Here is a 70,486-nt window from a genome sequence, read left to right as displayed (position 1 = left end):
ATTGAAATCAAGACCATGAAAGCACACAGCAGCTTGATCTGAGCTGTCAATCAGCAGCAGCAGTCTCATCTGTGGGCTGCAGGGGCTGATGGGAGCTTTGAGGACCTGCTAGAAACCACGTGGCCTCGTCTGATCTCACAGCTCGTCCTTGTTGGGCCTCAGCTGCATCAGAGCTCCACTTCTCCCCAGGTTCACCAGAGGATACACCACTGCACAAAATGCTTTTCCTCCCAGCTGCTGCTCTGTGCTGTCTGTGTTCAGGTGAGTGTTTCCAACAAACTCCACCTTTAACAAACACTGTCTCACTAACCTTCATCTATCTGTCTGTGTCTCTACAGCGCTGGTTGCCATGGCAGCAGAGCTGACCCAGGACCAGTTAACATTGACCAGGAGAGTTGATCAAACAGTCTCCTTCAGATGTGGAGGAACTGATCAATGTGACTGGCCTTGGATATTCTGGTTCCAGAAGAAAGAAACAGAAACATTTAGATGGATTCTTGAAATTAACAAAGATACTAGTGAAGTGAACTTAAATTCCAATCATCCTCAGAAAGATGATTTCTCAGTTGTGTACAATCAGAACGTTTGTGAGTTGAAGATAAAGAAAGTTAAAGTCGATCATTCAGCCACCTACTACTGCTACTGTGAGAAGGATGATGCCCACAGTGAGAAATGATGCGAGCAGCCTGAACAAAAACCAACAGATGAACAGATGTCAAACAGTGTTTGTGACAGGAAGAGAGCAGTAAACCACAGCCCAGGTTCACATATTTCACCTCCATCTCAGACAGAGTCCCAAACATACTGAGCTGAGGGAGATTCTTCTTTCCTGCTCTCACTATTTCTTTGACATCAGATTTATTGATGTTGTTAGCAGATATTTCAACAGTTAGAAAAAAGATGAAAACAAGACGGAGAAGAACAAAGAGCAGAAATACAAAGTCAATCAAAAGAATTCAATCAAAGAGCAAAAGAACACAAAGAGATCTTCAAGGTACAGGTCCTCTCAGAAAAGTTGGACTCCAATGTTGAAGGCAGGCTGGGAACAATCAGTCCAGGAGAGAGCAGACCAGTGCAGGAGAAGAGTCAGCTTGGCTCTGCTAGAGTTTAGGTGTTAGGTGCTCTTGGCCTGAAAGAGTAGGGCCTCCATTCCACCATGCATCAGATTTATTTTCTACCATCATCATCATCATCATCATCACATTGATCTTCATCAAATACAATCATCACATACTCAGTAAATCACTTTCACTCTCATCTTCTATCACCTTTCTCTCTATCTGTCCTGAGGATGTCTTCTTACTGTCCACAGAGTCCCTCTGATCCAGATCTGTCCTCAGCCTCGTTCACCATCAGTCCTCTGCTGTCTTCTGTCCACCCTGGTTATTCCAGACTCTTGGACAGTCTCTAACTCAGTGCTGATTGCTGACACAAACCTGTTTAATGGATTTATTTGACCCATTCATTATCAGATACTTTATTTTTCCCTACAGGATCATTCATTTATAGCTTTTCCACATGCATCCCATTCACAGACAGTCAGTCAAATAATTAAACAAGTAACCCAAGAAAGCAATAAGTGCATAGACACACAATAATCAATCACAAAATCAGTAGTAAATGTGATCTGGTTGGCTGATTATTGTCGGTCAGCTGCTCAGCCCCCCTTAACACACTTAAAAACACTTAAAACATTCGGACTCTGTCATCACCTTCATATCTCAGCTTAAAACTTATTTATTCAGACAGGCCTCCTCTGGTCCATAGTCTGACTTCTATTATATCTATTATACACTACTATATGTTCTATATATATATGTATGTGTTTATTTTAATTGTGTTTTATTTTAACAATTCTGTACAGTGAACTTGAGTGTCCTGAAAGGCGCCTATAAATAAAATGTATTAATGTTATTATCATAGATTTTACTCTGTCTGACTTGTTCCTCCCAGATCGTTCCAAATTCTTCTACTTAGTGTCAGTCATTTTTTTTGTCCCTTACAGAGAACCCATTGAACCAGCAGAGAAAGGAAAATGTTAAAGGCTTTCAATGACAGACTGACAGAAGTTACATAGAATAGTATAACAGACATTAAAAGAACATCGTTTCCTCATTAGATGAATTCTTTGGTGACCCTGTTTGACAATAAGCTCAGTGTTTTCTTTAAAGTTGAGCTGTGAGTCAAACATAGAGCCAAGATATTTGTAGGAGTCAACAACGTGGACCTGCTGGTTGTGAATGATGCTGGCTTTCAGTGTGTCCTGACGTAGCCACATTTAGATCCAAGAAGTGATCATCACAGCATTTAATGAAGGCAGGTAGGGGCTGAGCATGACCTGAACCTTGGCCCTGAAGGAGGGTCAGAAGGAAAGTGTCATCTGAAACATGCAGCTGCCCTCTTGTGACGTTCTCCAGCTGTCTGTGTACATAATAAAAAGTAGTGTTGACAGGATGCAACCCTGGGGCGAGTCTGTGTTAGAAAGCCTGATGCTGGACATGCATCCATTCACTAAGACCTCTAAGAGTGGGCAACAGTGGTTCACGGTTCTGTGCCCTGTGTTTTTGACATGTTTCGCACCTGTCCACTATTTGACGTGTCTGTGCTGTGATACCAGGCCACCAAACTGACTCTCTAGCTCTGGCCCTGCATTTTGAGATCCCCTGATGGCCTTCATGCAGACGCTGAAGAACATCTGCTCTCAGGGGGGGTGGTATCACAAGTCTTTCTCCCTTTATGAGAAGGCCGTGAGCGAGATGAAAGTCCATTCTGTGCTGCCAGTACGGCTTAACATCTGGATCTATCTTGAATTTCTCTGGCCAACCTGTGAGACAGTGTTCTGTCACTTTTTTGCACACTTTGTCCTCTTTTTGCGCTCTCTTTATTTCCTCCAGTCTTTTGTCTGTGGCTGGGAGACAGGTCACAACACAGTCTATGAAGACCTCCACTTCTTTCTCCAGCTGAAGATCTCCTGCAGAGGGAGGACCACTTAATGGGGCTCTGGATAGGGCATCAGCTGTGATGAGGTTCTTCCCTGGAACATGGATGATGTTGAATGAGAAGCGTAGCAGCCTCAGATGAAATCTCAGGATCCGTGGTGGAAGATCATCCAAACCTCTTGTGCTCAGTAGAGGAACCAGGGGCTTATGGTCTGTCATTAGTGTGAACTGTAGACCCATAAGACATGATGAGAGTCTTTCAGAAGCCCACGTGACTGCTTGCGCCTCTTTTTCAATTTGCGTGTAGCGTCGCTCTGTGTCTGTTAGTCCTCTTGAGATGTAGGTTACTGGTCGCCACGAACCATCAGTCTGTTTCTGTGTGAGCACGGCTCCAATACCGTATGGCCATGCATCTGCAGCAACCCTTGTGTCGGCCGTGTTGGAGTATCGAGCGAGCACTTCTGGAGAGCTCAGTATCTCTTTCACTCTCTGAAACGCTGTTTCCTGGGGCTCTGCCCATGTCCATTCATTTCTCTCTTTCTGCAGCTCTTTTAGTGGCGTGGTTATCATGGCCAGCTGGGGCATAAACTTTGCAAGATAGTTGGCCATGCTCAAGAGACGCAGCACCTCCTCCACACACATAGGCTGTAGCAGCTGCTGGATTGCCTTCACTTTATTTGGGTCGGTCTCGATGCCTTTTGCTGAAACTTTGTGGCCCACGAACATAATTTCTGTCTTTGCAAACTCACACTTTTCATTCAGAGTGAGACCCTCCTTCTGAAACTTCTGGAGCACTCGGTGCAGCCTCTGGTCATGCTCCTGTCTGTCGCTGCCATGCACAAGAACATCATCAGCATGACAGATTACTCCGTCGAAATCCTCCAGCATCTGAGACATTCTCCTTTGAAAATGCTCTGGAGCTGAAGCTATGCCAAAAGGAAGTCGGTTGAACTGATATCTCCTGAAAGGAGTGATGAAGGTCGTGAGGGGTCGTGACTCTGGTGTGAGAGGGATCTCACACCAGAGCATCTTTAGCATCTTTCACCATTGAGTTTGATCCACTGCAGGGAGGATATGGCGTTCTCTTTTCACTGCTGCGTTTAAAGGTGTGAGGTCTACACATATTCTGGGTGGCTTTTTACCAGGTTTTGGGATAACAACGTCTGAACACCATGCTGTCGGCTCAGTGACTCCAATCTCTTCCATTCTGTTCAGCTCTTCTCGTACTGCATCTCTGGGGGGGGGAGGGGGACCCGTCAGGGGGCAGAGAGAGCAACAGGTGTGGCTCCTTGTTCTAACTCAATGTGGTTGGACTCTTTTAGCTTGCCTAAACCCTGAAAAACCTCTGGATACACTGCTCTGAAGTCTGTCTCAGCTCCTATGACTGTGAAGAGTCTGTGAACTAACCCTAAGGCCTCACAAGCTGGTCTGCTTAACAGTGGACGTACTAGCCCTGACCAAGGTTATAATAGTTTTGGATTTTTCATGTTAGTTTAGTTTTTATTTCGTTTTTACCTTTTTCCCTCCAATTCAGTTAGTTTTAATTAGTTTTTAATGTGGGTTTGCTAGTTTTTGTATTTCCAAAAATGCTTAGTTTTAGTATTAGTTTTAGTTTTTTCATACTTTGGGTTATTTGTCAGGTGCAGGATTCAAAAGGGTCAAGGTGAGTATTGTATAATAAAATTCAACAAAAGGTACGTTTAAAAAATTGAGGGTGAGTTAATAATGACTGACTTTTTATTAGACTTTATTTTTGGGTGAACTATTCCTTTAATCCAAGGGTGTCCACACTTTTTTGGATTGCGAGTTACTTTTACAGTGACCAAGTCAAAATGATCTACCTATATATATATATATATATATATATATATATATATCCTAAGATATATTAATTGTTGCTACAGTCTTAAAAGCTCTATCCATCTGTTTTTATTTTTATCAAGAAAAATTGGTGCACTGCACCTTTAGAAAAATAGCGCCGTCTCTAAGAAAGACGATAGTGTTGAGTTGTTGAAGTTGTGCGTGGCTGTGGATGTGTGCCGCTGAACTGAGGGCATGTTGGAAATATAAAGTAAAAATAAATAAAGATGAACGTTTGTCTTGCTGTTCGTTTTGGAGGTGCGACAGATAAATGTTTCAGACTAACACCTAAAACATTTTTTTCAATGGCACACCATCTACCCGCACTACCTTCGCGATCTACTGATCGATCGCGATCGACGTAACAAGTACCCCGGCTTTAATCCTTCTCCTTCAGGGGGTGGTGGCGGCGGACTCACAGAGGCTAGCTTGTTTTGGTACTCGACATTAGCCGCCTTGTGCGAGCTTCTTAAACGGACTTTGAGATTCGTGGAGTTTCTCCCCTTGAGAAGCAAGACACACATTTTTTCACAGTCTGTTTCCACTACGAGACACTTGCTTTTATCTTTCTCGTCGTCATATTAAAAAAAAAAAGTCCCAAGGACACAAGTTTCCTTACTGTATCAACAACACTCAATAACAGTTTATGTGATGCATTAATCATAAAAATTCTTCCCGAACAATTTGACAAGAGCTAGTTGAGAAGTAGGCAACTAGCCCGCTTGCTTGCGAGACTCGGTGGCTGAGCAGTCTGCAGCCGCTTCCTTATTTTTGAGTTGCCAGGTTTTATTACAAAAAAAAGTTTGAATTGAAAGTAAGTGATTGTTTATGTGTAGGGTGCATTTCATACACAATCTGACAACCTGGGAAATGTCAGTCTAACATGGTCTTGCAAATTAGGCTACAGGAGATTTCCGGGAGAAATTACAAAACGGGAGGGCACTGGAAGATGACCGTGAACATTTATTTTTACTTCGTTTTTGCAAAAGTAGTATCAAAACATTTATTTTAACACACTCACACATGGGGGGGGGGGGGGGGGGGGGGTACAGATGACACATTTCTGAGAGTGACTTAACTAAATCAATGTCAAAACATCCTTGAGGTTAAGAGGGGAAGAAAGAGAGAAATAGAGTGGGTTAGTATTACTATAACTCATGATCAGTGACGGCTGGTGAATTTTTCACATACAAACGAAGCATTCTGGTGCATTCTGACAAAATAATAAAGACACAAGTTAACATTCTCTCCCTGTGTCTGTATGTGTGTTTGTGAGAAAGTGAGAGAGAGAGACAGAGAGAGGGAATGTGATTCTAAAATGGGTGAGTGTGTTACAGCCAATCTATTGTGTTGGTAACTTCACTCATAAATCTACAGTCAAATACGATAAAATACCAATATAATATGTGCAACCTTTTATGTGTGGTTGTTCAAGACACACTGAAGGCATGATGCCACCATAGGTTTGCAGAGAACTACATACAATATGCACACTGTGAAGGGCGCTGTAACCCAGTGTCCATCCTCACGGGAAGAAACTCCCTCCAAAATAGTCAGTCAGTTTAAAAGAAAAATAGTCAGTCAGTTAGTCAGTTCAGTCCAGTCAGTTATTTAAGATGCTTGCTCGCCCCGCCTTTGCCGCCCCCCATTCCTGTCCCTGCTCAGCCGCAGCCAGTTTCTCACTGTCATTTCTACATCAGCCTCAGTGGAGTTTTGTTGGGCAGGATCTTTTAACACAGCACCTAAACAAAAAAAAAAAATTAAAGCAACAGGTGGAAAAAATAAGACAGTTGCACAAAAGTCTATATCTTCGTTTGATTGTTTCTATAAAGACAATTCAGAAAAGTCAGAGCATTTTACAAAAAAACAAAAAAAAACTGTTCTGCTTACTCATTGCACCTTCTTTTCTAAGTTTGAAATGATCCCAACACTTTGGACATGCCCTACCTTTTACGGACGCTTTCTTAGCTCTCTGTCATTGCGCCAACTTTAATTCTGAAAGTGGTGTGTGCGTCAGTATTATCAGTGCGTGTGAAACATTAAACCCTGAGCTGAGCAGGTCACATAACGCATGATAGGAATTAAGCGAAGCTTCGAGGCAGAGAACTTTCCTTGATCATTTTTTGTAATTGAATTATTTGAGTTATTCGAGCAATCGTTTCAGTCCTACAACAGACATATCATGAAAATGTCATATCTTGGCCACATCTGTTTGATCTTTAGAGTTATCATTAATTAGAGACATGCAGAGGCTAACATTCACATACAGTATGTTAACAATAGGCTATTTACCGGGCCCTGTTCTGTTACAAGTATGTCTAGGTGGGCTATGGGATAGAAAATGTTGAGAACCCCTGGTTTAGGCTAAATAATTGTGATTTCAGTTTTGACCTAAATTATGGTTATTATTCCATTATTGAGCAGCACAGCAACAAAAACGGCAACAGCACAGCTGAGGTGTACAATACAGCCAGTAAAAAACAATAGCTGTTGGGAGTAACTGTACATTGCTGTGAAACAGACACACATAGTAAATGTAGGGAACAAACAGGGATATACATTTTGATTAAATAAGGGACTGATGAAGCAGTGGATTGTAAGGTAATGTTTGAGTAGTAAGCTGGTTAGATCCATCTGCTCATATATTGTGTTCCTGATGACAAACTTCACATGACTGAGACCAAAGTGAACTGCAGCTAAGAACCAAATTATAGATTACATATTAGGGTGATGATGGTCAAGGTTTTACTGTGTACCTGTGTTGGAGCTGTAAACTGGACAGGATCTGGAACGTGCGTGGGACTGAACATTGCCTGTGGAACAGATAATCATGTAGGGAGCATTAGTTTATAGACAATTTGAGGACCCTGCAATCAATACATAATATGACAAATATGTATTAGACCAGGCTGTGATCTAGACTACTGTGCAATGTGAATGTAGAAGTTTTTGTGAATGTACCGAGTCAAACTTTAGTTTAAAAGCATAATTATGTCCGAAGCGCCACCTTTAAGCTTGCGTTGTTGTTTTCAGGTGAAATGGCCTTTTGAATGGGAATGCTAGGAGCATGCTATTTTAAAAATACTAAGAAGGCTGGACACAACATGAAACCTTGATCGAGGTATCATCAGTGTCTCTACACATAAACTCAAGCATTGAGAACACTGTGTACACAGAGTTTACTAAAAGAGAGGTTGTGAACAACTCACTTGGTTTTTCTACTCGCCCCCATCCTGCCAGTCAAGGAGTGAGTTGTCCAAACCCTTTCTTTTTAGTAAACCATGTGTACACGAACAATGTTCTCAATGCTCGAGTTCATGTGTAGAGACACTGATGATACTTCGATCAAAGTTTCAAGTTGTGTCGAGCCTTCTTAGTGTTTTAAAAATAACCATTTTGACACGATCATGCATCAAAATAGTAGTTCCCCCTAGCATCACCATTCAAAAGGCCATCTCACCCGAAAATGATAACTCGGACAAGCTTAAAAGTTGCGCTTCGGACGTAATTATGCTTTTAAACAAAAGTTTGATTCAGGTGCATTCACAAAAACACCCTAGGATGCATTTTGGCGAGAGTTATGCTTGAAGTTCTGCTTTAGTTTAAATTGAACGTAAATGCCAAAGTAACCACTGGTCCCTCAGATTCAAAAGAAGTGCCGAACTTCACCTCTGCTAGCATGACTCTCCCTGCTATGGCCAGCGAAGTGGCAAGCTAATTATGCTAACGTTAACGCTAGCTACCTACCTAACGTTTGCTGAAAACACATCCCGTTAAAGCATTTTCTAACAGACGTCATAGAATACAATATCTGATTAAAAACACTTCTACAATGAGTTTACTTACGTGTTATCCTCTAAGTTAGCCATATACAGTATGTAAGTTAGCAGCTAACGTAACCAGATAGCTTGAGAAACATCTTGTGTAACGCTAACCGTTAACGTTAACCTTAACGTTACTATCTCCAAAAAGTTATCCTAAACCGGATTAGACTATGCATTCTACCAAATATCATATCATATCATATCATATCATATCATATCATATATCATCATATATCATCATATAAATTATGGCATACGGATTTTACACAAGCTCAACACACCTTCACCCTTACACAGCCGGCTTGTCGCTTGATGTGGACCAACGGTTGCGAAGATAGGCAGCCAACAGCACTTTTGGAAGAAAAAAAAAAAAAAAAAAGCGGGATCGGCAAAATGGTTCCTCACGGTTCCTCCGCCGATCTATGGAGTGCGCATGCATGTTGGAGTGGCATAGACTCATCCCGCCAATGGTTTACCCACCTAAGTATTTGGCGTGCAGGGGGAAAAAACCCTTCCGATACTTTGCCGCTGCCCTCCAATTGTCAACGTCGGTAAGACTGACCGTGCTGTCTGGGAACACTCATAGGCAATTTTCAACCCATTTCATAGCAATAGTACCATAATTTTGTGTGAAATTAAGGAATGAGTCAAATTTGATTGTTTAAAATGAAGCTTAGCTTACCAAATTAACTAACGTTGACTAGCACTATAAAGCTGGCTGCTAACACTGACGTTAGCATATCATGATTGATGAAGTTAATTCAATTCAATTCAATTCAATTTTATTTATATAGCGTCAATAACAATACAAATCGTCTCAAGACGCTTTACAAAAACCCGGCCTGAAACCCCCAGAGCAAGCCTGAAGGCAACGGTGGCAAGGAAAAACTCCCTTTTAACAGGAAGAAACCTCGAGCAGAACCCAGCTCATATGGAGGGACCCATCTGCCTAAGGCCAGCCGGGTACAGACAGAAGAAAGAGAGAAGAGAACAGCAAAGAGAGAAGAGAAGAGAACAGCAAGATAAACATACATCTGTCATAGATACACATATCTGACTAAAGTGTACATGTGGAATCTGATGATACAAACTGATGATGTTACATGACAGTTTGAAAATGTAAGAGGAATCATAGGCAGGTTGGAGAATTGTTCACTCAGGTAGGAGTGGATAACTGCAGGATTCCATGAAGACTGGGCAGGCTGATGAGACCACGACAACAGATGTAGTATAGAGCTCCACAGGAAACACACCACTCCAGGCCAGAGATACTCACAAGAAGAGGGGGGAAGGGGGGGGGGGGGGGGGGGGGGGGGACACACACAGCAGTAAACATTCTACATAGTAATAGCACAGAATTGTATGACTAGTAGTAGATAGGAAATTAGAGGGCAAGAGCTCTGTGCCAGAGAAAAGAAAGTGGAGGATGCGAGAGAGGAGAGAGAAGAAAGAAGGAGGACATGTGTTTGGTGCATCGTCCCCCAGCAGCCTAGGCCTATAGCAGCATAACTAAGGGATGGTTTAGTCCAGCCCTAACTATAAGCTTGATCAAAAAGGAAAGTCTTAAGCCTGACCTTAAAAATAGAGAGAGTGTCTGCCTCCCGAACCCAAACTGGGAGCTGGTTCCACAGGAGAGGAGCCTGATAGCTGAAAGCTCTACCTCCCATTCTACTTTTTGAAATTCTAGGAACCACAAGTAGGCCTGCACTTTCAGACCGAAGTGATCTGCTGGGATGATATGGTACAATAAGGTCTTTAAGATACGATGGAGCTAGGCCTTTAAGGGCCTTGTATGTAAGGAGGAGGTTTTTAAATTCTATTCTAGACTTTAAAGGGAGCCAGTGAAGAGAAGCTAAAACTGGAGTAATATGATCTCTCTTGCTAATTCCTGTCAATGCTCTTGCTGCGGCATTTTGAATCAACTGGAGGCTTTTTAAAGAGCTATTTGGACAGCCAGACAGTAATGAATTACAATAATCCAGTCTGGACGACACAAATGCATGAACTAGTTTTTCAGCATCACTGTGAGACAGGATGTTCCTAATTTTGACGATATTACGCAGGTGAAAGAAGGCAGTCCTGGTCACTTGCTTTATGTGACATTTAAAGGACATATCCTCATCCAATATAACACCAAGGTTTTTTACAGTAGTACTGGAGGCCAAGGTAATGCCATCCAAAGACACCACGTGATTAGATAATGAATCTCTGAGATGCTTAGGACCAAATACAATAACTTCTGTTTTGTCTGAGTTTAAGAGTAGGAAAGTACAGCTCATCCAAGCCTTTATGTCTTTAAGGCATGCTTGGAGTTTAACCAACTGATTAGTTTCATCTGGTTTCATAGATAAATATAGCTGGGTGTCGTCTGCATAGCAATGAAAGTTTATGCCATGTTTTCTAATAATCTTGCCTAATGGCAACATGTATAACGTGAAGAGTATTGGTCCTAGCACAGAACCCTGAGGAACTCCATAACTTACTTTTGTATAAGTAGAGGAATCATTATTGACATGAACAAACTGGAATCTGTCAGATAGATAGGATTCAAACCAGTCTAATGCAGTTCCTTTAATCTTGACCTCACTTTCAAGTCTCTGTAGTAAAATATTATGATCAATAGTGTCAAATGCAGCACTAAGATCTAGCAGAACAAGTATAGAGACAAGTCCACTGTCTGAAGCCATGAGGAGATCATTGGTAACTTTAACCAAAGCTGTTTCTGTACTATGATGAACTCTAAAACCTGACTGAAACTCTTCAAACAGACCATTCTTGTTTAAGTGGTCACACAACTGATTAGCAACAACTTTTTCTAGAATTTTGGAAATAAAAGGAAGGTTGGAGATTGGTCTATAGTTGGATAAAACATCTGGATCTAGAGTGGCTTTCTTGAGTAAGGGCTTAATTACAGCAACCTTAAAAGACTGAGGCACATATCCTGTTAATAAAGATAAATTTATCTGGTTCAATATGGAGGTGTTAATTAGGATTGGATCTAAAAGACAGGTTGATGGTTTAGATGCTGTAATTGTTGAAGAGAGCTCAAGAAGATCTACTGGGGAGAAGGATTCCAGATATTGATAAGGTCGACAAGTTTCTAATGTCGCTGTAACAGCTGTTGGAAGGATGCCTTGAATATTTTCTCTAATGCCAACAATTTTATTAGTAAAGAAGCTCATGAAGTCATTACTACTGAGGGCTAAAGGAATAGATGGCTCAACAGAGCTGTGGCTCTTTGTCAGCCTGGCTACAGTGCTGAAAAGAAATCTGGGGTTGTTCTTGTTTTCTTCTATTAGTGATGAATAATATGCTGTTCTAATACTACTGAGAGCTTTTTTATAAGTTGTTAAACTATCTTTCCAGGCTATGCGAGCTTCTTCAGAATTAGTGGAATGCCAAATTCTTTCTAGCTTTCGGGTTGCCTGTTTTAAACAGCGCAACTGTGAATTATACCATGGAGCTAGCCTCCTCCTATTTATGACCTTCTTTTTCAGAGGAGCAACTAAGTTTAAAGTTGAACTAAGCGATGCTGCAGTGCCATCGACAAAATAATCTATTAGTGCAGGGGTTAAATTGTGGTTGCTGTCGTCCACAACATTGGTACATGGCACTGAGGTAAATAAAGAAGGAATTAATTCTTTATATCTAGTTACAGCATTGTCAGACAAACATCTACTGTAATGAAATGTCTTTTCAGTTCCTGTGTAATCCATTATTGCAAATTCAAAGGTTATGAGGAAATGATCAGACAAAAGAGGGTTATGAGTAAATACTGTTAAACCTTCAGTTTCTATGCCATATGTTAGGACAAGATCTAAGGTGTGATTAAAACTGTGAGTTGATCCGTTTACGTTCTGAGAAAAGCCAATTGAATCTAATAATGATGTAAATGAGGAGCTAAGGCTGTCACTGACAACATCAACATGGATGTTAAAGTCACCTACTATAATGACTTGATCTGTTCTAAGAACTAAATCACATAAAAACTCAGAGAATTCAGCTAAAAACTCAGAATAAGGAGCAGGTGGGCGATACACCACAACAAAAAGAATTGGTTTTTGTATTTTCTGGTCTGGATGGGGAAGACTAAGAGTAAGACTTTCAAATGAATTAAAGCTCTCCTTAGGTCTAGGATTAATAGATAAATCAGAGTGGAAGATTGCTGCCACTCCTCCTCCTCTACCTGTGCTTCTAGGAATATGATAATTACTATGACTGGGTGGAGTAGACTCATTTAAACTAACATATTCATCATCCTGTAGCCATGTTTCAGTCAAACTAAATAGATCAATCTGATGATCAGTTATCAGATCATTCACTAAAAGAGATTTAGATGAGAGAGATCTGACATTTAAAAGACCACATTTAATTTTCCTATTCTTCTGTTCTACCAATGAACTTGTACTGATTTGTATCAGGTTCCTATGAGAAACTCCTCTGTTGTTATTTTTTGGTTTAAATACTCTGGGAGCAGACAGAACATCTATAGAGTTGATAGAGTTTTGGGTGTGAGACAGTCCTTGAGAAGCGGCAGAGAAGTGTGTAAGACTACAACTCCGCCTCCTGGTCTGAACTCTGGGTTGTCATGTTTCGGGGGGTTAATAAAATCGGCCATATTCCTAGAGATGAGAGCAGCACCCGCTAAAGTTGGGTGGATGCCATCTCGCCTAATCAGACCAGGCTTTCCCCAGAAAGTGTGCCAATTGTCAATGAAGGCCACGTTGTTTTCTGGACACCACCTAGATAACCAGCGGTGGAATGACGACGTGCGACTAAACATGTCATCATTGGTCAGGTTGGGCAGGGGACCAGAGAAAACTACGGAGTCCGACATAGTTTTAGCAAACTTACACACCGATTCCACATTAAGTTTTGTGACCTCCGACTGACGTAACCGGGTGTCGTTACTGCCGACGTGAATAACAATTTTACTGTATTTAACCTTAGCCTTAGCCAGCAGTTTGAGGTAAGATTTAGTGTCGCCCGCTCTGGCCCCTGGAATGCATCTAACTATGGTCGCTGGTTTCTCTATCTTCACGTTCCGCAAAATAGAGTCGCCAATCACCAGAGTTGGTTTCTCAGCGGTGTGTCGCTGAGTGGGAAAATCGGTTGGAGACGTGAAGGGGTTGGTGGTGCTCCACGGGCCTAGTGGGACTATGCTTCCTTCGAACCGTCACCCAGCCGCCCTGGTTTCCCGGCTGCTCGGGAGCTGTCGGGGGACAGCTAACTGGAGCTATGCTAACAGGAGCTACTCTTGGTCGGTCCCGCACCGGCTACAGGGCCCTGGCTAGCTGCTGGTTGTTTTTCAGTGGTGCGGAACCGTGCTTCCAATTCGGAAAGCCTCGCCTCCAGTGCTACGAATAAACTACATTTGTTACACATATCATTACCACTAAAGGAGGCAGAGGAGTAAACTAAACATGTGGCACGAGATGCAGGAGAGAGAAGAGGAAGCAGAGGGAGAAGCCATGGTTAATTCGCTAACGTTAGCAGACAAAGTTGATTAGAAGAGAGAGTGTGTGGTTCAAAAAGTAGCTATAGAGGACAGGTGGTTGAAGATACGTAAGAATTCCCCGCTATAAACAGAACGTTTTTTGGAATTTGAGCGACGCTAACACTCTGTAAACAGCAATACCACACGGTGCAGAAGCAGGAAATGACGCAATACGCTTACTCACGTAATGCTAGGAAGTTATTAATTGCATGGATCCATGATTAATTGCATGTAACGTTATTTAGCTTCACGTGAGGTTATCTTACCTGTACATGCTTGCGCAGGTTGAAGCAGAGTTTTTGTAGGTGGATAGCTGCGTCTCATTGTCATTCGCGGACTTGAACTCAAAGATGTCCCTTAAGTATGGCCAGGGATTGGCCCCACGTTCTCCGTGCATGTCTCTGTGCTACACTTGTCTCCACCATCTTTTAGCTAGCTCCTCTATGTCGCCAACATCTCGACGTTTCTGACCTTCTGGTGCTGCAGTTGTCCAGAGCCAATCAGATGGACAGTTAGTGGCACGCAGACGCAGACGTTCATCGATTTTTTTATTTTTTTTTTTACTTTGTAACGGAAGCTATTTAAAATGTAGTGAAGTAAATTATTTACAATAATATGTACTTAAGTAAAAGTAAAACTACTGATTTTAAAAAGTACTCAAAAAAGTACAAGTACACAAAAAAACTACTCAATTACAGTAACGAGAGTAAATGTAACTCGTTACTTTCCACCCTGCCCACGCCCATGGCTTAGGTGCAATCCTACATTGCAGAGACATTTGGCCCAGATCTGGCTTGAAGCCGGCACAGGTGGCATTCACTCGGCACTGGCATACGACATGTGGGCCACATAATGTGAGGCCGGACTCATCCCACCCTTAAAGTTACCCCCCCCCCCCCAAATTGTTCCGGGCACTACACAAGTAGCAGCCCACTTTTAGTGAAATTTCCCAAACTGAAACTGAAACAACAACAAACATTTTGCACAGTAGGACAACAGAGGACAAAATATCAAACATAGACGCCATAGGGACAAACATGAAGAAAGCACAAGACACAGACATGGAAACAATCTAAGAAGACACAAAAATCAGATAAACAGTGATAAAGAGTGTGGCCGTTGTGGTCGAAAGAATAAACACTCATGGAAAGACTGCCCAGCCAGGGATGTCCAGTGTCGAAAGTGTCAGAAAAAGGGGCATTTTGCTGTAGTCTGTCGATCAGGTGAAGCAGCAGGGCTACGTGAGGTCATAGATCAGGAGAATATAGACAGAGAAGCATGTGTGTTCCTAGGAGAAATAGGGCCAGAGAGGTCAGAACCATGGGTTGAAGAAGTCAAGTTAAATGGGTAAAATATTGAGTTTAAACTTGATACAGGGGCAGATGGTACTTCTATACCAGAGAGGCTATACAAACCCAAACGAGATGGTAAGCTGCAGAAACCACAGAAAACACTGCTAGGGCCAGGTAATTACCCACTTAAAGTGGAAGGCTGCTTTAAAGCACAAATGGTAGCAAAAGGACGCAGTACGTCACAGAATGTCTACCTTGTGTCAGGGCCAAGGTTATAATAGTTAACGAAAACTAAAATTGAAAAAAAAAAAATATCGTTAACTGAAATAAATAAAAATGAAAATTAAAAAAAAAACGATAACTAACTGAAACTGTATTGCGTGTTTAGAAAACGAACTAAAACGAACTGAAATTATATATTAACACATTGAAAAATGCACCAAAAAGTTACTAAGTTTTGGCTAATATCTTGTAGTGTTGTTCTAATATTGGGTCTCTTTAAAATTAAGTCAAAGAGTATGGGCTGCTCTATGTGTGAAGTGCCTTGAGATGACTGTAGTTGTGATTTGGCGCTATATAAATAAAGACTGATTGATTGATTGATTGATTAATATAATATAATCTTATATGCAGGATAAAGCCAGGTGATCTGGCCGATTTTCCCCACTCAGCGACACACCCGCTGAGAAACCAACTCTGGTGATTGGCGACTCTATTTTGCGGAACGTGAAGATAGAGAAACCAGCGACCATAGTTAGATGCATTCCAGGGGCCAGAGCGGGCGACACTAAATCTTACCTCAAACTGCTGGCTAAGGCTAAGGTTAAATACAGTAAAATTGTTATTCACGTCGGCAGTAACAACACCCGGTTACGTCAATCGGAGGTCACAAAACTTAATGTGGAATCGGTGTGTAAGTTTGCTAAAACTATGTCGGACTCCGTAGTTTTCTCTGGTCCCCTGCCCAATCTGACCAATGATGACATGTTTAGTCTCACGTCGTCATTCCACCGCTGGTTATCTAGGTGGTGTCCAGCAAACAACGTGGCCTTCATTGACAATTGGCACACTTTCTGGGGAAAGCCTGGTCTGATTAGGCGAGATGGCATCCACCCCACTTTAGCGGGTGCTGCTCTCATCTCTAGGAATATGGCCGATTTTATTAACCCCCCGAAACCATGACAACCCAGAGTTCAGACCAGGAGGCGGAGTTGTAGTCTTACACACTTCTCTGCCGCTTCTCTAGGACTGTCTCACACCCAAAACTTTATAAACTCTATAGATGTTCTGTCTGCTCCCAGATTATTTAAACCAAAAAATAACAACAGAGGAGTTTCTCATAGGAACCTGATACAAATCAGTACAAGTTCATTGGTAGAACAGAAGAATAGGAAAATTAAATGTGGTCTTTTAAATGTCAGATCTCTCTCATCTAAATCTCTTTTAGTGAATGATCTGATAACTGATCATCAGATTGATCTATTTAGTTTGACTGAAACATGGCTACAGGATGATGAATATGTTAGTTTAAATGAGTCTACTCCACCCAGTCATAGTAATTATCATATTCCTAGAAGCACAGGTAGAGGAGGAGGAGTGGCAGCAATCTTCCACTCTGATTTATCTATTAATCCTAGACCTAAGGAGAGCTTTAATTCATTTGAAAGTCTTACTCTTAGTCTCCCGCATCCAGACCAGAAAATACAAAAACCAATTCTTTTTGTTGTGGTGTATCGCCCACCTGCTCCTTATTCTGAGTTTTTAGCTGAATTCTCTGAGTTTTTATGTGATTTAGTTCTTAGAACAGATAAAGTCATTATAGTAGGTGACTTTAACATCCATGTTGATGTTGTCAGTGACAGCCTTAGCTCCTCATTTACATCATTATTAGATTCAATTGGCTTTTCTCAGAATGTAAACGGATCAACTCACAGTTTTAATCACACCTTAGATCTTGTCCTAACATATGGCATAGAAACTGAAGGTTTAACAGTATTTACTCATAACCCTCTTTTGTCTGATCACTTCCTCATAACCTTTGAATTTGCAATAATGGATTACACAGGAACTGAAAAGACATTTCATTACAGTAGATGTTTGTCTGACAATGCTGTAACTAGATATAAAGAATTAATTCCTTCTTTATTTACCTCAGTGCCATGTACCAATGTTGTGGACGACAGCAACCACAATTTAACCCCTGCACTAATAGATTATTTTGTCGATGGCACTGCAGCATCGCTTAGTTCAACTTTAAACTTAGTTGCTCCTCTGAAAAAGAAGGTCATAAATAGGAGGAGGCTAGCTCCCTGGTATAATTCACAGTTGCGCTGTTTAAAACAGGCAACCCGAAAGCTAGAAAGAATTTGGCATTTCACTAATTCTGAAGAAGCTCGCATAGCCTGGAAAGATAGTTTAACAACTTATAAAAAAGCTCTCAGTAGTATTAGAACAGCATATTATTCATCATTAATAGAAGAAAACAAGAACAAACCCAGATTTCTTTTCAGCACTGTAGCCAGGCCGACAAAGAGCCACAGCTCTGTTGAGCCATCTATTCCTTTAGCCCTCAGTAGTAATGACTTCATGAGCTTCTTTACTAATAAAATTGTCGGCATTAGAGAAAATATTCAAGGCATCCTTCCAACAGCTGTTAAAGATGCAAGTACAGCGACATTAGCAACTTTTGTAAGACCTTATCAATATCTGGAATCCTTCTCCCCAGTAGATCTTCTTGAGCTCTCTTCAACAATTACAGCATCTAAACCATCAACCTGTCTTCTAGTTCCAATCCCAACTAAATTGCTCAAAGAAGTTTTTCCATTAATTAACATCTCCATATTGAACCAGATAAATTTATCTTTATTAACAGGATATGTGCCTCAGTCTTTTAAGATTGCTGTAATTAAGCCCTTACTCAAGAAAGCCACTCTAGATCCAGATGTTTTAGCCAACTATAGACCAATCTCCAACCTTCCTTTTATTTCCAAAATTCTAGAAAAAGTTGTTGCTAATCAGTTGTGTGACCACTTAAACAAGAATGGTCTGTTTGAAGAGTTTCAGTCAGGTTTTAGAGTTCATCATAGTACAGAAACAGCTCTGGTTAAAGTTACCAATGATCTCCTCATGGCTTCAGACAGTGGACTTGTCTCTATACTTGTTCTGCTAGATCTTAGTGCTGCATTTGACACTATTGATCATAATATTTTACTACAGAGACTTGAAAGTGAGATCAAGATTAAAGGAACTGCATTAGACTGGTTTGAATCCTATCTATCTGACAGATTCCAGTTTGTTCATGTCAATAATGATTCCTCTACTTATACAAAAGTAAGTTATGGAGTTCCTCAGGGTTCTGTGCTAGGACCAATACTCTTCACGTTATACATGTTGCCATTAGGCAAGATTATTAGAAAACATGGCATAAACTTTCATTGCTATGCAGACGACACCCAGCTATATTTATCTATGAAACCAGATGAAACTAATCAGCTGGTTAAACTCCAAGCATGCCTTAAAGACATAAAGGCTTGGATGACCTGTAATTTCCTACTCTTAAACTCAGACAAAACAGAAGTTATTGTATTTGGTCCTAAGCATCTCAGAGATTCATTATCTAATCACGTGGTGTCTTTGGATGGCATTACCTTGGCCTCCAGTACTACTGTAAAAAACCTTGGTGTTATATTTGATGAGGATATGTCCTTTAAATGTCACATAAAGCAAGTGACCAGGACTGCCTTCTTTCACCTGCGTAATATCGTCAAAATTAGGAACATCCTGTCTCAGAGTGATGCTGAAAAACTAGTTCATGCATTTGTGTCGTCCAGACTGGATTATTGTAATTCATTACTGTCTGGCTGTCCAAATAGCTCTTTAAAAAGCCTCCAATTGATTCAAAATGCCGCAGCAAGAGCATTGACAGGAATTAGCAAGAGAGATCATATTACTCCAGTTTTAGCTTCTCTTCACTGGCTCCCTTTAAAGTCTAGGATAGAATTTAAAATCCTCCTCCTTACATACAAGGCCCTTAAAGGCCTAGCTCCATCGTATCTTAAAGACCTCATTGTACCATATCATCCCAGCAGATCACTTCGGTCTGAAAGTGCAGGCCTACTTGTGGTTCCTAGAATTTCAAAAAGTAGAATGGGAGGTAGAGCTTTCAGCTATCAGGCTCCTCTCCTGTGGAACCAGCTCCCAGTTTGGGTTCGGGAGGCAGACACTCTCTCTATTTTTAAGGTCAGGCTTAAGACTTTCCTTTTTGATCAGGCTTATAGTTAGGGCTGGACTAAACCATCCCTTAGTTATGCTGCTATAGGCCTAGGCTGCTGGGGGACGATGCACCAAACACATGTCCTCCTTCTTTCTTCTCTCTCCTCTCTCGCATCCTCCACTTTCTTTTCTCTGGCACAGAGCTCTTGCCCTCTAATTTCCTATCTACTACTAGTCATACAATTCTGTGCTATTACTATGTAGAATGTTTACTGCTGTGTGTGTCCCACCCCCCCCCCCCTCCCTTCCCCCCCCCCCCCTTCCCCCCTCTTCTTGTGAGTATCTCTGGCCTGGAGTGGTGTGTTTCCTGTGGAGCTCTATACTACATCTGTTGTCGTGGTCTCATCAGCCTGCCCAGTCTTCATGGAATCCTGAAGTTATCCACTCCTACCTGAGTGAACAATTCTCCAACCTGCCTATGATTCCTCTTACATTTTCAAACTGTCATGTAACATCATCAGTTTGTATCATAAGATTCCACATGTACACTTTAGTCAGATATGTGTATCTATGACAGATGTATGTTTATCTTGCTGTTCTCTTCTCTTCTCTCTTTGCTGTTCTCTTCTCTCTTTCTTCTGTCTGTACCCGGCTGGCCTTAGGCAGATGGGTCCCTCCATATGAGCTGGGTTCTGCTCGAGGTTTCTTCCTGTTAAAAGGGAGTTTTTCCTTGCCACCGTTGCCTTCAGGCTTGCTCTGGGGGTTTCAGGCCGGGTTTTTGTAAAGCGTCATGAGACGATTTGTATTGTTATTGACGCTATATAAATAAAATTGAATTGAATTGAATTGAATTGAATCTGGGACCACACTTAAAGTTTTTAATTAATCTACTATAAAAAAATATTTTAACTGTATGTTTAATGAAAACATGAAACTTGATTATTTATATGATGATGGTCGTTTTTTATTCGCAGAGGAAACATCCATCAAAGATGAAAGTCTACACTGACCTCGTGGCAGCACGGAAGCGGACCCTGGAACCAGAAAAAACCCAAGCAAGCAAAAATATCTGACTTGGTGGCAGTGGGTGGAACCAAATGTGTGCCGCAAGCAAAAGTTGACATGGTTCTGATTAACTTAATTTGTGAAGGCCTTCATCCGTTTTCTGTGGTTGAACAACTTGCTTTTAAAGAAGAGATTAACTGTAATCTGCATCAATCTGTGATCTATGTGTTTTCTTTAATAAAAAAGTGAGTTTGAGCTTTGTGTATGTTTTTGTACTTTTTTATTGCATGGGGAGAGATTATACACCCCGCCTAAGAAGTAACTAAGTAACTTTTACTCTGAGTACATTTTAAATGAGATACTTTTTACTTTTAGTTGAGTAGATTTTTACACCAGTACTTTTACTTAAGTAAAATTTCATCAAGGTAACAGTACTTTTACCTGTGACCCTTCGGCCCCAAGTCGCATCCTTAACCACTATACCACAGCTACCCCCAAATCAAAATTGTTCAACCAATATATAAGCCTATGTGTGTGTATAACCATCTGAAAAACTTGGTACCTTGATACCCAGTGCTCTCAAGTTATGAACTTAGTTTGGAGGTTTTCTTTTTGTTTGTTTTTCGACGGTGAGGGTGAAGTGTGTTTGAAGATTGGCCAGTTGGCCTTATCAACAGTTTCGGCTGCAGCCGAGCAGCTGGGGATCTCCACGTGAGGGTGTGGAGAGGAAAAGATAGGAGAGAGAACAACGACCAAGCAGAGGCTTTTATATGACCTGATGACCTCAGAGGTCACATGTCACTGTCAGACAGTGAACTGCTGGATCAGTTTTCACACCTAGAGGATTGTGGGACTTAGAGATCTGTTGCTTTCTTTGTTTCCAAGACAAAGACACAACTTGGTTATGCATGGTGAGCTTTCATAGCTCACCACCAGGTTCAGGTCACAACAACAACAAGATGACTTCACTTCGTAAGTCATCTTGTAATAATACACCATGCACACATTTGCCAGGTGTGTAGAAAGGTTGATGTCAATCCATCATCCATCCTTTAGTCCAGATCCAGTCCATGAGGACTAAAGTAGTGGACTGAGCAACCACTGACATTAACATCAGAGCCATGCTGCTAGTGTGGCTAAAAGAAAAGAGAAGACGAGACAGTCATGTTGATGTGAACATTAGAGAAACACATCATGGAGCTGAAATATGATCCTACTTCCTCATTGGACTCCTTCACCTCAGCTGACTCTCTCAACAGCACACACATTTTTGTATTAGTCTTTTTCACTGTGTGAGAGACGCATCAACTACAATCCCCCACGCATCTTTGGCTCTGGAACTAAACTGTATGTAACAGGTAAGAAGAAACATTTCTTTTCCTTCAGTTGTTTTATTGTAGAAGCTGAAAATGTGTTTAAAGTCAGTTTGTGCTGCTTCAGCCTTTCCATGTTAGTTTTTTCCTCATTAGTAGAGAATTCATCCTGCAGCCATTGTTCCATAAGAAAAGCTCAATCATTTCTGAAAACATGTTGAAATCTGGCTGAACAACTAAAGTTCTTCTTTATTTCTGTAAATATTAGTGACGTTCCAAACATTTAGGATTTGATCATCTCAGTAATTCTGTGACATGTGTTGTTGAAAACAAGAAGATATTTGATGTTCAACTATTTCAGATGGTTTTGAAGTGTCTATCGATTGGATTGGATCATTTCTGAAAGTTAGAACCTTGTCAGATCTAATGGCTGTCAGTTCTTTTTATCTGATGGTAAATGTGTCTTTAATTGATAATGGATTCATAGAAAAAGAAAAAAACACAAAGTCAATGTGATATTAGAAGAAATAGAATTGACTCCTACAATGTTTTATTACTATCATCAGCAGAAAGTATTTCAACATTTGAACATGACTGACACAAACTTGTATATTGATGTGTTTTATTAGTGATTAAAGTCTGTGCTCTTAAATGTGGAATATTCAATACATATTGGAATCAGTGAAATGACAAATGAACAAGTGAAAAACACAATTCAGGGATTTGGAAATGATTTCAATGTTTGATTCGATAGAAAATATTACAAAGACAGAAATCTAGATTTTCTTTTTCCTTTAAGAGGAATAGTTGCTTCTTTTAATATCAAGTCACAGCTAATTAGGTTCATTATTAATAAACGGTGGTGATGGAGGTGAGAGGGTTCACCTATCCATCTATCAAAAGTGGTCCAAGGAAGGAGAAGAACCAGAGACAGGGTCATGGACGGCCAAGGATCATTGAGAAGGCTGGTCCGTGTGGTCCCATCCAACAGACGAGCTACTGTAGCTCAGACTGCTGAAAAAGTTGATGCTGGTTGAACTTTGTTCTGTATTGATGAGTAGTTTAGTGATCAGAGTCCATGTAGTTTCCAGGATCAATTCAATTCAATTTTATTTATATAGCGTCAATAACAATACAAATCGTCTCAAGACGCTTTACAAAAACCCGGCCTGAAACCCCCAGAGCAAGCCTGAAGGCAACGGTGGCAAGGAAAAACTCCCTTTTAACAGGAAGAAACCTCGAGCAGAACCCAGCTCATATGGAGGGACCCATCTGCCTAAGGCCAGCCGGGTACAGACAGAAGAAAGAGAGAAGAGAACAGCAAGATAAACATACATCTGTCATAGATACACATATCTGACTAAAGTGTACATGTGGAATCTTATGATACAAACTGATGATGTTACATGACAGTTTGAAAATGTAAGAGGAATCATAGGCAGGTTGGAGAATTGTTCATTCAGGTAGGAGTGGATAACTGCAGGATTCCATGAAGACTGGGCAGGCTGATGAGACCACGACAACAGATGTAGTATAGAGCTCCACGGGAAACACACCACTCCAGGCCAGAGATACTCACAAGAAGAGGGGGGAAGAAGGGGGGAGGGGAGGGGGGGAGGGGGGGGGGGACACACACAGCAGTAAACATTCTACATAGTAATAGCACAGAATTGTATGACTAGTAGTATATAGGAAATTAGAGGGCAAGAGCTCTGTGCCAGAGAAAAGAAAGTGGAGGATGCGAGAGAGGAGAGAGAAGAAAGAAGGAGGACATGTGTTTGGTGCATCGTCCCCCAGCAGCCTAGGCCTATAGCAGCATAACTAAGGGATGGTTTAGTCCAGCCCTAACTATAAGCCTGATCAAAAAGGAAAGTCTTAAGCCTGACCTTAAAAATAGAGAGAGTGTCTGCCTCCCGAACCCAAACTGGGAGCTGGTTCCACAGGAGAGGAGCCTGATAGCTGAAAGCTCTACCTCCCATTCTACTTTTTGAAATTCTAGGAACCACAAGTAGGCCTGCACTTTCAGACCGAAGTGATCTGCTGGGATGATATGGTACAATGAGGTCTTTAAGATACGATGGAGCTAGGCCTTTAAGGGCCTTGTATGTAAGGAGGAGGTTTTTAAATTCTATTCTAGACTTTAAAGGGAGCCAGTGAAGAGAAGCTAAAACTGGAGTAATATGATCTCTCTTGCTAATTCCTGTCAATGCTCTTGCTGCGGCATTTTGAATCAACTGGAGGCTTTTTAAAGAGCTATTTGGACAGCCAGACAGTAATGAATTACAATAATCCAGTCTGGACGACACAAATGCATGAACTAGTTTTTCAGCATCACTCTGAGACAGGATGTTCCTAATTTTGACGATATTACGCAGGTGAAAGAAGGCAGTCCTGGTCACTTGCTTTATGTGACATTTAAAGGACATATCCTCATCAAATATAACACCAAGGTTTTTTACAGTAGTACTGGAGGCCAAGGTAATGCCATCCAAAGACACCATGTGATTAGATAATGAATCTCTGAGATGCTTAGGACCAAATACAATAACTTGTGTTTTGTCTGAGTTTAAGAGTAGGAAATTACAGGTCATCCAAGCCTTTATGTCTTTAAGGCATGCTTGGAGTTTAACCAACTGATTAGTTTCATCTGGTTTCATAGATAAATATAGCTGGGTGTCGTCTGCATAGCAATGAAAGTTTATGCCATGTTTTCTAATAATCTTGCCTAATGGCAACATGTATAACGTGAAGAGTATTGGTCCTAGCACAGAACCCTGAGGAACTCCATAACTTACTTTTGTATAAGTAGAGGAATCATTATTGACATGAACAAACTGGAATCTGTCAGATAGATAGGATTCAAACCAGTCTAATGCAGTTCCTTTAATCTTGACCTCACTTTCAAGTCTCTGTAGTAAAATATTATGATCAATAGTGTCAAATGCAGCACTAAGATCTAGCAGAACAAGTATAGAGACAAGTCCACTGTCTGAAGCCATGAGGAGATCATTGGTAACTTTAACCAGAGCTGTTTCTGTACTATGATGAACTCTAAAACCTGACTGAAACTCTTCAAACAGACCATTCTTGTTTAGATGGTCACACAACTGATTAGCAACAACTTTTTCTAGAATTTTGGAAATAAAAGGAAGGTTGGAGATTGGTCTATAGTTGGCTAAAACATCTGGATCTAGAGTGGCTTTCTTGAGTAAGGGCTTAATTACAGCAACCTTAAAAGACTGAGGCACATATCCTGTTAATAAAGATAAATTTATCTGGTTCAATATGGAGGTGTTAATTAATGGAAAAACTTCTTTGAGCAATTTAGTTGGGATTGGATCTAGAAGACAGGTTGATGGTTTAGATGCTGTAATTGTTGAAGAGAGCTCAAGAAGATCTACTGGGGAGAAGGATTCCAGATATTGATAAGGTCTTACAAAAGTTGCTAATGTCGCTGTACTTGCATCTTTAACAGCTGTTGGAAGGATGCCTTGAATATTTTCTCTAATGCCGACAATTTTATTAGTAAAGAAGCTCATGAAGTCATTACTACTGAGGGCTAAAGGAATAGATGGCTCAACAGAGCTGTGGCTCTTTGTCAGCCTGGCTACAGTGCTGAAAAGAAATCTGGGGTTGTTCTTGTTTTCTTCTATTAATGATGAATAATATGCTGTTCTAATACTACTGAGAGCTTTTTTATAAGTTGTTAAACTATCTTTCCAGGCTATGCGAGCTTCTTCAGAATTAGTGAAATGCCAAATTCTTTCTAGCTTTCGGGCTGCCTGTTTTAAACAGCGCAACTGTGAATTATACCATGGAGCTAGCCTCCTCCTATTTATGACCTTCTTTTTCAGAGGAGCAACTAAGTTTAAAGTTGAACTAAGCGATGCTGCAGTGCCATCGACAAAATAATCTATTAGTGCAGGGGTTAAATTGTGGTTGCTGTCGTCCACAACATTGGTACATGGCACTGAGGTAAATAAAGAAGGAATTAATTCTTTATATCTAGTTACAGCATTGTCAGACAAACATCTACTGTAATGAAATGTCTTTTCAGTTCCTGTGTAATCCATTATTGCAAATTCAAAGGTTATGAGGAAATGATCAGACAAAAGAGGGTTATGAGTAAATACTATTAAACCTTCAGTTTCTATGCCATATGTTAGGACAAGATCTAAGGTGTGATTAAAACTGTGAGTTGATCCGTTTACATTCTGAGAAAAGCCAATTGAATCTAATAATGATGTAAATGAGGAGCTAAGGCTGTCACTGACAACATCAACATGGATGTTAAAGTCACCTACTATAATGACTTGATCTGTTCTAAGAACTAAATCACATAAAAACTCAGAGAATTCAGCTAAAAACTCAGAATAAGGAGCAGGTGGGCGATACACCACAACAAAAAGAATTGGTTTTTGTATTTTCTGGTCTGGATGGGGAAGACTAAGAGTAAGACTTTCAAATGAATTAAAGCTCTCCTTAGGTCTAGGATTAATAGATAAATCAGAGTGGAAGATTGCTGCCACTCCTCCTCCTCTACCTGTGCTTCTAGGAATATGATAATTACTATGACTGGGTGGAGTAGACTCATTTAAACTAACATATTCATCATCCTGTAGCCATGTTTCAGTCAAACTAAATAGATCAATCTGATGATCAGTTATCAGATCATTCACTAAAAGAGATTTAGATGAGAGAGATCTGACATTTAAAAGACCACATTTAATTTTCCTATTCTTCTGTTCTACCAATGAACTTGTACTGATTTGTATCAGGTTCCTATGAGAAACTCCTCTGTTGTTATTTTTTGGTTTAAATACTCTGGGAGCAGACAGAACATCTATAGAGTTGATAGAGTTTAGGGTGTGAGACAGTCCTAGAGAAGCGGCAGAGAAGTGTGTAAGACTACAACTCCGCCTCCTGGTCTGAACTCTGGGTTGTCATGGTTTCGGGGGGTTAATAAAATCGGCCATATTCCTAGAGATGAGAGCAGCACCCGCTAAAGTTGGGTGGATGCCATCTCGCCTAATCAGACCAGGCTTTCCCCAGAAAGTGTGCCAATTGTCAATGAAGGCCACGTTGTTTTCTGGACACCACCTAGATAACCAGCGATGGAATGACGACGTGCGACTAAACATGTCATCATTGGTCAGGTTGGGCAGGGGACCAGAGAAAACTACGGAGTCCGACATAGTTTTAGCAAACTTACACACCGATTCCACATTAAGTTTTGTGACCTCCGACTGACGTAACCGGGTGTCGTTACTGCCGACGTGAATAACAATTTTACTGTATTTAACCTTAGCCTTAGCCAGCAGTTTGAGGTAAGATTTAGTGTCGCCCGCTCTGGCCCCTGGAATGCATCTAACTATGGTCGCTGGTTTCTCTATCTTCACGTTCCGCAAAATAGAGTCGCCAATCACCAGAGTTGGTTTCTCAGCGGGTGTGTCGCTGAGTGGGGAAAATCGGTTGGAGACGTGAAGGGGTTGGTGGTGCTCCACGGGCCTAGTGGGACTATGCTTCCTTCGAACCGTCACCCAGCCGCCCTGGTTTCCCGGCTGCTCGGGAGCTGTCGGGGGACAGCTAACTGGAGCTATGCTAACAGGAGCTACTCTTGGTCGGTCCGCACCGGCTACAGGGCCCTGGCTAGCTGCTGGTTGTTTTTCAGTGGTGCGGAACCGTGCTTCCAATTCGGAAAGCCTCGCCTCCAGTGCTACGAATAAACTACATTTGTTACACATACCATTACCACTAAAGGAGGCAGAGGAGTAACTAAACATGTGGCACGAGATGCAGGAGAGAGAAGAGGAAGCAGAGGGAGAAGCCATGGTTAATTCGCTAACGTTAGCAGACAAAGTTGATTAGAAGAGAGAGTGTGTGTGGTTCAAAAAGTAGCTATAGAGGACAGGTGGTTGAAGATGCGTAAGAATTCCCCGCAATAAACAGAACGTTTTTTGGAATTTGAGCGACGCTAACACTCTGTAAACAGCAATACCACACGGTGCAGAAGCACGTTACTCACGTGATGCTAGGAGAATTGAAAAGGTAATCCCTGCATCAGACTGAATCCAGAGCAGTGCTGGAAGCTGCTGTTGACTGTGTGAATGTGTGTCTGCTGTCAAACTTCAGATGAGCAGGTAGTGAAGCCCGTGGTGAGCGTGTACCCAGCAGCAGCATCCAGAGCCCACCTGGAGGGGAAGAGCTCCCTGCTGTGTCTGGCCTCAGCCATGTTTCCTCCTCTGGTCCAGTTCTCCTGGAAAAGACAGAAGAAGAACGGCCCTCTGGAGGAGCTGACCCCTGCTGAGGGAGAGCAGCTGGAGTTCAGAGAGTCGGGACGCAGCGCCTCCATCATGCTGGTGGATGGAGATGATCTCTACACATATAAATACAGCTGCTCCGTCAAGCACGAGGGGGACATGGTTGAGGACACAGTGGAAGACACAGTGGAGGAAACAGAGGAAGACACAGAGGAGGACACAGAGGAGGACATAGAGGACGACGCAGAGGACGACACAGAGGACGACACAGAAGAGGACACGGTGGAGGCCCAGACTCTACAAGGTAACCAAGGCTTGGTGACTGTGTTCAGCAGTGATTCAGCTTCATGTGGAGACGCTGTCAAAGAGAGCAGAGGAGCAGAGGACTGACATTTCTCACTGCAGCTCCAAACATTTGACTCCTTTTCTGTTTCAGAGCTTCCAGCTCCAGCAGCCTCCTGTCCTCCAGAGAGAGAGCCAGCAGACCTGCCAGCTCTGCAGCAAGATCACTGTAAGATCACCTGCTGCCTCTCTGCATGGACAGCTCCAATGTCCAATGAGGACACTACAACAACTTTACAGGATTAATCTGACACTTGCACTAATTCATATCTGTCTGTCTGTCTGTCTGTCAGTGTCCTTCCAGTCTCAGTGCAGGGTGAAGCTGCTCTGTCTGCTGTACACAGTGCTGATAGTGAAGAGTCTGGTGTACTGCTGTGGACTCTCTCTGCTGATGAGCCTCAGAAACAAGGGACCGTCCACCAACTCCACACATGCTGACTGACTGCTTTCTGCTGCTCTTTTCTCTCCATCAGATCTCATCAGTTCATCTCATTCATCACTTTGATCAGTATTCACAAATCTTGTTGTAATGTGCTTCTTTGTAATCTGTATCTTTTCATTCACGTCTTGATTGTCATCCTGGAAATAGAAACACATATATTCACATACAAATCTGCTCTTATGACGTGTTGCTTGTTTTTTACAGTAAAATAAATCATAAAATAAATCATATCTTAACTGTAGACATTTCAGCATTTAATGCAGCTTTTATTTTTTTAAATACAACATCTTTTTAAATAATAATGTTGTTGTGTGTTCCTTCTTGTCTAAAGATTCGTTACGTTGACACCCTAAAGTCATTTGATGATGGTTCCTAAGCCATTTTTAGTAAACATTAACATCTAGTGTTTCTATCTAAACCAGCAGGTGTGGTTGTTCCACCAGGTTCAGTTCTGTGTCTTCAGATCATTTAGTTTGTGTATTAGTTCTCTAATATAAATGTGTCGGTGTGGATGTCAAACTCTACGCTGACGACACTGTTGTTTCCACAGATGAACAAAGAGCAGAGCTGATTTTTACGTCAGTAAATAAAGTAACAAGCTGCTTCCAGTTCCTGGATGTGACGTCTATGAACCCTGTGAATGAAGCACAGACTGCTGCACTGCTAAAAAATGAAGCTGGAATGGAATTACCATGAGAAATGTGTCTCAGTGTGGTTAATGAGGTGAACTCATGAGAAATTACAAGTGATTGGGACGTTCAGACTTTTTGTTCCAATAATGAGACTTGAGGTGAACCAACATGGACGCCTGCTTCAGAACAACAGCATGACTTGTTTATCTCATGGCTTTGTGTCTCTGTCTCAGTGAGGCTTGTGTTCTGTTCTGATTCATGACAACACAACAACAGGAAGCATTATTGTTTCTAAGAGAAGATGAAAATCCTCTCATGGGATCAATTGAAAGACTTCTTCAAAGTTCTACTTATCAGAGAGGAGACATTTATGAGAGGATGGAAGATTTGAAACACACCACAATAAAAGAATTCCTTTCATTTAATGGCAAAAAGCAGTTGACCTGAAAAGGACTGATTGGAATGTAGAATAATAAATGTAAATGTGTTTCTCTGTCAGATGAAGAACACAGGTGCTTCCTGGAAAGATTCTTTAACCAGAGCTGGTGGTTGAAACTGTCATTGTGTCATTAAAGTGAAAAGCCACAGCTAACGGTGTGGAGGCTGCAGAGCACAAACCCACACAGCCCGTCTGCTGCAGGAAGGAAGTCTGATTGGCTGTCAGCAGTTTGTTTTCTGTCCTAATAACCACTGAGAACAGATTCATATCTGCTGCTGAACACGTGTCTCAGCTCCTCTCCTCCTGCCTCAAACCCTCTTATTTCCACTCAGCCCCCCAGCACAGAGTCCAGGCAGCAGTAACACTGACCTACTTTCATTCTTTCGTCCATTTCATTAATCAATGTTCCTCCTCATCTCAGCTACGACCTTCAGCCAGACGTAGCTCCTCTCAGTCTGCTAATCTCATTTTGACAGAAGCTGTAGAAATAAAGTTCAATGACTCAATGAATGAACGTTTTCTGATGAAGCCGTTGTACTATAATAGACACCAAGGTCTGATTAGGACCGTACATATATATCTGCTTATTAATATGAAACTATTCATCCAGTAAAAAGATCAGTAATCTCCAGTGGAATGATGCATTTACATATTTAAAGCAGCCGTTATTGTAAATGATGTAAATTATTATTAACTGATATTTGAAGGTTTCACCTAAAGCAGGAGGAGAAACAGAATAAAAACAATCTGAACACTGAAATGAACTCTAAGCTTCTGTTCAACTCCTCATTAGAAACAAAGCCACTCTATTCTCCTCAGCTTGTTTCTAGTTTCTCTATTAAATATAGACCAGTGATCTATTTTATTAATATTATCCGTTTACTTTCTTCACTAGTTTCTCTGCAGACAAAGAGAATCTGAAGCCATCTTATTTTTTATTTGATATATTTTATTTTTATTGAACAGAAACACTATAACACAAAGAGACAATCAAAGTATCGATGCTCAAAAAATAAAAAGCAGATTTTGCTGAACGGGCTCTTAACACATAAAACATGGCTGGAGATATTTATTATTGGATATAAAATATATCTTACGTTAAAATAAAAAGACAAGAAGCTGCTCTTTTTAATTCTATTCTCTATAGTTTGATATAACAGCGCGTCTTATTTCTGCAGAATGAGATTTGTTAAAAAGGTGCTGAAGAAGAATGCTGGTGCTATTTTCAGCTCCTTCGTTTCTTTCCGTTCACATTCACCGTCTGATTTGCAGCGCGTTGCACCGAGAAGCTGAACTGAAGACGTCAGTTCATTCTGAAACGAGTGACCTGCACGATGAGTCGACGTTGGGAATGTAAGGATGAAAATAAAAGTCAGTTTAAGACAGAAAGTGATTGTTTGTTGATCTGGGGCCTTTTAACAGGTCTGAGGGAGAAAGCAGTCAGTCAGCATGTGTGGAGCTGGTGGACGGTCCCTTGTTTCTGAGGCTCATCAGCAGAGAGAGTCCACAGCAGTACACCAGACTCTTCACTATCAGCATTGTGTAGGTGAGGCAGAGCAGCCTCTCTCTGTACCAGTGTGGGGCCGCCGCTGGTGGAGGAGGAGGCTCAGGCACTTCTGTCAAAGAGAAATGAATAAAAGAGCGTCAGTGATGTGTTTCTTTATGCCTCAATCATGAATCCAGGTCACCAAGCCTTGGTTACCTTGTAGAGTCTGGGCCTCCACCGTGCCCCCCTCGTGCTTGACGGAGCAGCGGTATCTGTACTTGTACATATCGTCCCCTTGCAGCAGCATGATGGAGGCGCTGCGTCCCGACTCTCTGAGCTCCAGCTGCTCTCCCTCAGCAGGGGTCAGCTCCTCCAGAGGGCCGTTCTTCTTCTGTCTTTTCCAGGAGAACTGGACCAGAGGAGGAAACATGGCTGAGGCCAGACACAGCAGGGAGCTCTTCCCCTCCAGGTGGGCTCTGGATGCTGCTGCTGGGTACACGCTCACCACGGGCTTCACTACCTGCTTATCTGAAGACACAAGCAGCACACACACACTTATTTACCATGTTACATACTGTTTATACTCCAAAATGTAGAATGGTGCTACGTGATATGTGAAAGAAAATGAGTCTAAATATGTAAAAGTCAATCAAAAGTGAGAATTAGAAGAATTAAAACTACATTTCCTGTGACATGCAAAGGAAAGTAAAGAGATGCATCATGTTATTCTATATAAACCAGGGCTTCAAACTCATTTTAGTTTTTCTTTGCTCTAGTTTTAGTGCAAAGAAGAACATTATAAAAATGTTCACATTTAATGAACAACCTGAGATGTCTGAAGACAAGTAAGTTCAGTTTCAGCACATTGCACCAACTACAGTTGAGTTCTGGGTCCACAATGTCCAACAACTCCACGAACGACTCATTTTGATTGATTGAAAACGTGCAGTCAATGTCTGCAATTGGCCGATGTTGGGCCCTGGGCCGCGTGTTTGACACCCCTGATATACGAGCACAGACCTACGTGGAGCCTAGAAAGAAGCGTGTGTTCAGAGTCGTGCTGTGTTGTGTTTCTACGACGTTAAAGTAAAGCGTTGGAGTCAAACAGACGTCCGCTGAAGGACGTATACGTCCCTGAGTCCTAACAGAAGCACTGATCTCAGCAGCTGCTCCTTTTCCTTTTTAACCACATGTTCCTCTTTCCATCGTTCTCTGACAGGAGCAGATTTGGGTTTCATCCAGAGGACGTCGTTAAACTGCTTCCTCTTTCTGAATTTGAGGTTCTTTGCCTCCTGTTGCCTCCGTCCCGACTCCGGCTGCAGCTTCTCTGTCATTTTATATTTTTCCAGTCGCTGCCTTTCATGACTTTAACGGACTGATTAGTTTCAGCGGAGCCTCATTAATATCTGGATGGACTGGTCTCAGCTAACGGTCGAGCAGATGATTCATTCTGATCTGAATTAACTCAAGTGAAAGCTGAGCCATGCCACATTCATTCAGTCTTCATTATTTAATATCAGTTCAAGTCAGTCGTGATGAAACACAGAACTAAAATAGACGAGTTAAATAAATTAAAACATGCGCAACTGTAGAAAAATCTGTATAGGTCTTATATTTTTTACATGTATATATATATATATATATACACACACGTAGAATTATAATCAGAACAATATTATAGAAAAGAAGTTTACAGTAAATCAGATATATGTCATATATTATAAACTTTACACATAATCTATATTTCCAGTAATATTATGATTCATATATATTTACCAACTTATGAAATAAATTCAGAATTGTAAATCTGTTAAATATAAATCTAGCTTCCGTATGACACTGAGACACTAATGAGCATAAAACCCTGAAATCATATTTTACCTTGAAGATATTTAATGATTAAGAAGAACAAGATGAGGCAGATTAGCTGAGATGATCACATGAGCTGTTTATTAGTAGTGATCAATAATCTGAATTTAATTAGAGAGAAACTCAGTCTGAGTCTGTAACGTCGTCTCGGGCTCATCTCTGAAATCTGATTAAATTATCTTTTATATAAAGACTAAAGATACGACTGCGTGTTTAAAATCTGTGATAATATAATATAATTTAGTATAATATAATATAATATAATATAATATAATATAATATAAAACAATATAATATAATATAATATAATTTAGTATAATAGAATATAATAGAATATAAAACAATATAATATAATATAATATAATATAATATAATATAATATAATTTAGTACAATATAATATAATATAATATAATATAATATAATATAATATAAAGGTTTCTGTCTCCATCTATCATATAATGTCGTTTTAAAGCCAGACTCATGATACGTTTCATATTTAAAGTGTTTTTTCTTAAACTGACTCTTAAAGCAAACAACAAACAAACCTGAGAACTTTTACTTCACATTCAAACGACTAAAGCCAGAATGACTCGTTAGTCTCACCTGAAACATAGAGTTTAGTCCCAGAGCCAAAGATGAGGTAGTTATTGGTGTCGTTGGATCCTCTCACAGTGAAACAGACCGATACAAAAACCTGTGTGCTGCTGAACGCGTCTGTTGAGGTGAACCGGTCCAGATGAGGAAGCAGGATCAGGTTTCATCTCCAGGAAGGTCTGCCTTGAATGGGATCTCTAATAAACCACACGGGGATTTGACCTGGTTGTTTTCTGCGTTATCAGGAGTTTGGTCTCAAGTCTTTGGTGGCAAGACGACACGGCCCCGACACGTTGGTGTTCTACAGGAGCTTCAGGAAAACCAGAGGACAGAGACGGGTCCTTGTTGAGATCTGATTCTGCTGCATGAAGTTACTTTAGAACAGGGTTAATAACATCAGTGACTCTTTGTCATCAGGCTGCTACTGACTAACTGACAGACACACAGACACACAGATAGACAGATAATAAAGAAATATGTGAAAGCAGCAGGTGTGTGCATGTGTGTGTGTGCAGGTGTGTGCGTGTGAATGGGTGAGTGTGTGTGTGGGGTATATTTTTTATGGACATATATTGATCAGATTGCACATTTAAAATTGTCATTTAGCATTTAGCATTTAGCATGTAGCATTTAGCATGTAGCATTTAGCATGTAGCATGTAGCATGTAGTATTTAGCCTTTAGCCTTTAGCATTTAGTATTTAGCATTTAGCATGTAGCCTTTAGCCTTTAGCATTTAGCATTTAGCCTTTAGCCTTTAGCATTTAGCATTTAGCTCACTTATTGCTCTTGGATAGAAACTCTTTATGACTCTGGAGGTGTGAGCCAGGCTGGCCCTTGTGGTCCGAACCAAAAAAAAACCTCTGAAGCAGTTGATGCTGGTTCTGATAGATGGTCGGTGTCCATGCTGACCTCTGACCTCTGACCTCTGAGGGAAGCTCCTGCTACTGACACATGAGCATCAGAAATGAACCACGGAGCAGAGGAAGGAAGAAGGTGGTCATGTTTTCTTTTCCATCAGCGGGTGCACACCTTGGGTCCTTTCACTCATGTGGATGTAATTTATATTTATATATTTATCACAAGCACCTGCTGCAGGTCACGTCCACCTTCTCATGGAAGCGTTATTCCCTGACGGCCTCTTTCAGAACGACTGGAGGAACACGATGAGTTCAAGACTTGGCCTCCGAGTTCTCCAGATCACAACCCGACCCGGCATCTGTGGGACGTGTTGGACACACAAGTCTTATCCAGGGAGACGTCCTGGTCCTGGTGTCAGATACTACAGCACCTATGACCTCAGACAATAGGTAGGTGGTCTGTTGTCAGGTCTGAACCAGAGGTCAGTGAGGCGTCTCCTCTAGACATGTCTGAACGTTTATAAAATACATTTAATAAAATAAATTCATATCTGATTCTGAACTTTCAGCCTTTAAATGATCATAAGTTGATGGATGATGCATTTTATTTGTCCCTGAAAAATCTGGAATATATTAATATGCAGATATCTTAATGTTCTGAAGAAGGTTCTGGGTTCTAATCTATCTACCGACTGGTTCCTTTCTGTGTGTAGTCTGCATGTTCTCCCTGTGTCTGCGTGGGTTCTCTCCAGGTTCTCCAGCTTCCTCCCACCGTCCAAAGACATGCTGGTTAGGTTCTGGACGTTCTGGATTCAGACGCCTCCTACATCAGGCAGGAGTTCCACACACTAAGACTGGCCTCCAAACGAGCTGTGAACCCACAAAGCCTCAGGGGCGGAGCTCGGGGAATATATCTGAGGGATATGACTTACTGTCTTCTTAAACTTAAATTGTGTAGAAGATGATGGAACGTCAAATAACAAATAAAGGCACTTTGAGAATGACAGGAAGAGATCAATGATGTGTTCAGCAATATTTTGGACATTTAGGAGGATAGTGTGCAAATAAGTGTATGATCTGGTTGTGCATCATACTGTGTGAGTAGTGTCTGTGGTTTACTGCTCTCTTCCTGTCACCAACTCTGTTTGACGTCTGTTGGTTTTTGTACAGGCTGCTGGGATCATTTCACGCTGTGGGAACCTTTCCCGCAGACACAGTAGTAGGTGGTAGAGTGAGCAGTGACGATGTTGCTTATAATCAGGTTTCCACCGTTGATCTTTCTCATGGCTTTAAAAGACTCTTTTTGAGGATGACGGAACGTAGAGGTTGGCTTTTCACCGGTGCGATCAAAACGCAGGATTGCTGTGAACGTTCCTTTGTCTGCTTTCTGGTACCAGTACACGAAGTTGTTGTCGCATTGGTCAACGCCCGTGCACTCTAAGGAGACGGTTTCACCGGCTCTCCTGGTCAATGTCACCTGCTCCTGGGTCAGCTGTGCTGCCATGGCGACCAGCGCTGTAGAGACACAGACAGATAGATGAAGGTTAGTGAGACAGTGTTTGTTAAAGGTGGAGTTTGTTGGAAACACTCACCTGAACACAGACAGCACAGAGCAGCAGCTGGGAGGAAAAGCATTTTGTGCAGTGGTGTATCCTCTGGTGAACCTGGGGAGAAGTGGAGCTCTGATGCAGCCGAGGCCCAACGAGGACCAGCTGTGAGATCAGACGAGGCCACGTGGTTTCTAGCAGGTCCTCAAAGCCCCCGTCAGCCCCTGCAGCCCACAGATGAGACTGCTGCCTCAGAAATGGTCACCGGATGTGGTCAGACCGTTCAGCATCTGTGCTCTGGCAGCTAGGCCTAGACTCGCCCCAGCACCACGCCCTACAAAATAAACCCAAGTCCTTTTCATTCATTCAGCCTTTCTCTTAAAGTTTTTATTACCTTTATGTAAATGTGAGTGTGCATGTGTATATTTATTAGGCCTTTTTTTATTTTAAATTGCTCTTGAAGTCTGAATGTATCGCAGCAGGAGGAGCTCGGTTCAGCTCTCCTCCAGCGTCCCAGTAAGCGAGTGGACACAGCGGGACAGAGAACCAGCCGGTGGGAGACCAGGACTTCAGACAATATTCATCTTCTTATTTAACCCTGTGACATGTCAAAATGTTTTCCATAATAAAGATGATTTCACACCATTTCTAAAGAGTTTCAATTTATTTTCTAACCGCGACAAATCTTTTGGTTTTCTGGAGAAAATATTATCAAATATTAGATCTGGATTTCTGTTAATTCAAAGCTTAAAGATAGAAACAGTTAAGAAAGTTTAAGACATGACACCCGTTTATTGCATCGATGTCACCTCTCACACAAACACAGACTTCCTTCCGTGACTTTGCACTTTACGTCTTTACGCTTGGTTTCTCTCTGTCTGTCCGACCAGATTCTAGATGAGGCATCAGGGACTGATCTGAAGGCGATGTGTCGTGTGTGCCTGCAGCCTTTCTGGTGCTGAAGTCAGACGTTAAACGATGCAGCAGTACTGCCTCCGTGTGGTACTTCTACTTCACTACTACTCAGAGCTGACCTGATGAACGTAGTGGAGGAGAAACATTTCAGATTACAGTTAGAGAAAAATGAACTCTACACAGCAGAACGCACATGAATTCACCAGTAATATTAATCCCCAACATGTTATGTATTAAGAGAGCGCTGTGGAGTTTAATTTGATCACAACAAAATGGCTCTAATTGGTTGGCGACTAAAACAGACTTATTATAAGACTGATAAGCATCGAGTCTGTCTGCACCAGGCTAATTTAACTGTTTTATAAATATATTGTCCAATCACAATTTCTGACATTTTTGTGAAAAAAAAGGTTTTATTTCTAAGATATCATATAACTGATGGACTAAAGCCCCACTCCTTCACATCTGGTATCACTGAAAAGCCCTAAACGGTCTCTGGAGACAGCAGGAGGAGTCCATTCAGGAGGATGCAGTGGGTGGGAGATATTCAGGTTTACAAATCTGAACTACTGGTAGTCAGGAGGATAAGACACACGTTCCTATTATTTTGCCCTTGTAGTCAGTGGGCTAGGCTAAACAAGAGAAACCCTTTCAGCAGCACCACAGACTACATCCTCCACAACCATCAGTCCAGTTGAATCCTCACCTTCCTGACACTGAACTGACTGAATGTAGTGCAGCTCTGTTATATCAGCACAGTGGAAGTGGTCGTGTAGCAGAGGGGTTTCAGTCGCTCCTGCAAACAGCGTCATACACTGATGTATTCAGTGACATATACAGTCTCCCAGGAGGCTTCTACCACTCTCCTGTTTCATGTGTGTTTTTGTTTGGCCACGCTGCAAGAAGGAACGCTACCGCAGGTCCTTCATTCCATCTGCCGTCAGGCTGCACAACACCAGCCTGAGTCAATAAGAACTGATATTTTGCACAAATAAATCTGCCTTTTTGCACAAACCACTACCTCACCAACTTATTGTTTTTCCTTAAAGTTTCAGCAATCTATTTATTTGTAATTTTTTATTCCACCACCACAGTGTATGTACACAATGTCTTTATATTTCTCTATATATCTTCGAAACGTTATTTTTTTGTATATATTTTTCAAATCAGTACTTGTGTTTTTTTTCCTCCTGTCGAGGTCAAAGTCGTCACTGTTTTGTATATATTCTTTGACTAATTCTGTGCTACTGTGACAAGTTAATTTCCCATACGTGGGATCAGTAAACATGTCTTATGTCTTATCAGGTCTGAGTGTCTGGATTTATCAGGTTAATAACTTGTTTTCCTTGTGTCTCATCTCTACATAATATTATCTTACTGGAGGTCTCCTACAAAGAGTATCTGCTGTGAAAAGAGTTTTAATAAGAAGACCTGAAATATGTTAGAATAATCACAGCCTGTAGTAAAAGCTTGTATACTTCTATCGCTGTAGTTTTTCCAACTAATACTATAAATACAGATGCTGGTAATAGTAGGATGTGTAGTATTAATTTGAGTCAGAGAGGGGTTGCTTTTAAACTCATCCTGTTAATGCAGAGTTAAATTGTTCACCTCAAGTGAGCAATAAAACGTTAAATTCACATATTTCTGCATGGAGTTCCGCGGCCGTTGAGGAACTTTATCGCTGGTTCCAGTAACTGCTGCCAGTTTAAATGTAATGACTCCCTGTGAAGCCGCTGAGCGCAGGCTAGCGGCGGCTAAGCTAACCAGCTAACTCCGGTTGTGGGCATCGAATCCGCTTCTTTCGCGGCGCAAATCGTTTCAACAACACGACAACACAAAACGGCGTAAGCGACTGGAGCCGACGTTTGCTTTTAATGCATTTTCAGAGCCAAACATGAGAGAAATAATGTCAAACGGTCCTTATATTCAGCCCTAACTGCCATGATTCTGTCGGATTGACTTCTATACACAACAAAACATCCCTGGGGCGTGTTGCATTCTGGTCAATGTAGTCAAGCGAACTTTTAAATCGCTTGTTTAGATGATTTAACCACATATTTGAGTTTGAAAAAAATACTTCTTCATTTTTTTAATTATATAGGCGCCCACAAAATATAGAATATGTCGTTATTTTGACTTTAATGTGTAGCTGCTTTAAAAAATATGAAGCGAACAGACTACAAATCCCACAATCTGACGTCATTACGTAGTTACGTTTAGCAACGGTCAGTTGCTAAAGAGAAAAAACAGCCGCTTCCGTGTTGTTCTTGTGCTATTCTGGCAAATAACTCTCGCTAGCAGCGCCTGAGCTCGTCTGACAGCCTCGCCGGAGTGTGACTATCATGGTTTTGTGAAGCTGACACACAGTTTCATCTTTTTCTACCCGAAATGTCGCTGCTGCAGAGCTCAAAGAAAAAAGACAAGCGTATTTTGTCTGGTACCTGCCCAGACCCGAAATGTCAGGCGAGACTTTTCTTCCCTGCTCACGGCTCCGTTAGCATCGAGTGCACGGAGTGTGGTCAGCGCCACGAGCAGAAGAACCTGCTAAATGTCGAGGAGGTGACCGATCCAGATGTGGTGCTTCACAATCTGCTCAGAAACGCCCTGCTCGGCGTCACCGGGGCCCCGAAGAAGGGGACGGAGCTGGTGAAGGTAATGGGGCTTTCTAATTACCACTGCAAGCTCCTGTCCCCGGTCCTCACCAGGTACGGCATGGACAAGCAAACCGGCAAAGCCAAGCTGCTGAGAGACATGAACCAAGGTGAGATGTTTGACTGCTCGCTCCTGGGGGACAGGGCTTTCCTGATCGAGCCGGACCACGTTTCCACCATGGGATACGGCAAAGACAGGTCAGGGAGCCTGATATACCTGCACGACACCCTGGAGGAGATCAAGAAGGCCAACAGCAACAGAGAGTGTCTCATCCCGGTCCACGTAGACGGAGACGGGCACTGCCTGGTCCACGCCGTGTCCAGAGCGCTGGTGGGGCGAGAACTGTTCTGGCACGCCCTGAGAGAGAACCTGAAACAGAACTTTAAGCAGAACCTGGACAAATACAAGGCCCTCTTTCAGGACTTTATCGATGCTGCGGAGTGGGAGGACATCATCAACGAGTGCGACCCCCTCTTCATCCCTCCCGAAGGCGTCCCGCTCGGACTACGCAACATCCACATTTTCGGGTTAGCCAACGTCCTCCACCGGCCCATAGTCCTGCTGGACTCCCTGAGCGGGATGAGGAGCTCCGGAGACTACTCCGCCACCTTCCTGCCCGGGCTGGTGGCTGAGGAGCAGTGCCGGGGCAAAGACGGGAAGCTCAACAAGCCCATCTGCATCGCCTGGAGCAGCTCCGGCAGGAACCACTACATCCCTCTGGTGGGGATCAAGAACACGCTGCTGCCCAAACTGCCGCCCCGCCTGCTCCCGAAAGCCTGGGGCGTCCCTCAGGAGCTCATCAGGAAGTACATCAAGCTGGAGTCGGACGGGAGCTGCGTGATCGGCGGCGACCGCAGCCTCCAGGACAAGTATCTGATGAGGCTGGTCAACGCCATGGAGGAGGTGTTCATGGAGAAGCACAGCATCCACCCGTCGCTGGTGGCCGACGTGCACCAGTACGTGTACAGGCGGACCGGCGTCATCGGCATCCAGCCCGAGGAGGTGACGGAAGCAGCCAAGAAGTCGGTGATGGAGAACCGGCTGCACCGCTGCCTGATATGCGGCGCCCTCTCCGAGCTCCACGTCCCGCCCGAGTGGCTGGCTCCCGGCGGAAAGCTCTACAACTTAGCCAAGTCCACGCACGGCCAACTGAGGCCGGACAAGAACTACAGCTTCCCCCTCAACAACGTGGTCTGCTCCTTCGACCCGCAGAGAGACGTCCTGGTCCCAGATTACAAACTGAGCTCCCTCAACACCTGCAACTGGTGTCACGGGACGTCCGTCCGCCACATCCGCGGCAACGGGTCAGTGGTTTACCTGGACGGGGACAGGACCAACACCCGCTCCCAGGGCGGCAAGTGTGGCTGTGGCTTCAAGCATTACTGGGAGGGGAAGGAGTACGACAACCTGCCCGAGGCCTTCCCCATCACGCTGGAGTGGGGGGGTCGGGTGGTCCGGGAGACGGTGTACTGGTTCCAGTATGAGACCGACCCGACGCTGAACAGCAACGTGTACGACGTGGCCATGAAGCTGGTCACCAAACACTTCCCCGGAGAGTTCGGCAGCGAGATCCTGGTGCAGAAAGTCGTCAACACCATCCTGCATCACACCGCCAAGAAGAACCCGGACGAATACAACCCCGTGTCCATTGATGGGGCTCACGTCCGCCGCCTCACCGACGCCGCAGACGCTCCGCCGGCGCCGGACCCCCAGCCGCCCACCAAGATCATCCTGACAGGTCAGAAAGCAAAGACGCTCCACAAGGAGGAGCTGACGATGAGCCGGGCGGAGCGGAGCATCCAGCAGAGCATCAGTGAGCAGGCCTTGGTCACTCAGAAGCGACGGACTGATAAGCTGAAGCAGGAGCAGAAAGGCCACGGACGGCCGTCTTCACCCGGCGGGTCTCCAGAAGTCTCCTCCTCTTCAGCTCCGGCCACGCCCACCAAGTCCTCCTCCCCGTCCTCGTCCAGCAAGGAGAAGAAGATCCGCGTGACCACCAGTGACGGCAGGCAGGCCATGCTGACCCTGCAGCCCCACACCACCTTCTCCGAGCTGCAGGCCAGCATCGCCGATCAGTTCGCCGTGGCGCCGCCGCAGCAGTGCATCCGCTACGGCTTCCCGCCCAAGGAGCTGGCGCCCCCGAAGGACGGCGAGGAGAACGAGCCGGTGGCGCTGCAGCACGGCGACAGGGTGACCGTGGAGATACTGAGGGGTCCCGAGGACAAGGGCCCCGCGGCCTCCTTACCCAGAGCCTCCAGCTCGCACTCCGCCCTGCACTCCCTGAAGAGCGAGGACGCCGTGACGCCCGGCAGGATGAGCAGCCGTGAACTCCAGGACAGCATCGACCTTGAGATGTCCTCCCTGTGTCTCCTGGCAACCTTGATGGGTAAGAATACATGAGAGTATGGCGTCCGCGCCGAGGCCTGGGGTGTCCCCTGGGGTGTCCCCTGGGGTGTCCCCTGGGGTGGAGTTGTGTTTAGAGAGCAGAGATTATCAGGTAACGTGAAGTCAGTCAGTTCATCAGCCAGACTCAGATGCCGACTCATGACTTTATCTCTGGTTATTGATCGTTTCCACTTAAATACATTGAAAGGGTTCATTTAGTTAATAAGGGGCGGAGCAGCTGACTGTTTACATCTGCTGCTCAGTCAGCTGGAGCAGTGGGGAAACAGGAAGCCACAGCTGCAGTCTGCTCACCTGCTCTACGTCCAGGTGTGCAGCACACACGCACGCCGGCTTCTGATTGGCCCCGGCAGGCAGGTGAATAACACGCTGCAGGTTCTGGCTCAGCAGCCGATTGAGTTCCCAGGTTTCTGATCAGCTGCCATGAATGCTACCAGAAGCACCGTGTGTGTGTGTGTGTGTGTGTGTGTGTGTGTGTGTGTGTGAGTGAATGTGCTGACTCAGGCATCTCTTATCCCTCCCCCGCCTCACCTGCCAGCAGGGTCAAAGGTCGCGGCTGCATTCAGATAAACAGATGAGCCGGCCAGCGGGGCAGGGCGGGAGCAGGAAGGTTTCATCTGCAGCTCTGACGCTGCACTTCCTGTTAGCTCGGAGCTCGTGTTCAATAAAGACTCGCGGCCAAGAACAGACACAGCATCCGCTCGTCCAGACTGAAGCTGACGGACTGTAGATGCGTCACAGAGCAGTGTATGTGTAGAATATCAGAGCTGATGTGAACACAAACAAAACAAAACAACAAACGTCATGTTCCTCCAGTTCTCTGCAGAGATCCTTGGTGTTTTGATTCTCTCCAGAAATCAGCTGTGGTCAGAGTGTGTGTGTTTTGTTGGAACCTTTTTAATGTTTTTCAAAAACTGTTTGTCTTGTTTCCAGGTGAGGATGTTTGGTCGTACGCGAAGAAGCTGCCGCACCTGTTCCAGCAGGGAGGAGTCTTCTACAACATTGTCAAGAAAGACATGGGTACGTTCGTCTTCTGTGAGACTGAGTCGGACAACGTGAAGTTTCCTGTAGCGATGTGTGTTCTGAACATTATGAAAACTGAACAGGGTTTTTATGTTGTTCCCAAGAATCCCTTAAAAAAAGAAAGCATGAAGGAATTAGTGCTGTTAAAGTTTTATCAGTTCTTATATTCGTCTGATTACAGCAGCTACAGAGGTTTTATTAGTGAGTGAGTGTCTTGACGTCTTTGATGTTTCTGTCTTCCAGGCCTGATCGACGGGAAGCACTGCACGCTGCCTCACCTGACGGGGAAAACCTTCGTCTATAACGCGGCAGAGGAGCGCCTGGAGCTCTGCGTGGACGCCGCGGGCCACTTCCCTGTCGGCCCGGAAGTGGAGGAGCTGGTGAAGGAGGCGCTGGTGCAGCTGCGCTCGGAGGCGGCCACCAGGGGCAGCAGAGAGGGGAGCCCGTCCCACGGCGTGCTGCGGCTGGGCAGCGGCGGCGTCGTCCGGAAGAAGGAGCAGCTGCAGAGCGTCACGGCCTTCCAGGGTAAAGGCCACTCTCTGGGCAGCGCCGGGGGATCCTCGCCTCCGGAGCACCGGCCCATAACGCGCCAGCACAGCAGCGGGGTCGACCTGAGCGCCAGCGTGTCCAGGGGACCCCCGGATCTGTCGGACATCCCGGAGGACGCCACCAGGGAGCTGGTCCGCATGGCTCCGGGCTTCGTCACCATGAAGGACGGGCGCGGCCTGGACCCCGCGCTGATGGAGCAGCAGCGGAAGAAGCTGCAGGAGATGGTCTCCTCCATCCAAGCCTCCATGGAGCGCCACCTTAGAGAGCAGCAGAGTGCTGCAGGGGGCGGGGCCACCCAGGAGCGGACAGGCGGGACTAAGACGGGCGCCGGGCAGCCAGCGCACGCAGTCGACAACGAAACAGCGGCGGCAGCGGCAGCGGCGGCGACGGCGGCGACCGGAAAAGCGGACGAGAAGGCGGAGGAGCCGGAGGACATGGAGAGCCAGGAAGCCGGGCAGAGCAACGCCACTGAACCCATGGATCACTCCTGATCACTCCTGTCCCAGCACCGCCCCGCCCCCGCCCCGCCCCGCCTGGCCGGCATCTGTGGGTCCTAACGCCTCAGGTCGGATCCTAAAGCTTTGGTCTTCATCGTGTTGCGTTGTCTTTACTGCATGACTAAAGAGCGGGCCGAGCGCCCCCGCCCTGCTGACTCCAGGTGGGACAGTGATCTGTACGGTGATATATTGAGGCGCGGTGTCTGCGATGCGTCACGGGTTCATTTCTCGCCATCATCACAGCTGTGTGGCGACGCTGGAGCCGACTGGACCACTTCACCCTCGGCTCAGAACGCAGCGTATTAAAATAAACCAACACTGATCCAGTTTGATCCAGTTTGTCTCTTCAGTTGATGATGTATCGCAGACGTCGATCTCGTAATGTATCACAGCGTCTCCTGTTTGGAGACAGGATTGTGTCTCTCCTCCTGTTTGGAGACAGGATTGTGTCTCTCCTCCTGTTTGGAGACAGGATTGTGTCTCTCGCCCTGTTTGGAGACAGGATTGTGTCTCCCCTCCTGTGACTCCCACCTGCACACGTCTAATCCTCTCGCTATGAAACACGCACCGATATCCCAGGAGTTAAAAACCGCTCGGATTCACGCGTCGGACGCATTCCTTGTAGATAGAAGAGTCTTAATCTGCCGCCAGGCGGAGAGCCGCAGGCCGCCGCCGGCAGCGGGACGTCCTGCAGACATGCTTCCATCGAAGAGCTCCGGCCTCTGTACGCATCAACGCCTTCGTCACCCAGATCTGCTTTTCACCGTCCGTCCGTCTGAGCGAGGAGCGAGGGAGGAACCTGGGTCTGTGTCAGCCCGGCTGCCTGACTCCTTCACCTCACGTTAGGGTCTTTATTTTATTTTTTATTTTTCTGTCCCTCCAACAGGCGCCGCTGTTTAAATTAGAATATAACACGATGATAGTGTCACTGACGTGATCCACGGCTGAGAGGAGTCACTGCTGCGGCTGTTTTAGATCCAGAGAGCGTTTCAGCTTCGGCCCTTTTCCTGTTTCTGTTTTTTGAGCATGTGTGAGGATCCATAGTTTACATTGTGTTCACTGCTCGGTCCACATGCTGACGTTCAAGCGTACGTGTGTAACAAGAAATGCCAAAGACATGTTGGAGGTTTAGAGTCGGTCGACTTGCGAGCACACGGCAGGTTTAGGAATGTTTCCCCAGAGTCCCCCGAGAGCTTTGAGGTTTCTGTTCGTCTGGGCTTTACAAAGAGAGTAGGTCTGATTTTCATTCTCTTCATTTAACGTAAAGGATAGTTAAAAAAGTAAAACTGCTGAGACACGTTTGTCCAACGGTCAAGTGCCTGAAGAAGCTTCTGGTGAAGCTCGGTTCATTTACGTTCAGGGGGAAATAAAAGGCATCGTTGTTCACGGAGCTCTGAAGAAGCAAACGCTTTGTGTTTTACAGACGGGAGATTCATTTTAGTTTGACACAGATGTTTAGTGTAAAAATCACACACACATAGAAAAGAGAGATTCCAGTTGTAGCTCTTGCAGCCTGCAGGGGGCGCCACCGGTGCTGAGGACGACAAAACACCAGCAGGTCGGTTCAGTAGAGGCCATCGAGATTCTGATGTGATCAGCAGCACGTCGTCATTTATTTATTCTGACTTTACACTGACATGAGCTGAAGGATGAAGTGGAAACAAAAAGAAACGAATGTCCTTCTTTAGATGGGACGTCTGTGTTGAGGACAGGTGGAGTCTCTTTAATGTTTCACAGCCCTGATCTGGAGCATGTGTGAGTCCTTTACCTCCAGCTACTCATTGACCTCCAGGCTGCTTGTTTGGGAGCCAGCTACAGGTGTGTCTCCTCTGGAGTCTGTGGTGGGGTCCACATGGTTTTCTTTCCTTCACTCGTTCCACAAATGTCCCCCAGTAAGGACATGATGCACCTGTCCTGTCCTGTCCTGTCCTGTCCTGTCGTCCTACTGGCTCCGTAGCTCAGCAGCTGCTTCGTGTCTCTATTTAAACAACAACAGAACAAACAGAACGCAGCCAAAGATAAACCAGATGAAGGTTTCAGTCCAGTTTGTGGATCTGATATTAACTTAGTTTTGCTTCTGTCCTATGCAATAAAATCTCCAGAAAACTTCCGACAGAAAATAAGGAACCTGTTGGTTTTCAGACTCGCCTGCCACCGGGGGGCGCTGCTGCAAAACCTTTAGGAAACAAAACGACACAGAATCCCCCCCCCCCCCCCCGTCTGTTGACACTAGATGTAGGGACGAAGACTGAAAGACACCTTTGTTTTATTGATGAGGTTTTATTTTTAAGGTTTTTATGGATGTGTTCCTCAGCTCAGACTCCCCTCACGCCTCGTATGAACCAGACAGGAAGCTGCTGCAGGGAGGTAGAGATGATCTTTAACAGAATAAGATGATATAATGTCCTCAGAGACGTCTTCTCCTCCAGACGACGCCACGCGGCTGAAAGTATGAGGACGGACACGTGTCAGAGTAGCAAGGGAACTTCTTTCTTTACCACAATTTAACCTGCTTCTATCAAAGACAACATGTTCTAAGAGTTAAATGCCTTTACCGTTCACACGCTGCAACAGGTGTGTGTCTCTATTAGTCATAAAACTTGTCGTTTGACGCTGCGTTCGCTTCGTTTAACCAGCGTCTTGTGATCTGACTCCAGACGTCCACGCCCTGCTGGAGCTCAGCCCAGAAGGTGCCGTCAGACTCGTTCTTCAGAACGTTGCGTTGGCAGAGTTGGACCTCTTCAAAGCTCGGCGCAGCGTCTCGTAGACCGGTTTAGGACGAGACATTCAGGAACACGGCGTCCTGAACATAATTAAACTGTCACGTATGAATGTAGTGGATGTCTCTCTCACGCTCCCTCAGACGCTCAGCGAAGGCTTCACAGCGGTCATTTCCAGTGTTTGACACCAGTAGAGATGGGACTGACACACAGCCGTCTGCCTGATGTTGCTCTCATGTCAGCTGGTTAGCTTAGCTTAGCATCAGGACTGCACACTGAGCACAGGTCACTGACTCCATCCATGTTACACCTGCATAAACACAATAAACTACCATACTTAGTGTCAGACTCTTTAAAATGACAGGAAGATTAAAGTCAGTTTTCACTTTCCTTGCCAACAGATGTGTTTCTCCACGACGCTCTTAAAACGTCAGCACACGGTGTCGTCGGATGAACCAAACATCAGGCCTTAAAATGTGTGACTTTTATACAAATCAGTCGTTTTTTCATTTAGGTTCCTTTCTGCTTTACTTTTATTTGTGTCGTTTGATTTAACCGAACCGCTCGTATTCGACCTCGCCGACCTTTCCCTTCGACCTCCTGTTTTCTGCTTTAAGCAAAAAAGAAAATTCTCGACCTGGGTTTAGAAATGTGAATCTCAGTTCTCCTGTTGTTTGTTTTTTTTCCCGCTCTCTGAGGTTTATTTTGCTGTTGAGGTGATCAAATGTAAGACTTAGCACTTTGAGGAAACAGAAGAGGGAACGTTAGCGTAGCATACCCGCTTTAGCTCAGAGCGGGAACCGATGGGTCGCTCTCAGAATCAGACCAATCAGAAGGAAGGAAAGTTTGCTCAGATCAGACAACACTGCTGTAACAAACTTGAAGTTTTTCTTTGTGACTGCTGTACTAATAAGATGAATTGTAATCCAGTTGTATAATAGTATATATTGTAGTATATTTGGACCTGTACAGAAACAGATTGTTCAGTTCCTTCAGTTCATTTTTTGGTTTCTTGTTAACTTCTCTCTGGTTTGCTAATAAAATATTGATGATACACGGCTTCGACATCGCTGTTTGCATGTGTGATGACTTTTCAACCCCAACAATAAAATCACTTCCTTCACTTGTTCTTGTTCTTTGTCGTCACTGACAGGTTTCTCTGTGCGTCCCTCGCCCAGCGTTTAACCGTCTGTTCACGTCTGAGACAAAAATCATTTTATCTCTGTCGTCTCTGTCCGGGTTCTGAAGGTTCCAGCGTTGTCGTCTCTGTCCGGGTTCTAAAGGTTCCAGCGTCGTCGTCTCTGTCCGGGTTCTGAAGGTTCCAGCGTTGGCGTCTCTGTCCGGGTTCTAAAGGTTCCAGCGTTGTCGTCTCTGTCCGGGTTCTGAAGGTTCCAGCGTTGTCGTCTCTGTCCGGGTTCTGAAGGTTCCAGCGTTGTCGTCTCTGTCCGGGTCCTGAAGGTTCCAGCGCTGTCGTCTCTGTCCGGGTTCTAAAGGTTCCAGCGTTGTCGTCTCTGTCCGGGTTCTGAAGGTTCCAGCGTTGTCGTCTCTGTCCAGGTTCTAAAGGTTCCAGCGTTGTCGTCTCTGTCCGGGTTCTAAAGGTTCCAGTGTCTCTCAGCGTCTGATCTCTTTCTCCTTTTAGTCCAACAAACAAACACACTTTAGAAATTAAAAGAATATATTTGAAATGTACACACTTAGAATGTACAACCCTGTTATTTGAAAGCTGCTTCAAATACTACTACTACTACTACTACTACTAAAATAATAATACCACTGCTACTACAACTACTACTAATACTACTTCTAATACTACTTCTAGTAATACTACTACTACTAATAATAGTAATAAAATACTACTACAACTACTACTAATACTACTTCTAATACTACTACTACTACTACAACTATTAGTAATTACTTCTAATACTGCTTCTACTACTACTACTACTAATAATAATAATAATAATAATAATAATAATATATTAATTGTACTAATGATTAATTGTCGGAACTTTGCGGTGTGACACTTAGCGGAAGTAGGAACGTGTTTACTTCCGCTACCGGAACTTTTCAGTGTGACACTTTGCGGAAGTAAACTAAAGTTATTCTCTAACAGTAACACGTCCACAGGTAGTAGTCGCCTCCACTGAGGTGAGGACTGAGCTGGAAGACGGTTGTGTCGTGTCGTCGTGTCCAGATAAATATTAGAGCTGTTGAAGTAACAATGTCTTCAGCTGAGAGTTTGAGAGAGTTGATCATCGAGCGACTAACTGCTGCTGCTGAAGAAATATTCAGAGTCGTTGAAAGAACTGTCGTCCAGTACGAGGAAGAGATCGATCGTCAGCGCAGACTGCTGGATATCACCTGGAAACCCGAGATAAAGTTACACAGAATAGGTGAGTAGAACTAGAATGGTCTAAATGAGATGAGATCCTTTAATGTCCCACAGTTTAGAAACATGAGCTGTAGCTGGGCTAGCAGCTAGCATGCTAACTAACACTTTAATATGTTTTAAATCACTTCTCAGACTCGTAGACGTCCTCAGTCTTTGTCCTGGACCACACTGGAAAAGACTTGTAGCTCTGTCTCTGGTCATCTTGTCCTAACGTGTCTCTTGTTGTTGTTGTTGACTTCCATTTAGTTTTACCTGCTGGTTTATTTTATAATCTTTAATCTGTCTGAGCTGCTGCTACACTGACACTGACTCAGCGCCACCTAAACATATGCAGCTACTCTCTGAATGGTTTGTTCTGCTCTCGTTGGTGTATCGTATCATATCGTATCATTGCAGATTTCATGAGAGCAGACGAAGAGACGCAGTCAGACACATGAGACAGAGATATGATGCTTGTGTTTATGTGTTCAGCCAATATTACATATCAGAGTAGGATAACAGGTTGGCCTCAAGGCCAAATGATCTGTTCGTCAGTATAATGAGACTCAGGTGTCGTCCAGTTCCTTCAGTTTGTGGCAAAGACAGAGACACTGCTCTCCAAGAAGGACATCTCTAAACATCATGTGGACAAGACAGAAGACTGTTGGGACAATGTTTAGTGGACAGATGAGACCAAAGTAGAATAGTTTGGTTTAAATGAGATGAACCAACACTGCATCATTCCAGCATCAGAACCAGAATCAGCTTTAATGACCAAGTATGTGCACATACAGGGAATCTGACTCCAGTAGCTTTACTCTGTTGTACAGAAACACACAAAGTTAAATAAAAATAAGATAAAATAAACTAAATCTCAATCTATACACATAAAATACAGAATAAGAGCAGATATATACACCAAACCATTCGTACAGTGACTATATACAGTTAGTGCAGAGTTATTTGTTGACTGCTCAGAGTTCAACACAGCGACAGCCCGGGGGAAGAAACTGTCTCGTCCTTCTGTGAGAGAGATGGTGGGGGAAGTGAAAGTCCTTTCGCACCTGGAGTAGAAGTCACTGAGGTCCTCAGCCAGCTTCTGCCTGTAAAATGGGATGAGGTGGACCAGGCAGTGGTCAGAAAGTCCCAAAGCAGCGCGGGGGACAGAGCGATATGCGTCCTTTATTGTGGTGTAGCAGTGGTCTAAAGTGTTCATGTCCCTGGTGGGACACGTCACGTGCTGTCTATATTTAGGCATTTCAAGTTTGAGATTTGCTCTGTTCAAATCCCCCAGAATGATTAGCAGAGAGTCCGGGTGTGTTTTCTCCACGTCTGTAATCTGGTCGGCGAGGTGATGTAACGCCTCCGTTACGCACGCCTGCGGTGGAATGTACACACCGACCAGCACAAACGAGGTGAACTCCCGCGGTGAATAAAATCTACAGTTTATGAAGAAAGAGTCCAAGTGAGGGCTGCATGTCTTCTTTGACACTGTGACATCTGTACACCAACCTTCGTTAATGTAGAAACACGTTCCTCCTCCCTTTGACTTCCAGACAGTTCCATGCAGCGGTCCGCACGGAACAGTCTAGAAGCCCGGCAGCCGTAGTGCGCTGTCCGGGATGTGTTCACTGAGCCAGGTTTCAGTGAAGCACAGGGCGGCTGAATGATGAAAGTCTGAGTTCTTGGTTAGGAGAAGGAGCAATTCATCCATTTTGTTAGCCAGAGAACGGACGTTCCCCAGGTGTATGGACGGGAGAGCGGTGCGTAGTCCCCGCTGCCGCAGCTTGACGAGTGCTCCAGCTCGTTGCCCGGCACTGGATAGCCCTATGTTCAAGAGTTCTTCTCTGCTAATTGCAACTAATTCCAGCATCAGTACCTCATCCCTCCATCAAACATGGGGGTGCTAATGTCCTGGTTTGGGCCTGTTCTGCTGCATCTGGACCAGGACGGCTTGTCCTCATTGATGGACCAATGAATTCTGAATTCTACCAGTGAACTCTAAAAGAAAATGTCAGGACATCTGTCCATGAGCTGAATGTGAAGAGAAACTGGGTCATGCAGCAAGACAACGAGAACCAAGAACACAAGTGGTTCTACAAAAGAACGGTTAAAGAAGAACAAGATGAATGTTTAGGAACGGCCAAGTCAAAGTCCTGACCTTAATGACCAATGGGCTCGTTGTCTAGAGCCCTGACAATGGTTCAAACTAGAATATTTACAATATACTATATTTACTAACGTCTGTTTTTCCTGTCATCACATTAGTAACATTTATGTTGTGTCTCTTTGTCCCTCCAGACCTCCCACAGCAATATGTCTGGAAGGAGGAGGAGGTTCTCACTGACCAGCAGCTTCTTAATCAGGAGAGGAGCTCTAGTCTGGACCAGGAGGAACCAGAACCTCCACAGATGAAAGAGGAACAGGAGGAACCAGAACCTTCACAGATGAAAGAGGAACAGGAGGAACCAGAACCTCCACAGATGAAAGAGGAACAGGAGGAACCAGAACCTCCACAGATGAAAGAGGAACAGGAGGAACCAGAACCTCCACAGATGAAAGAGGAACAGGAGGAACCAGAACCACCAGAGCTGAAAGAGGAACAGGAGGAACCAGAACCACCAGAGCTGAAAGAGGAACAGGAGGAACCAGAACCTCTACAGATGGAGGAGGACCAGGAGGAACCAGAGTCTACACAGATTCAAGAGGAACAGGAGGAACTCTGCATCAGTCAGCAGGTAGAACATCTTGTAGTGAACCAGGAGACTGATTCCTTGATGGAGACTCCTACTGATGAGGAAACTGAGCTCAGTGAACCAGAACCAGACAGTGACCAGCTCCTCTCTAACAACTCTCCTGTAGCTGAGGACTCAGATCAGGAAGGAAGCAAACATGTAGACTCAGGATCAACTAGAAATGTAGAGCTGAATCCAAAGAAGAGACATCACAGAGACACAAGACACAGGAACAATGTAGACATCTCTCCCATGTCAGAGAGTCAGAGTGAGACTAACACAGGTAAGAAGTCTGTAGACTGTGGCGTCTGTGGAGAAACCTTCAAGAATAAGCACCAAAAGAAGGTGCATTCCAAAAGCCACAACGGGGAGAAACCAAATGTCTGCACAGTGTGTGGGAAAAAATATAAACGCATATCGGCACTGGAATATCACGCAAGATCTCACGCGTCTGAAACAGTTTTAAAGTGTAACATTTGTGAGAAAACCTTTGAGAATAAGACCCAGTTGAGTCTACACTCGAGGAGCCACAAAAGCAAGAAGCAGCACGTCTGCAAAACGTGTGGGAAAACCTTCAGTCGCAGCCACAGCTTGACCGTCCACATGAGGAGCCACACAGACGAGAAGCCGTTCACGTGCGAGACATGCGGGAGGAAGTTCAGCAGGAACTACTGTCTCTTGGTCCACATGAGACTTCACGCGACAGAGAAGCCGTACTCTTGTGAAGTATGTGGGAAAGGATTCACGGTGCAGGACAAACTGACGGTGCACATGAGGGGTCACACGGGCGAGAAGCCGTACTCTTGTAAAACGTGTGGGGAGAGCTTCGCGAGGACCGATAAACTGTTGAATCATATGAGGACTCACACAGGTGAGCAGCTGTACTCCTGCGAATTGTGTGGGAAGAAGTTCGGTTGGGTTAACCACTTTAAAGTCCACATGAGGATTCACACGGGCGAGAAGCCGTTCTCCTGCGAAACGTGCGGGAAGAGCTTCGCGACGAACCATTGTTTGATTCTCCACGTGAGAGGCCACACGGGCGAGAGGCCGTACCCCTGCCAGACCTGCGGGAAACGCTTCATTTCCCTATCGGTGCTGAAAAAGCACCTGACAACGCACACGGACGAGAAGCCGCATTCCTGTGAGAAGTGTGGGAGATGCTTCGCACGGAGGGATAAAATGTTGGAGCACATGAAAAAACACCAGCAGTGTTTTTATTGACGGCGTTTTCATCACCGCCGCCGCCGCGTTGTCGTGAAAATGATCAAAGGTCACGCTACGAGAGCCGAGCTGGAACGCACCGGGGTCTGAAAGGTGACGTCGCCGTGGATTCATGGATCACACACTGAGCTCAAACATGAGCGCTCTGGTTTTAACATTAGTGTCCGTAGTAAAGAGCTGCTCATGTGAATGTATGAATGTGATTTCATCGTTCAGGACGGTGATGGCTTGGGGTTAGAAGGTGTTTCTAAATCTGGTGGTGCGTATTGTTATTGATCGGTAGCGCCTCATAGAGGGCGACAGGTCATAGAGGTGGTGGTGGTGGTGGGATGAGTCCCTGAGGATGCTGTGAGCTTTCTTCAGGACGTGGGAGGTGAAGGTATCGTACACTAATAATCATTTATCGTATTTTCTTTAGTCTCTAGATATGAATCATATATTCTGTACTGGGACTTTCTCCAGTGGATTTTAGATGAATTATTTGTTCTACCATGAACCACCACGACGGAGATGATGGGAGCAAAATGAAAAACCGTGTAGATGCCACAAATCTCCCAGAAACCATCTGCAGTATCAGGGATAAATACACAAACTTGAATCATGCTACGTTTTTATTTGTCCCATGAACAGATGAACAGTCACTGATCACTGTCCTGCACATGAGCGTAGACTCGAGGGAAGCTGAAAGCCGCCAGGTGGCAGGTGATCTCAGTGAAATGTGTGGGACCTTGCAGTCAAAGACTAAGCTGTTGTGACGGACAGTGCTTCAGTGCTTCTGCTTTATTTATTTATTTTTTGTCAAATCTCAGAAAGATTGCAGCGTTGAATCTGATTGGTTGTTCACAGGTCGGCAGCAAACTCTCAGGTACTGTGAGACGTGTCTGTGAAGCTTCTCAGCCGTCCAGGTCCTGGTATCGTCACAAAACAAAACAGAAATCAAGGAGAACTGGACTAGGAGGGGTTCTGGATTTGAGGTCTTATCAGGAACATCTGTGGGTGTCGCCCACCAGAAACTCATGACTGTTAAAGTAACAGATGCTTCTGTTCCTCAGTGAATGGTTCTCTAACGACACATTAATGTCCAGGGACTCCTGTAACCAGGTGTGAACGGGGGGGAAACTTCTGGGCACCGATGTTCAGACTGTAAACTGATGTCAGATGTGATCTCAGAGAGGAGTTTCCTGACTTCCTTACTGGAACGTCAAAATCCTGTGTCTTCCTAAAGTCTGTCCTTGTCTTCCTTGTCTTCTCCTAGAGTTGGTCTCCTGTAGCTTCCTAAAGTCTGTCCTTGTCTTCCTTGTCTTCTCCTAGAGTTGGTCTCCTGTAGCTTCCTAAAGTCTGTCCTTGTCTTCCTTGTCTTCTCCTAGAGTTGGTCTCCTGTAGCTTCCTAAAGTCTGTCCTTGTCTTCCTTGTCTTCTACTAGAGTTGGTCTCCTGTAGCTTCCTAAAGTCTGTCCTTGTCTTCCTTGTCTTCTCCTAGAGTTGGTCTCCTGTGTCTTCCTAAAGTCTGTCCTTGTCTTCCTTGTCTTCTCCTAGAGTTGGTCTCCTGTAGCTTCCTAAAGTCTGTCCCTGTCTTCCTTGTCTTCTCCTAGAGTTGGTCTCCTGTAGCTTCCTAAAGTCTGTCCTTGTCTTCCTTGTCTTCTCCTAGAGTGGACTGGATTCAGTCCAATAAATCTTTCAGTCAAAGTTAATGTAGTGTGGAGAGGGTAGCTGGTACCTTGTGTTCTCTACTCCAGAAATGTTCTGGTCATCCAACGCTGCCATAAACTCCCATCTCTTCTTCTTCTTCTTCTTCTTCTTCTTCTTCTTCTTTGATTTTTAGCAGCTTTGACACTTGCCAACCAACATTAAACCAAAAGAAGAAGACTTTGACGCTACATGGACGTGGTACTGGTTTATGGCAGAACTAAAACAAATGACTTCACGTTATCAGGCTTGGCTGAAGCCCGATAACGATCCGATCATTTTAAAAGTGCCTGGATGAGCCCAGATACCGATCGGGACGTCCTTAATGTTTACGTTGTTCACACTGGCTGCCTTGAGATTTAGAATCTAGACCCTGTAGAGCAGTGACTGGGACGCTGTGAGTTCATTTCCAAATGTCAATATAACTCAGGTCATTACAGACAGACATGAATGTTTCCTCAGGTATTATAGAGGTGTTTACATCTGGGACAGTTGATTTAAAATCTCGTTTATAAGACACTAAAGACTTGTGTGGTTTGTATGATGTTTTATTATATGTGGGATGTTGTGGTGTAGGGATGGGAGGTGAATAAAACTTTTATTTATAAAGTGCTCTTTGTCTTTTCATTTGGAACAGAAATGTGTCTTCTTCTTCTTCTTCTTCCTCTTCCTGTCTTCAGCAGGACAGGACAGTTCAGGTCTTCATATACAGCTCTGCACCGTGACAACAGCTGTTTTCACAATCAGATGGTTCTCTCACTGTGGCACTATATGACACATAACCCTGAATATCTTAAAAGAAAAAAAAAGAAGCTGAAATGAGGACAACGACTTGTTGGGTTTCTTGAAGACGTTTCTTCAGTCCTCAACGATCTTGAGGTCTTTTAGAACAGAAGAAGCCACTTGGATGAAGCGTCTTTGTTTCAGGTTTGGTTTTTCATCTCCTCCAGGGTCATCGACGTGTCCAAGCCTCAGTCTGCCTGATTTAACAGAACAGTCTCTTCTATTTCCACAGGTAACACGTGGTCATCTTCACCTCAGACTGAACAGAAGAACGCTGTAGAGAGATTTCAAACCATGTTGACTGTCATTCTTGACTGTAGCTTCACTTTGAGACATTAGATTTGACAAACTTTACTCAACCCATATGAATTTTCAAGCTAAAATCAGCCTGACTGGTCCTGAGTTTAACTCCCATCTATCTGTGTGTGCTGTTCGTCTTTAGGGCGACTTCCAGTTGTTTCCATCTACTTGCAGGACAGAGCTAACGCATCTTTAACTATGTGAGAGGTTGACGGGACAAGACATGTGGAGACAAATAGTTTTTGCTTGTCATAGACCTCGTATATGTGTGTTGACTATATCAACGTTAGCTGATGTCGCCTCCCTCACTTGGATGAGAGCGGTAGACCTGCTGCAGCAGAGACTGGAGGCTCAGGTTACAGATTACGTCATAAATAAACCGTGTTGAAAAGTCTTTTAGTGTTTAAAAAGAAATATTTACAAAACACCGTGTTGAATAAAATCGTTATTTTCAAATTCATGACATAGACTAAATGACAATCAAATCATCGCTTCTTTTGCCTCTTTTCCTTGGGTGAACAAGTGTTTACAGAAGTAGAATTAATAATTAATTTAATTTAATTGTTACACCCTACACCTGTTTTTCTTTTACTAGTGGTGTTTAATAGTGTTTATTTATTATTTATTTATTTATTATGTGAAATTGAGCTACCGTGACCAATCAGTGTCGCTTGTTTGTAGTCCGTCACTTCCGCTGCCGGAACTTTTCAGTGTGACACAATGCGGAAGTAAATAAGTTTTTCGCCAACAGCCGTGTCCAGCTACCTGGACCGTGTCTGTGGACTGAGCTGGAAGACGGTTGTGTCGTGTCGTCGTGTCCAGATAAATATTAGAGCTGTTGAAGTAACAATGTCTTCAGCTGAGAGTTTGAGAGAGTTGATCATCGAGCGACTAACTGCTGCTGCTGAAGAAATATTCAGAGTCGTTGAAAGAACTGTCGTCCAGTACGAGGAAGAGATCGATCGTCAGCGCAGACTGCTGGATATCACCTGGAAACCCGAGATAAAGTTACACAGAATAGGTGAGTAGAACTAGAATGGTCTAAATGAAGTAACTAATGAATGGAAACACACAGTATGGAGAAGACACAGAGGAAAGACACTCAGCTTAGAGACGGGGTGAAGCTGGGAGCTAACAAAGACCACACGGACACACAGACCTGCCAACTTCTCAAAAACCTTGGAGTGAGATTTTGTCGTGGGTGACCAAAATGATGCCGTGCACGCAGTCACACAGATTGGTGGCTCAGATATAAGATAATTGGAATGAATTTGATGTTGTACCCATGTTGTACCCTGCATTCTGGTGGTTTGTGGGGAGGTCCAAAGCTGTTGATAGGGGCAGCCCACTGAAGATGGACAATATTGGTTACATTCTGTGAAGCAGACTTAGCTGAAGGTCCACCCCCAGGAGATTCTGGATTAAGTAGATGTGGTTTCCAGCATTCTAGTGCTTTTTTGGGCGGTCTGCTAAAGATGTGCAATACCTGAACTTATTCTGATTCATGTTCGGCATCATGACTTGTAGGTCTTAGTCTGTAGACTTGAGCTGAACATTCAACCAGAAAACTAAATGACAATAAAGTCTTATTCATAGATCAGTGTTTAAGATTTGACCTCGGTAGGTTGATTGATATTTTGATAAAAATGGTATTAAACTAATTCTTAACTAAAACCTAACCTATGTTGTGAATAATTGTATTCTTAAGAGCACTTAATGATTTATGTTCAGCCAAAAACGACACAACATTAGTTAGGGAGGGACATTATTCTTCATTCAAAGTCTCCCACCACATGGTCCATCAGAGACAAATAAAGTGCAACAAATAAAGTGCTTAAACAGTACAACTTTTTCAAGCAATAAAACAGATGGATGCATTAAAAAATAGCTAAAATGAGGCATAATCAGTATCAGATGCAGATCAGAAGCTGGGTAAAGTCCTTGTCTATGATCTGTGTGCATGGTTATACTGGCCTAGTCTCAGCTCAGATTCTCTTCTTTTTCAGACTTCTCAGAGTAGTTTCTGGTTTCTCCTGCTGTCTTGTTGGTCTCTGTATCTCTTCTTCTGTCTACTTCGGGGTGCAGGCATAGATAGTAAAGGGGTGCACTGCAGGTGTAGCGCAGCGCAAAGGTTCAGGGGCGCTCATCAGCGCCATCTACCGTCGTGGAGTTTGAAAAGGAACGGAAGAGTCTCGGACCAAGATCGGATTTTTTTTTTTGCGTGAGAAATTGGATGTGTGGCGTGAGTGCGTGTGAAAACAGGCAAAACCGTGTGTCACACGGCGAAAGCGTGAGAGTTGGCAGCTCTGCTAACATGCTAAGTAGCTAACCACTACTTCACATTCATAACATGTTGTTACTTTACCCTGAGTGTGTACTTTACAGGTTTTCATGTTTCAGGTATGAATCAATCAGCTGACTGGAACTCATCAGTGGCAGCGCTGCTCTAAGAAAGAATATGACATTTATAAAAGAATAGAACATCAGAATAGATAGATGGATGTGACTGTTGCAGCGTCAGTGTTACAGGCAACCATATGTGCCAGTAACACTCAGTCCAGTCCACAGTGGCTGGAGCCAAGAGAACACTAGCTCTAGTAAAGAACTTATTTATTTAGCAAACAAATACGTCAATGCTTTGTCTCTCATCTGTCCTTTTTCCGTTCTTCTCTCGATGTTTCTCTTGAATTTTCCACGTGCACACAGCTGAGAGTTTGAGAGAGTTGATCATCGAGCGACTAACTGCTGCTGCTGAAGAAATATTCAGACTCTTTGAAAGAACTGTCGTCCAGTACGAGGAAGAGATCGATCGTCAGCGCAGACTGCTGGATATCACCTGGAAACCCGAGATAAAGTTACACAGAACAGGTGAGTAGAACTAGAACGGTCTAGATGTAGAAGGCAGAATAATTCCTCTTATATTAAAATGTAACTGCTGTTGTAATGCAGTCACTTTCTTTTGTCTCTCCAGACCTGCCACAACATTATACCTGTAAGGAGGAGCTTCTAGTTGACCAGCAGCTCTGTAACCAGGAGAGGAACTCTAGTCTGGACCAGGAGGAACCAGAACCTCCACAGATTAAAGAGGAACCAGAGGAACCAGAACCTCTACAGATAAAGGAGGAACAGGAGGAGCAGATGGTACTCAACCAGGAGACTGATTCTCCTACTGATGAGGAGACTGAGCTCAGTGAACCAGAACCAAACAGTGACCAGCTCCTCTCTAACATCTCTCCTGTAGCTGAGGACTCAGATCAGGAAGGAAGCAAAACTAGAAATGTAGAGCTGAATCCAAAGAAGAGACGTCACAGAGACACAAGACACAGGAACAATGTAGACAACTCTCCCATGTCAGAGAGTCAGAGTGATACTGACGCAGGTAATATGTCTGTAACATGTGACGTCTGTGGGAAAACCTTTAAGAGTAACTTCAACATGAAGGTTCATCGCAGATCTCACACCGGGGAGAAACCGTATTGTTGCAAGACGTGCGGGAAGAGTTTCAGAAGGACCGATAACTTGTCAGTCCACATGACCATTCACACAGGTGAGCACCTGCATTACTGTCACGTTTGTGAGAAGGGTTTCCGCTGGAGAAGTCACCTGAGCGTCCACATGAGGACGCACACGGGCGAGAAGCCGTACCTTTGTAAACTGTGCGGGAAAAGATATTCGGACTTGTCGTCGATTAGAAAGCACGCGAAGATCCACTCAGGTGAGAGGCCGTACTGCTGCAAGACATGTGGGAGAAGTTTCAGTCAAGGTAGCCATTTGACTGCTCACATGATGATTCACACAGGTGAGAGGCCGTACCTGTGTAAGGTGTGCGGGAAAAGTTTTGGTCGTAATACTCATTTGACGAGTCACATGAGGACTCACACACGTAAGAAGATGTCACACTGAAACATTCGTTCATTTTCTGTAATGACTTGTCCTGTGAAGGGTCATGGGGGGTGGAGCCTATCCCAGCTGTCGTCAGGTGAGAGGCGGGGTCAACCATGGACAGGCCTCCAGTCTATCATCAGTGCTGACCACCAAAAACTGAATACACAAGTATGAAGTTATTCAGGTTGGAACCAGATTAAAGTGCCTTCAGACTGTGCCTCAACGATCTTGTGTAACACTGAGAGCTTGATTTAATAAACTATTTTCTTACCAGTGTCAGATTGTGTTTTTATTCTAAGGCAGGTAACCTGTGTAGTGGACCTGTGGTGACTCGTATGTATTTTGTATGACTGCAGCGTTTCTCAGTATTGTATTGACTTGATGTTCATGAAGAAGCTGATGAATAACACCCAGATCACTGAAATCAGTAAAATTAAATCTCCAGATTAAACTCCTCCTTTAGTTTTTGATCTGAGCACAAAGTCTAAAGTCCCCAAACCAGAGCGTTGTGTGTTTTAATGTCACATTCTCAACCAAATGATAAAAAAACACGAGTAGTTTTGTCATTTCACCAACATTTTCTAGTCCCAGACTTCCAGAGGTGACACAAACCAAGAGAGTGAATAAGATAATGAGAAACTTTACTGAAGAATAAAATGCTGAACTACTTCTTAAATAAACTGTGTATCATACAGCCACTCAGATGTAGATGTTGACTGATAAACACCAACCATACTGGTTGTTTTCAATGAGGTAATTCACATTAACCGTGATTTACAGGAACATAGCTGTGTAATTATTTTTTACTATTTTACAGCCCATGATTTCAGTCTGACACTTTGTGGAAGTAAACAAGTTTTTAACTAGTAGCAACAGACTGAATAAACATGGACAATGGATCAGATCCTCTACAGCAGTGGTTCCCAAAGTGGGGGGCACGCAACCTGGGGGGGGGGGGGGGGGGGGGGGGGGGGTTGCAGAGCCATTGCATTAAATTAAAAAATTACGCTGCAATGTGGTGAGTTCGCCCAACTTTAGACAACAACATAGGGAGCGGGACAGGATTCGGGAGTCTTTCTCTCTGGATTTTGCGGGGCAGTCACGTGATCGGGATATGACGAGAGTATTTTTGTGGGCTCAGGACGGGATAGGGGCGATGAGATGCACAGGTTTTCTTCTTATTTACCAAAGGGGGTCCCAGCACAAAAAGTTTGGGAACCACTGCTCTGAAGTGAAGCCAAAGCAAGTAGAGCTCCCCCTGGTGGCTGGCTGCAGTATAGCTCATAAGCTTTATTATTATTATTATTATTATTTTTTTTTTTCAAGGACGGTTTCTGTCATTTTAAGTAGTTAATATAATGTTGATGAATGTCCAGGTATAATTTATATAAGATTCGTTTTAGTTATTTTTGACGCTGTAGAAACAGGATGCGACACAATGGCGACGACCAGTTGCCATGCCAACCGCTTCTTAACGCGATCCTGTGAAAACAAATAAATAAATAAGTTAAATACAGAGTAGAATCCGACATTAAATTAAAAAAACAGGAGTCAGTCTGGAGGAGTTGTGGGCGGGGCATCGATAACGCGGCTCCACGTGGTTCCGCTCTCGGACCGTACTGCGCAGACTCCTGCTCCGAACGTTCAAGATGGCGCCGCCCGTGTCCTCCGGGTAAATAGCGGCTAGTAGCTAGCAGCTAGCTGGACCGTGTCTGTGGACTGAGCTGGAAGACGGTTGTGTCGTGTCGTCGTGTCCAGATAAATATTAGAGCTGTTGAAGTAACAATGTCTTCAGCTGAGAGTTTGAGAGAGTTGATCATCGAGCGACTAACTGCTGCTGCTGAAGAAATATTCAGAGTCGTTGAAAGAACTGTCGTCCAGTACGAGGAAGAGATCGATCGTCAGCGCAGACTGCTGGATATCGCCTGGAAACCCGAGATAAAGTTACACAGAACAGGTGAGTAGAACTAGAATGGTCTAGCTGAAGTAACTAATGAATGGAAACACACAGTATGGAGAAGACACAGAGGAAAGACACTCAGCTTAGAGACGGGGTGAAGCTGGGAGCTAACAAAGACCACACGGACACACAGACAGGCTAACATGCTAAGTGGCTAACCACTACTTCACATTCATAACATGTTATTACTTCATCCTGAGTGTGTACTGTAGTGAGCACAGACTGCTGGATATCACCTGGAAACCCCAGATAAACTAGAATAATAGTAATAAAATAAATATTGTGACTGTACGTACATGGTTGTTGCATAAATAGAGAAATACCAGGTACATTGTTATTGCACTTTACTGTTGCAGGTTAATTAAAAAGTCATTCAGTCCCTTTCTTTATTGTCCTCCTCCCCCAAGTGAGTGGTGGTTGAACAGTTTGATGGGACGGGGGACAAAGGAGTTCCTCAGTCTGTTTGTCCTGCACCTCGGGAGGAGCAGCCTCTAACTGAAGGTGCTTCTCTGGCTGCTGATGGTCGTGTGCAGAGGGTGGCTGGCGTTGTCCAGGGTACCCATGGAGAGGTGGAGTGGGGACCCCCCATGTGGATTTAAAGACATTTAAATTGTGTGGGGGGACAAAAAAAAAAGTCTAGTCAACCAAAACTTTTGCGACCCCCCCCCCCCCCGCAGGACCCCCTGTTGACGACCTGTGGTCTGAATGAACTACCCAATGAATGGAAAGACACTCAGCTACAAGACTGATAACAGTTTAGAGACATGATGTGAACATTAGCATTAAAAATCAGTTTCTACTTTGTAGATTAACACTGGAGACACCAAAACAATGAAAGGGTGCGTGAAATTGTGTATTAAACAAAAAACGTGTGTGTTTGACATTTTAGATTCTTCAGAGTAGACACATCAGCTTCATCCCTCCTAATGTGTTTGACTCCCATCAGTCGGGTTGGTCCTCACTTCTCTGTTTCACTGTTGTTCTGATCTGATCCGTCAAGAATCACAGAGTTCTGTAAAGAGAAACGACGTCCATCGTTCCTCTAAGACCTAAAGGTCAGGCAGTCTGGAAAATATCAAGACCTTTGAATGTTTCCTCAAGCGCTGCCCGTAGACTGTAGTGAAAGTGGACTCCATGACAACTCTCCCCCTCTGGTGGCTTGCTCCAGTGTAGGTCATAAGCTCCACCCCCCTCCATGTTAGTGGGCGGGACTTGGGCCAAACCAGAACAGTAAAGTACACGTGGTGGTGCTGGTTTCTGTCGTTTTAGGTGGTTAATGTAATGCGAATGAATGTTCAAGTGTCATGTTTTTTTCTGAAAAATGTAGTTATTTGACGTTATAAAAACAGGATGTGACATCATGATGATTGACAGTCATCTTGTAGGAGCGTGAAAGACTTAGATAAACTTTACTGATCCACAAGGGAAACTGCTTGGTCACAGTAGCTTAGTCGCACATAAAAAAAAAAACACAAGTAAAAGAAAGATTAAGTAAAATGAAATAAAAATAGTCTAAGCAAAAATGTACAGAATTAGCATATGAACAAATGGACAAGAAATAGAGACGGAAGAATATATATTATATACATAGCAGTGGTGGTACGGTGCAGTAGTGTCCATTAACATGAATAACATGGAGTTATGTTGTTGTTGTCCAGCTGGATGGAGTAGAGGATGAATGACGTCCTGTAGCGTTCACTGTGGGAGTGGAGCTGGATCAGTCTGTTGGACAATGAGCTCCACTGTCCCTCTATGGTCTGTTAGTTTAGTTAAAGAAGAACAAGATGAATGTTTAGGAACGGCCAAGTCAAAGTCCTGACCTTAATGACCAATGGGCTCGTTGTCTAGAGCCCTGACAATGGTTCAAACTAGAATATTTACAATATGCTATATTTACTAACGTCTGTTTTTCCTGTCATCACATTAGTAACATTTATGTTGTGTCTCTTTGTCCCTCCAGACCTCCCACAGCAATATGTCTGGACAGAGGAGGAGGTTCTCAGGGACCAGCAGCTTCTTAATCAGGAGAGGAGCTCTAGTCTGGACCAGCAGGAACCAGAACCTCCGCAGATTCAAGAGGAACAGGAGGAACCAGAACCTCCACAGGTGAAAGAGGAACAGCAGGAACCAGAACCTCCACAGGTGAAAGAGGAACATGAGGAACCAGAACCAGAACCTCCACAGATTCAAGAGGACAGGGATGAACAAGAACCTCCACTGATGGAAGAGGACCAGGAGGAACCAGAACCTCCACGGATGAAAGAGGAACATGAGGAACCAGAACCTCCACAGATGAAGGAGGAACAGGAGGAGCAGATGGTACTCAACCAGGAGACTGATTCTCCTACTGATGAGGAGACTGAGCTCAGTGAACCAGAACCAAACAGTGACCAGCTCCTCTCTAACATCTCTCCTGTAGCTGAGAGCTCAGATCAGGAAGGAAGCAAACATGTAGACTCAGGATCAACTAGAAATGATGCAGAGCTGAATCCAAAGAAGAGACGTCACAGAGACACAAGACACAGGAACAACGTGGACAACTCTCCCATGACAGAGAGTCAGAGTGAGACTAACACAGTTAAAAAGCCTGTAACATGTGACGTCTGTGGAAAAACCTTCAGGTTCAAGTCAGATTTGAAGAGACATTACCGTTGCCACACTTGTGAGAAGCCGTATTTATGCAAGATTTGTGGGAAAGGGTTGAGTCGAAGGTTTAACTTGTCAGCCCACATGAGAATTCACACAAATGAGAGGCTTCATTCCTGTAAAAAGTGTGGGAAACGTTTCTCCAGACCTGGTCTTTTGTCTTCACACATGAGAGTTCACTCGGACAAGCCAGTGCATTCCTGTGAAACCTGTGGGAAGGCTTTATGTTCAAAGAAAAACCTTGTGGCCCACAGGAGAATCCACACGGGCGAGAGACCATACAGCTGCACAACGTGTGGGAATAGATTTATTTGTTCATCAGCGCTGAGGAGACACAGCTTCTCTCACACGGACGAGAAGCCGCATTCTTGCAAAGCATGCAGTAAAAGTTTCAAAAGGAAGGACAGTCTGACGTCCCACATGAAATTACACACCGATGAGACACTGCACAGCTGTAAAACATGTGGGAAATGTTTCAGAAGGAGAGCCTATTTGGCCTCTCACGTAAAAATACACCGTGTTTGACTATTTTCCAATGAGGTTTGAAGTTCACAACAATGTGCTCAGTGAGTGACTTTAGAAAATCAACTCCTGCACCATTACTGTGTTGAACAATGTCTTCCTTCCTTTGATTTTTCTTTTATTTCGTGAATGCCATAGGATTCGTCATTTTATATTTTCACCTATTCTCCAGTGTCTAGTTTTGCTGCTGATTGTATTTAAATGTCTTCAAAGGTCATTGTTCTGTAGTGAAGGCCATGTGCCAACTTTGATTTTACTAGCTAGATATGTATTTTATTAAATTCTGCATAACCATTAATTAAAATGTGTCTGTGTTCAGTTCAAATGAATCTTCATTTAAATGATCCAAAACAGGAGTACATCCAAAAACCACTGATTAATGACGCGAAAAGCATGTAGAGAAAATGTTCCATCGTTTTGGTTTCTGTGTGCCCCTAAACTTTATTTGAATAGATGTGACACTGGAACGGATTAAAGAATGAATGGGGGCTGCAGACGGCAGAGTTAAGACAACAATATGGGGTTAACATGTCAGAGGAGATTCCTAAATATGAAAGAGAAAACATCTGACGGCATCGGCACCTCGTCCTGTAGGCACTGTCTACGTCCATCAGCTTTATAAGCACTGCACTGTCCATTGAAAGTCAGTTGGAAAGCTTCAATTCAGAGAGAGAGCAAGAAGGCCCTGTGCTGACAAGATGACGTTTGTACACTTTGTACCACTGGCCCGTAAAAACATCTACAAGAAATCCTTCATCCCCTCTGCAATAGTCATACTGAACAGCATAAAATGAACACCACAGTCAGCTGATACCTCAACACCCCATGTCCTGTTTGCATATGTCTGTGTGAATGTTTTTCTTGTGACTGGAGCCTTGTCAAAGACAATTTTCTGTAACCTTGTGTAACAGACAATAAAGTATTATCTTAAATTCCACTTGTATGCTGTTATAGGCAGGATACAAGAGCCACACTGATGGAAGAGGGCCAGGAGGAACCAGAACCTCCACGGATGAAAGAGGAACAGGAGAAACCAGAACCTCCAAGGGTGAAAGAGGACCAGGAGGAACCAGAACCTCCACTGGTGAAAGAGGACCAGGAGGAACCAGAACCTCCACAGGTGAAAGAGGACCAGGAGGAACCAGAACCTCCACGGATGAAAGAGGAACAGGAGGAACCAGAACCTCCACTGATGGAAGAGGACCAGGAGGAACCAGAACCTCCACTGATGGAAGAGCACCAGGAGGAACCAGAACTTAAACAGGTGAAAGAGGACCAGGAGGAACCAGAACCTCCACGGATGAAAGAGGAACAGGAGGAACCAGAACCTCCACTGATGGAAGAGGACCAGGAGGAACCAGAACTTCCACAGGTGAAAGAGGACCAGGAGGAACCAGAACCTCCACGGATGAAAGAGGAACAGGAGGAACCAGAACCTCCACTGATGGAAGAGGACCAGGAGGAACCAGAACCTCCACTGATGGAAGAGCACCAGGAGGAACCAGAACTTAAACAGGTGAAAGAGGACCAGGAGGAACCAGAACCTCCACGGATGAAAGAGGAACAGGAGGAACCAGAACCTCCACTGATGGAAGAGGACCAGGAGGAACCAGAACGTCCACAGGTGAAAGAGGACCAGGAGGAACCAGAACCTCCACGGATGAAAGAGGAACAGGAGGAACCAGAACCTCCACTGATGGAAGAGGACCAGGAGGAACCAGAACTTCCACAGGTGAAAGAGGACCAGGAGGAACCAGAACCAGAACCTCCACAGATTAAAGAGGACCAGGAGGAACCAGAACCTCCATGGTTGGATGGAACCTTAAAGTAATGATGGTTGTTTCTCTTTAATTAGTTGTCTGGTTCTTGACAGTCTAATCGAGAACAGCGGACCAACCCCAACTCTGCACAACTCAACAGATGATGTCACATTAAGACAAAACCTTTCCCACATTTTCCCACTTGACAGGAGACACCTGTTCATTGAAACCATCTGGTTGACGTCCTAATGACGCTGACTGAGAGAACATGAAAAGTGTGCAAATGTAAAGTATAAAACATATTCATATTCCATATATGTTCCTTCATACCTGCACTTTCTGTAAATGATACTGTCTCTACGGCTAGCGTAAGGTATTTCATCGGCCCTGTACCTGATCACAGTGACAAGACAGGTGAATGGATTCTAATTTAATTGCCGTAACTGCAGCCTGGCCTCACGGTTTTCTGCGAGCCCCTTTCTCTTTGGCTGTCAGTGCTGAATTTGAGCAGCATTAGGACCCAGAGCGGAGCAGCTGCCAGCAGCAGTAAATATAGCAGCGTTGTGGAGTGTTGATCAGGGCAGTTGGGGGTCACGAGGAGGCCTGAACAGACCGGATCAGACTGAGCCCTCCGTCCTCCATCTGCAGGACCGAGCAGAGACCACCTTCCTCTAAAACAGCCCCCCCTCAGACAGACCTCATCTGCAGGAGCCTGAGGACCAGCTGGCTGCTGAATGTGAGTGTCCTTGGTGTTCGGTGTGTGTGAGGCGTTCACTGACAGACTGGAAATGAGTTTTAGTGTCTAACAGTGGACAAGAGCAGGCAACACAGCAAGTAAAGTAAAGTCTGATGTCTCCAGCTTTAGTTTGTGTTTAAACCTCATTCTACACTTTTTTAAAATTTAATCTGTTGATTAGTTAAATGGTGACAGATACAAATATTGACTTTTCTGTTCTGACATTTTATCATGTGGTATTCAAAAGCCTAAAACAAACAAAATCTAAATGTCTGATCGTTGTTAGCACGTTAATCTGCTGCTCTAAGGTCCTGTGTTTACGTTCTAGTCTATTCTTCACCTCATTTACTATCAGGGATTATCACACTGAACTGTCTGTCTCATTGTTCTGTATGTTTGGTTCCGTCTTCTGGTGTTTTTGGACTTTTTGGACTGTGTTGGTCTGGCTTGGTCTCAGTGTCACAGTCTGGGAGGAACGTTTCATTTTACTTTTGTACTGTGTCTGATTGATTGATAGATAGATCTGCTCTGGGTTCTTTCTCTCGGGACAGTTTGGATTGTTCCTGACGTTTTATAAATAAGATTAAATTGAAGCTGGATGAAGAGAGAACACAGAGCTGAAGTGAGATCAAAAAAGACACCGTCACAGTCCTGACGGGAGGAGGTGTACAGCCGTGTGTCCTGAGGGATAAGTGACCTCCTCAACCTTCTCCCTGCAGCGGGACGGAGGAGGCAGCTTGGTGCTGATGGAAGTGGCTCTTTAGTGAGATCAGTGTGTCCCAGACGGACATTAAGGCTAGTTGCTGATTGAAAGTGAGCATGATGTGGTAAAACCTGTCAGGGAGGAGGTCAGGGTGGATGGATGGGTGAAGCATGTGACTCTATCTGTAACCTGCGCTGTTACTCACAACCCCTCCCTTCAACCATGTTCGTAATGTCTTTCTGTAAATGATTAGGGACGTCTTCTCGTCCTTCTCTTTCCCACCAGGTAGCTGTCCTACCTGTGAGTCCCAGGGACGGTGTAAGGAGGCCGTCCTCCAACCGGCGAAGAGGATGCTGCAGCTGTGCAAAGTCACCAGCGCTCTGTTCATAAGCAACGCCCGCTCCGCCTGCAGCGAGGAGCTCATCCAGCAGGAGGCGGTGACGCTCTGCATCAACGTGACCAAGCAGCAGCCGTTCCCCTCCAGCGCCATCACCAAGCTTCAGGTCCCCGTCTACGACGACCCCAACGAGGACCTGTACAGCTACTTCGACCGCTGCGCCGACGCCATCCAGAAGGAGGCCGACCGCGGCGGGCGCAGCGTCGTGTACTGCAAGAACGGACGCAGCCGCTCGGCCACCGTCTGCATCGCGTACCTGATGAAGCACCGCAAGCTGACGCTGGCCGAGGCCTTACAGGTGAGGACGTCTTCAACCAGACACACTGGTGCCAGCTAATATGTCAGCTGATTAATGACAACATGTTTACGTACATTTAACCAAAACTAACATCTTCCTAAATCCTCACTAAAGAGCTTTTGATGTTTCTGGAATCTAAATGTGAACCACTGTGTAATGATGGATGACATGACAGAGTCTAACCCACCATCAGCCCCAACCTCCTCCCTTTTTTGGGCCATTGTCAGGAGACAGAGTTGGACCTGGTGTCCCAAGTAGACGCTGCAAACCTTTGTCCTGCAGAGCTTCCTGCTTCTGGACAGAGTCGTGTTTGACGTCCTGCGTTTAGCCTCGCTGTGCAGATCGCGCTGCTGCTCCTAAGGTCACAGACCGGACAGATCGTGTTCGAGCTGCAGCAGCGTTTCATTTTCTGAAACGAAAGCGTTTATCGTCCAAGGTGCCCTCGCAGCGCGCCGACAGAACAGACCACGGATACAACAGATTCAGCACATTCTCCCTGAACGCTTTCTTTAATTTTATTGATTTGAGAACAACAGTGTCATTTATATACTTGATATGCAGCGTTTATATGTTACAGACCTCAGCTCCTGTTAATGAGCAGCTTGTTTTAGATGCAGACCAGCTGTGAATGCTGCGTTTATTTAGCTTTGTTGGAAAGTTGATCAGGAGTCTCTCCCTTAGGAACTGATTCTACTCCTGCAAAGATCTGTGGACCAATCAGATCTTTGGGGGAGGGGCTTAATGTGATGCTGGGTTTGTTTCCATACACACACAGTTTAAATAGTAGATAAGGTCTAATCATATCCAGTAAAGCAGCTTCATCACCTACTGTGCTGATAAGAAGCAGATAAACGTATTGGATCCATTTCCTAAAAACAAAAATCAAACTGATTAACTGTGGTCTGTGTGTCGTCTCAGAAAGTGAAGACGGCTCGTCATGTGATCGATCCCAACCCCGGCTTCATGTCCCAGCTGAAGAGGTACGAGGACGAGCTGAAGACACGACGGGGACGGTCGTTGTCTTCGTCCAGAGGCAAAAACTGAACGGGCAGCTTGTGTCCTCCTCCACCGCTTCACCTGGGTTTGACCGTGTCCCCGTGTAAATGTTAAAAGTCTTAATGAAAGTCAAGTTTCTGTTTGTTGAAAAGACTCGCCTGCTGACGGGACGGATTTAGATTCGACACCCGAAAGGGAAGCTGCAGTTTTATCAGCAGAACTTCACAAAAACAAATCAGGTAGAAGAGAAGTAGTAGGTCCAAATCATTTACACCAATCAGATGTGTTTCTAGAGGCTCCTGGGGCCGA

The 70,486-nt window shown here is 44.1% G+C and overlaps 6 protein-coding genes across 9 annotated transcripts; 5 read left to right on the top strand and 1 right to left on the bottom strand.

Annotated features, from left to right (window-relative positions):
- Positions 1 to 21,929: 21,929 nt before the first annotated feature.
- On the top strand, positions 21,930 to 28,790 carry LOC311488948 (uncharacterized protein; the record flags this gene model as incomplete). Its single annotated transcript, XM_084545817.1, has 3 exons — positions 21,930 to 21,987; positions 28,075 to 28,506; positions 28,639 to 28,790. Exons 2-3 carry the CDS (start codon positions 28,173 to 28,175, stop codon positions 28,788 to 28,790), a joined length of 486 nt encoding a protein of 161 aa, XP_084401943.1. The 5' UTR covers positions 21,930 to 21,987; positions 28,075 to 28,172.
- A 2,235-nt stretch (positions 28,791 to 31,025) lies between these two features.
- On the bottom strand, positions 31,026 to 35,036 carry LOC311489047 (uncharacterized protein). The gene is made up of 4 exons (XM_084545946.1): positions 34,788 to 35,036; positions 34,018 to 34,318; positions 31,760 to 32,071; positions 31,026 to 31,673 (listed from the first exon to the last, which is right to left on the bottom strand). The coding sequence occupies exons 3-4, from the start codon at positions 31,971 to 31,973 to the stop codon at positions 31,498 to 31,500; spliced, it is 390 nt and encodes a 129-aa protein (XP_084402072.1). The 5' UTR covers positions 31,974 to 32,071; positions 34,018 to 34,318; positions 34,788 to 35,036; the 3' UTR covers positions 31,026 to 31,497.
- A 4,576-nt stretch (positions 35,037 to 39,612) lies between these two features.
- vcpip1 (valosin containing protein (p97)/p47 complex interacting protein 1) lies at positions 39,613 to 46,668 on the top strand. The gene is made up of 3 exons (XM_084545901.1): positions 39,613 to 42,370; positions 43,321 to 43,407; positions 43,654 to 46,668. The coding sequence occupies exons 1-3, from the start codon at positions 39,721 to 39,723 to the stop codon at positions 44,448 to 44,450; spliced, it is 3,534 nt and encodes a 1,177-aa protein (XP_084402027.1). The 5' UTR covers positions 39,613 to 39,720; the 3' UTR covers positions 44,451 to 46,668.
- A 2,633-nt stretch (positions 46,669 to 49,301) lies between these two features.
- LOC311489415 (uncharacterized protein) lies at positions 49,302 to 55,803 on the top strand. Its single transcript, XM_084546486.1, has 2 exons — positions 49,302 to 49,572; positions 51,852 to 55,803. Exons 1-2 carry the CDS (start codon positions 49,401 to 49,403, stop codon positions 53,504 to 53,506), a joined length of 1,827 nt encoding a protein of 608 aa, XP_084402612.1. The 5' UTR covers positions 49,302 to 49,400; the 3' UTR covers positions 53,507 to 55,803.
- Positions 55,804 to 57,038: 1,235 nt separating this feature from the next.
- LOC311489723 (uncharacterized protein) lies at positions 57,039 to 66,209 on the top strand. Of its 4 annotated transcripts, none has more exons than XM_084546940.1 (4): positions 57,039 to 57,295; positions 58,981 to 59,142; positions 61,955 to 62,116; positions 64,080 to 66,209. In XM_084546940.1, the coding sequence occupies exons 1-4, from the start codon at positions 57,124 to 57,126 to the stop codon at positions 65,288 to 65,290; spliced, it is 1,707 nt and encodes a 568-aa protein (XP_084403066.1). In that variant the 5' UTR covers positions 57,039 to 57,123; the 3' UTR covers positions 65,291 to 66,209. The 4 variants fall into 4 exon arrangements, with proteins under 4 accessions (XP_084403066.1, XP_084403068.1, XP_084403067.1 ...); XM_084546942.1 differs by lacking the exons at positions 61,955 to 62,116; positions 64,080 to 66,209 and adding exons at positions 59,246 to 60,073; positions 60,217 to 60,435; XM_084546941.1 differs by lacking the exons at positions 61,955 to 62,116; positions 64,080 to 66,209 and adding an exon at positions 59,246 to 60,435.
- Positions 66,210 to 68,792: 2,583 nt separating this feature from the next.
- On the top strand, positions 68,793 to 70,225 carry dusp28 (dual specificity phosphatase 28; the record flags this gene model as incomplete). The annotated part of the gene is made up of 2 exons (XM_084547384.1): positions 68,793 to 69,181; positions 70,100 to 70,225. Exons 1-2 carry the CDS (start codon positions 68,837 to 68,839, stop codon positions 70,223 to 70,225), a joined length of 471 nt encoding a protein of 156 aa, XP_084403510.1. The 5' UTR covers positions 68,793 to 68,836.
- Positions 70,226 to 70,486: the final 261 nt, after the last annotated feature.

Source organism: Chelon labrosus (assembly GCF_963514085.1).
Source record: "Chelon labrosus genome assembly, chromosome: 6".
Classification (NCBI taxonomy): Eukaryota; Metazoa; Chordata; class Actinopteri; order Mugiliformes; family Mugilidae; genus Chelon; species Chelon labrosus.
This window is presented reverse-complemented; position numbering and strand designations above follow the sequence as displayed.

Coding starts and splice junctions, on each gene's coding strand:
- LOC311489047 (XM_084545946.1), bottom strand. CDS start 31,973: ATGTTTCCTCCTCTGGTCCAGTTCTCCTGGAAAAGACAGAAGAAGAAC. Junction 31,674..31,759: donor GGAGGCCCAGACTCTACAAG/GTAACCAAGGCT, acceptor TCTCTTTGACAG/AAGTGCCTGAGCCTCCTCCT.
- vcpip1 (XM_084545901.1), top strand. CDS start 39,721: ATGTCGCTGCTGCAGAGCTCAAAGAAAAAAGACAAGCGTATTTTGTCT. Junction 42,371..43,320: donor TCTCCTGGCAACCTTGATGG/GTAAGAATACAT, acceptor TCTTGTTTCCAG/GTGAGGATGTTTGGTCGTAC. Junction 43,408..43,653: donor CATTGTCAAGAAAGACATGG/GTACGTTCGTCT, acceptor TCTGTCTTCCAG/GCCTGATCGACGGGAAGCAC.
- LOC311489415 (XM_084546486.1), top strand. CDS start 49,401: ATGTCTTCAGCTGAGAGTTTGAGAGAGTTGATCATCGAGCGACTAACT. Junction 49,573..51,851: donor GATAAAGTTACACAGAATAG/GTGAGTAGAACT, acceptor TTGTCCCTCCAG/ACCTCCCACAGCAATATGTC.
- LOC311489723 (XM_084546940.1), top strand. CDS start 57,124: ATGTCTTCAGCTGAGAGTTTGAGAGAGTTGATCATCGAGCGACTAACT. Junction 57,296..58,980: donor GATAAAGTTACACAGAATAG/GTGAGTAGAACT, acceptor ACGTGCACACAG/CTGAGAGTTTGAGAGAGTTG. Junction 62,117..64,079: donor GATAAAGTTACACAGAACAG/GTGAGTAGAACT, acceptor TTGTCCCTCCAG/ACCTCCCACAGCAATATGTC.